Genomic DNA, 72,089 nt, shown 5'->3' on the forward strand with positions numbered 1-72,089 from the left:
CAGATCCTCGGAAGCACATCACCACCTATAAAACGTAGGTGAAAGGAAACGATCTAGATCCGCACGATATTGAATCACTTTTGTTGAAAAAGTTTGGGGAGACCCTCACGAAAGGGACCCTGACATGGTATTCACTTTTACCCGAGCACTCAATAGATTCCTTCGAGATGCTCGCGGATTCTTTTATCAAGGCCCATGATGGGGACATGAAGGTATAGACCCGAAAGGCCGACATATTCAGAATTACGCAAGGAGAGTCCGAATTGCTGCGGGAGATCATGACCAGATTTCAAAAGGAAAGGATGCTACTACCGGTCGTGCCGGACGAATGAGAACCTGAGGCATTTACTAAAGGACCTAATCCGAGGAATTCTAACACTTCCTGGAAGTTGAAAGAAAGTCAGATCGAGTTCTAGGCAACAACATCGGCAGATGTTCACAACTGGTACAAGTCAAATATAAGAATTGAGGATGATTAGCTCAGCTTCCCGACATCAACCAAGGGTCAGGACCGAGATAAGAATAAAGGAAAAGTTGAAGAATGATTTCGACGCAGATAGACGGTCTTCCAAAGGTCAGTTTTTGCCGTACAAAAGGGCCGAAGGACACGACTGTAGAAGAAGACATATTTAAACAATGAAATTACAGAATAAAGGTGAAGGAGTACAAGGATAAGCTAGGGAGATGAATGCAAAGAAGAAGCAAAAGATTTTCAAAAATCAAGCAATGACGAGGTATTTATAAGTATAGGCAACCGTCATCAAAGTTGATCATTATGAACTATCATAATGGAACTGTCACTTCGTGACTGATGCAGCCACAGAAAAGTCCTAAAAGACCTGAAAACCGTAGAACCAATCAAGTTGAGACATGTGCCTTGAGTCTTAAATGGACGTGACATATGTCATATTGGTTCTGAAAAAAGCATTATGATACTCGAGAAACGGCAACAAAGAATTCCCGTAATAAATACTTACCACTTTCCAAATATTCAGTTGAAGAATATTTAGAAAGTGGGGGGACTATCTGTATTTGGTTGGAAAAAGGCATGACACGTGGACTATCATCAAGGTGACAGGGCATGACACGTGGACAATCAATAAAGTGACAAGTGGCATTTCTAATTAGATGAGTTCAAAAATTCAAAAAAGGTACGGGAGAAACAGCCGCGAGATTTCTCTGGGAAAAGAGCCGGCTTTGACAACTGAAAAAGAAGAAGTACGAGCGGAATGCATAAATACCATTAAAGAAGAAAGATGAACTAATCTATTATAAATAAGGAAGGGAAATCGACATTAATCGTAGTTATGGGAAATCATCAGTCATAAATGCTTCCGTTATAATTATATATGATAACGGGTAATCAAGGCAATTAATGCCATTAACAAGCCCAAATTAAGTAAGAAAACCGTTATAATTGTGTACTCCTATATAAGGGCTTAGTCCTCATTTGTAATGGCATCTAATTATTATTGAAATATATGCAATTATTCTTTATTTTATGTTGTAACCACAATTCTAGGAGTGATTATCAATCTACTTCATATTTTCTCTTCCTTGTCAATTATTTCCATTGTTTGTTTTATTCTTCAAATTATTAAAAAAGTGAAGTAAATCTTGGTTATCAGTAACACAATTTCTTCTTGATATTGACTTTGACCGAGAAATCTATTTTTTGGTAAAATAAATTTAGGTGAGACATGTGTCTTGAGCATTAAATGGACATGACATATGTCGCATCGGTTCTGAAAAAAGGTATTATGATACTCGAGAAACGGCGGCAAAGAATTCCTTCCATAAATACTTACCACTTTCCGAATATTCAGTTGAAGAATATTCAGAAAGTGGAGGGACTATCTGTATTGGTGGAAAAAAGGCATAACACATGGACTATCATCAAGGTGATAGGGCATGACACATGGACCATCAATAAAGTGACATGTGACATTTCTAATTAGATGAGTTAAAGAAATCAAAAAAGGCACGGGAGAAACACCCCCGGGATTTCTCTGGGGAAAGAACCAGCTCTGACAACTGGAAACGAAGAAGTAGGAGCGGAATGCATAAAGACTATTAAAGAAGGAAGATGAACGAATCTATTATAAATAAGGAAGGGAAATCGACATTAATCGTGGTTACGGGAAATCATCAGTCATAAATGCTTCTGTTACAATTATATATGGTAACGGGTAATCAAGGCAATTAATGCCATTAACAAGCCCAAATTAAGTAAGGAAATTGTTATAATTATGTACTCCTATATAAGGGCTTAGTCCTCATTTGTAATGGCATTTGATTATTATTGAAATATATGCAATTATTCTTTACTTTATTCATAAGGTTCAAACAACAATTCTGGGAGTGATTATAAATCTACTTCGAATTTTCTTTCCTGTCAATTATTTTCATTGTTTGTTTTATTCTTCAAATTATTGAGAAAGTGAAGTAAATCTTGGTTATCAGTAACCTGATTTCTTCTTGATATTGATTTTGACCGAGAAATCTATTTTTAGAGTTAAAAAAATTTAGGTGAGACACGTGTCTTGAGTATTAAATGAACGTGACGTATGTCGCATCGGTTCTGAAAAAGACATTATGATACTCGAGAAACGGTGGCAAAGAATTCGCGCCATAAATACTTACCACTTTCCGAATATTCAATTGAAGAATATTCAGAAAGTAGGGGGACTATCTTTATTGGTTGAAAAAATGACATGACATGTGAACTATAATCAAGGTGACAAGGTATGACATGTGGACCATCAATAAAGTGACATGTGGCATTTCTAATTAGATGAGTGATAAGTGGGGATTTTGACTACTTATTAGCACCTTTTTGCTTTCGTTTTAGTCCAAAAGCGTTTAATTGTGTTCCCGAAAACTGATGAAATATGCTTAATTGCAGGAATAGTGGAAAATCAGCCCCCAAGATGAAATCCAACTCAAGAAGGAGTGATCTGAACTCAAGGACACAAACAGGCACAGAAGCTCAAAGTGCGGACCGCAGATTTTCATCTACGGCTACGGATTGTGAAGAAACTCCTATCAGAGACAAGTGCAAAGTGCGGTCATGTGCGGCCGCAGAACCTGGGCAAGAGCAAAAGTTCAGAGAACTTGCATCTCAAGTTCAACAGAAGTGCGGACCGCACAATTATTGTGCGGTCGCAGAAGAACAGCTACGCGATTGCAGTCACATTTGTGTGGTCCGCAGAAGAGCAATGTGCGGCCGCACTCAGAAATGCGCGGACCGTAGAAAGAGAGAAGTGCGGCCGCAGGTTTCCATTCCTATCAGGCTGAAGCAAAGTGCAGACTGCACATGGAATTATGTGGCCGCAGAACCTCCGAAAGGGTATTTTTATCCGAAAATTCCAGCACTGTATAAATAGATGAGTTTCACTTTTTTAGGTCAAGTTTTGACATCAGCACATAGACGTTTTCTTTTACTCTTTTTAGTAGTTTTTGCCATTTTGAGCTTTTTGTATATTGATTTCATCATTTTAATTATCAATATGGGTTTAATTATCACTTCTTCTTTTTCTTCCAATTTAAGCATGAGTAGCTAGATTTTCACTAGGGTTGTGACCCAACCCTGATATGTAAACTTAATGGGTGTTTGATTTATTGCTTATTTATGGTTGGGTGTGGATTATCTAGCCTAGTTCTTGATTTTATGTGAAGAATTAATGGTTGTAAATATTATTTCATGCCTATTTGACTTTGTCTCTACTTGAGAAAGATAGACTTAGTCTAGAAAAACTTGGCTAGCAAGAAATTAGGTCAATCGAGAGATTGATAAGCCCAATTAAAGGGTTGAACCTAGAGATAGTAAAATCTGACTTGAGCTTATCATCAACTATTTTGTTCAATACCCATTTGGATTTGAGAAAACCAACTTGGGCAAAATCACTCTCTGACCGAGAGGTATTGAGTGGGTACTTAGGTGTTGATAGGTATAATATACCCCGGCCAATAAAACAAGCTTTAAAGTTTACAACCCATTAGGCGAACACCTAGGTGAAGATCATAGCCCTAGGCCTTTCATAACATTTGAAAAACAACCAAAAATACTTTCCTAGTTTAAATTCTTAGTTTGTAGTCTTCGTTTAGATTAGACCTAAAAATAACCCAAATTTGTGGAAGTGCAATTTGAGATAATTCAAGATCATACACTATAATATATAATCCTAATATATATTCCTAAGAGCCATTCATAGCTCCCTGTGGAAAATTGACCCCGACTCCTTGTTGGGTATTACTATTGCATCGACCGTTTTCATATCCTCAAATAGAGGAGTGAAATTGTACGAGATCAACTTTTGGCGTCGTTGCTGGGGAGCTAAAAGACGGTGTTAGCTATATATTTAGGTGCAATCATGGCAAACAATGAGCTCAGAAACATAGCTGTGGGGGATGTGGAAGTTGATAATGATACAATGGATGAGGTCCCTCTTGAACCTCAAGCCAATAGACGAGGCCGACCGCCTCAAAACAATGTTACCGTTCCACCCCCACCTCCACCACGAGCGACTCCACACCGGGTGTTTCCGAATGAAGGGTATGCGAGTGATATAGTCCCACCCCGTATTAGGGCGGGAAACTTTCAAATAACCAACGTAATGCTCACTTTGCTCGAGCAACGAGGGTTCTTCATCGGTACACCGGGTCAAAATGCATATAAACATTTGAAGGGGTTCATTGTTACGTGTTGGGGAAGCAAACAAACAAATGTCTCCGAGGATGCTTGAGTCTAAGGCTTTTTCCTTTCTCTCTACGGGGGAAAGCTTTAGATTAGTTGGAAGGTTTGCCAAATCATTCCATTCATACTTGGGATGAACTAGCGGAGAAATTTATTTCAAAGTACTTCTCTCCCGGGCACATGGCCATTCTTCGGGATCAAATTCTAGTATTCAAGCAAGAACCTAATGAACCACTACACGAGATATGGGAAAGATATAGGACAATGGTGAAATAGTGCCCCAACAATGATATGACGGAGAACATGATTCAACAAACTTTCTATTGGGGGATCAATACCACCAACCAATGTATAGTGAATCAACTTGCTAGTGGGAACTTCATGACTACGCCTTATGCGGAGGCGTGTGATATTTTGGATGAGACGGTGGATACTTCATCGGCGTGGAAATCTAGAGCCAATGTTCCACAAGGTGATCCAAATATGATTCTTCTTCATAAAGAGTTACATGACCATGGGCAAGCCATAGCCGAGTTGACAACCACCATGAACCAATTGGCAAAGGATAAACTTCAACAAGTGCAAAACCCTAGTCAATTCAATGTTATAGAGGAGTCAATATGATGGTAAACAAGAGAAGAACAAGAAGTCCACAAGTGCAACAAAGAGTGGATAATTTTGTGCAAGAAGATAGTGGATTTGATCAAGGTGATTCTTACAATGATCAAGAAGAAGAGGTCCAATATGTGAACAACATTCAAGGGCAAAGAAACAACTACCAAGTCCCTAGTCAAGAACAATGGAGACCTTCGAATAATCAAGGCAATTGGAATTCTAACAACCAAGGTAATTGGAATAGTGAAAACAATAAAGGTAATTGGAACAACAACAATCAAGGTAATTGGAGTGGAAGCAATAATCAAGGAAATTGGCAAAACAATAATAACCAAGGCGGGTGGAACAACAACCAAGGAAATCGGGGGTCGGGTTTTCAAAGGCCCCCGATGTACCAACAACCGAGAAACCCACCTCCTTATCTTTCTCATGGTCCTAGTTCCTCTAACAATAAAATGGGTCGTATTGAGAACATGTTCAAAATGATGGAAAAGAATGCCGATTCCGATGCCCAACTCTCTTCACACAACACATCAATCTGTAACTTAGAAGTGCAAATGGGTCAAATCTCTCAAGCTTTAAATTCTCATCCTAAGGGGGCACTACCAAGTGATACAGTGATAAACTCGAAGGGTGGTAACACTACGGGGCATGCCATGGCTGTTACTAAAAGAAGTGGAAGAGGTGGGAATACACCTACATCAAGTCAAAGTCAAATTGTGGATGATGAGCAACTGGTAGAAGAAAAGGAGATCCCGAACAATGTTGTGCAAACAAATGATGAAGTGCGGATTGATATTGATGACATGGCTAAAGATACTCAAAAGGATATGAACCCATCTAGGGATCATGTGATTGACATACCGGAAATGGTAGTGCAAAAAGCTAAGGTACCATTACCTAAGCCACCTCCTCCCTATCCTCAAAGGCTTGCCAAGAAAAATGGCAAGAATCAATTCAAGAAGTTCATTGATATGATGAAGACTCTCTCTATACATGTGCCATTAGTTGAGGCCTTTGAGAAAATGCCTGGATATGCAAAGTTTATGAAGGACTTGGTGACAAAGAAGAGATCGATGAATTTTGAAACTATCAAAGTCACTCACCAAGTGAGTTCAATTGTGCATGGCGAGGCCGTATAGTGAAATACAACTCTTTCTAAATAACTTCACTGCCAATGACCATAATTGGCAAGGAGATGGGGATGCAAGAAGAGCAATTAAACAAAAGTCAGTCGGGTTGATTGAGCTTGATGACTTCTCAGCCATGAGAGCAGATATTGCAAAGCTGGCGAATCAGATGAACCGAATGACAACACAACAAAGGTAACATGTATAACAAATGTCTATTTATTGCGAAATATGTGGTGACAGTCATATGAGTGACATGTGCCCCACGAATCCTGAATCCATATACTATGTGGGGCAACAAAACAGAGGCCCTCTGAATCAACATGCACAATATGGGAACACTTACAATCCAAATTGGAGGAATCATCCTAACTTCTCATGGGGCGGAAATAAACAAAATCACAATCAGTATAGGCCTCAAGGTAATTTTAATCAACCTCAGAATCCACCCCAACAAATAGACGAGAGTACGAATGACTTGCTGAAAAAGTTGTTGCTAGACAATCAACAGCTCATGACCGATTTCAGAAATCTTGAGAGGCAAATGGGGCAGTTAGCAGCAAATCAAAATAATAGACCTACAGGTTCTCTTCCCAGTGATACAGAGAAGAACCCTCAAGTTAATGCAGTTACACTTAGAAACGGGAGGGAACTAGAGGAAGTGCCAAAGAAGAGAAAGGAAAAACCTATACCTGAGGGGGAGCTGACACCTAAGGCAATACACGAGTCAAAGGAAAATGATGCAAGTTCAGAGCGAATGGAGGCTACAAGGCCACCACCACCTTTCCCCCAGAGATTGCAGAAAAAGAATGACGATCGCATGTTCAACAAATTTCTCTCTATGTTGAGTCAGGTTCAATTAAATATTCCATTAGTGGATGTACTTCGTGAAATTCCAAAGTATGCTAAGTACATAAAAGATATAGTGGCTCACAAGAGGAAATTGACTGAGTTCGAGACGGTTACACTTACTGAGGAGTGCACATCAAGGGTCCAAAACAAGCTTCCCCAAAAGCTTAAGGATCCTGGCAGCTTTACCATTCCAGTGCGAATCGGTAATATTGATGTGGGTCGTGCTCTTTGTGATTTGGGTGCAAGCATAAATCTGATGCCTTTGTCCTTGTTTAAACAATTGGGTCTAAGAGCTCCGAAACCAACCACGGTGATGTTGCAATTAGCTGATAGGTCCATAGCCTACCCTCGAGGAGTGATTGAAGATGTGCTGCTGCAAATTGGGAAATTTATCTTCCCAGCTGACTTCATTATTCTAGATTTCGAGGCTGATGAACAAGTTCCAATCATATTGGGACGACCTCTCTTGGCTACTGGTGATGCAATAATTAAAGTGAGGGAAGGGAAAATGATTATGAGGGTGGACAACGAGGAAGCAGTCTTCAATGTCTAAAAAGCAATACAACTTCCCCGCCACTATGAGGAGCTCTCTATTATATCTGTTGTGGATGTGGAAGCGCAACTTCTCGACACGAGTGTATATCTAGAGGACTCTCTAGAAAAAGCAATCATGTTGTTTGATAGCTTGATGATATATGATGAGGTTGAAAAAATTATGCATATCCTAGATGCATCATGTGCTTACATGCAAGGAATACACCCGTTTGAGCCCCTGAATAGGCTAAGTGGCCCCCCTCCAAAGCCGTCAATTGAAGAAGCTCCAAAATTGGAGCTTAAACCCCTACCCCCTCACCTTTAATATGCTTATTTGGGTAGTTCTGACACTTTACCTATTATTGTTTCTTCTCACTTATCTAAATTGCAGGAAGAAAAGCATTAAGGGTGCTACGTGAGCACAAGCGAGCAATTGGGTGGACAATGTCTGACATTAAAGGCATTTGTCCAGATTTCTGCATGCACAAAATCCTCACGGAGGACGGACACAAGCCAAGTGTAGAGCATCAACGCCGACTAAATCCAATCATGAAAGAAGTGGTAAGAAAAGAAGTGATTAAGTGGCTTGATGCAGGTATTGTATTTCCAATCTCTGATAGTAAATGGGTAAGCCATGTTCAATGTGTGCCGAAAAAAGGGGGGATGACTGCAGTAGTTAATGAAAATAATGACTTAATTCCTACAAGAACTGTCACTGGATGGAGAATTTGCATAGATTATAGAAAACTGAACAATGCCACCCGGAAAGATCACTTTCCCCTTCCCTTTATTGACCAAATGCTTGATAGGTTAGCTGGCCAGGAATACTACAGTTTCCTGGACGGTTATTCGGGGTATAATCAGATTGCTATAGCCCTAGAGGACCAAGAGAAAACTACATTTACATGTCCTTATGGCACGTATGCGTTCAAGAGAATGCCCTTCGACCTTTGTAATGCACCTGCGACTTTTCAAAGGTGTATGATGGCTATTTTTACTGACATGGTTGAAATATTTGTAGAAGTATTCATGGACGATTTTTCTATGTTTGGATGTTCTTTTGATAATTGCTTGATGAACCTTGATAAAGTGCTTGCTAGGTGTGAAGAGACAAACTTGGTGCTAAACTGGGAAAAGTGCCATTTCATGGTACGTAAAGGTATAGTTTTGGGGCACAAGGTGTCAAAAGATGGTCTACAGGTGGATAAAGCAAAGGTGGAGACGATTGAGAAATTTCCCCAACCGACATCCGTCAAAGGCATTCGCAGTTTCTTGGGTCATGCAGGTTTTTATCGTCGTTTTATTAAAGATTTTTCAAAAATTTCTTCTCCTTTGTGCAGGCTTCTAGAGAAAGATGTCACCTTTAAGTTTGATAATGCATGTCTGAAAGCATCTGAGGAGCTGAAGGGAAGATTGGTGACTGCACCAATTATCATTGGCCCAGATTGGGCACAACCATTTGAGTTGATGTGCGATGTAAGTGACATAGCAATCGGAGCAGTTTTGGGGCAAAGGAGGGATACAATCTTTCACTCCATTTATTATGTGAGCAAAACTATGAATCCAGCTTAGATGAATTATACAGTTACTAAAAAGGAGTTGCTTGCAGTGGTATAGGCGTTTGACAAGTTCAGATCCTATCTAGTGGGAACCAAAGTCATCGTCTACACAGATCATTCAGCTATCAGATACTTGTTTGAAAAGAAAGACGCCAAGCCGAGGCTGATTTGTTGGGTCCTCTTCTTGCAAGAATTTGACTTAGATATCCGAGATCGAAAAGGGACAGAAAATCAAGTGGCTGATCATTTGTCCAGATTAGAAAGTCGGAACCATGTAGCTGAAGGAGGATCAATCAAAGAAACATTTCCTGATGAGCAATTATTAGCAGTCACCTTAGGTGAAGCCCCATGGTATGCAGATTATGTGAAATTTATTACAAGTGGGGTGACACCACTAGAATTGACACCTGACAATAGAAGAAGATTCTTACATGATGTACGGCTCTACATGTGGGATGAGCCATTCTTATATAGGCAGTGCACAGATTAGTTGGTGAAAAGGTGTGTACCTGAGGAAGAGATGAACGCTATACTGCATGACTGCCATGCTTCGCCATATGGAGGTCATCATGGCGGGGATAGAACCGCCCAAAAAGTACTACAATCAGGTTTCTATTGGCCAAAATTGTTTAAGGATGCACATGCCTTTGTTAAAAATTGTGATAGATGCCAAAGAACCGGAACTATCACAAGGAAACACGAGATGCCTTTGCAAAACATTCTGGCAGTAGAACTTTTTGATATTTGGGGGATTGATTTCATGGGACCATTCCCATATTCTAATGGGCACAGGTATATCTTGGTGGCGGTCAACTATGTTTCTAAGTGGGTGGAGGCCATTGCTCTTCCTACTAATGATGCAAAGGTAGTGGTAAGCTTTGTAAAGAAGCACATCTTCACACGTTTTGGGACTCCAAGAGTGTTGATAAGCGACGAGGGAACTCACTTTTGTAACAAATTACTGAACAATATTCTTGCAAAATATGGAGTTAAGCACAAGGTTTCCACTGCCTATCATCCCCAAACGATTGGTCAAGTAGAAGTTTCCAACAGAGAGGTAAAGCAGATTTTGGAAAAAACAGTAAGTGGGAATAGAAAGGACTGGGCCGGGAAGCTAGATGATGCATTATGGGCGTATCGCACTGCATACAAGACCCCCATAGGTACATCTCCGTATAGGTTGGTTTATGGGAAGGCATGCCATTTGCCCATCGATCTTGAACACAAAGCATATTGGGCGATTAAAAAGCAAAATATGGAGATGGACTTGGCCGGTGAGAAGAGATTGCTACAACTCAACGAGCTTGATGAGTTTCGATTGCATGCGTATGAAAATGCCAAATTGTATAAAGAAAAGACCAAAAGGTGGCATGATAAGCACATCCAACATCGTGAGTTTGAGCCAGGTCAAGAAGTTCTCTTGTTGAATTCAAGGCTAAAGCTTTTTCCAGGAAAGCTTAAATCTCGATGGTCGGGTCCATTTGAAGTGGTTAGTGTGAAACCTCATGGTGCGGTAGAATTGCGTGATACAGGTTCCAATGCTACATTCTTGGTAAATGGCCAGATAGTAAAACACTATTGGGGTGGTGACATTGCATGTCACAAGACATCGATGGATTTAGTGGAGGCATGAAGAACGTGTGGCGTCGTGCCGCGACGTTAAATCAGGCGCTTCTTGGGAGGCCACACAAGTTAGTTAGTTCATTGTTTTGTAGGAATTAGATCTTGTATGTATAAAAAAAATAATAAAAAAAAATAAATAAATAAATAAAAAAATAAAAAAATCGACTTTAAGATATGGGAAAGCAGAGGGGATGAGTCGCATCCCCCTCAGCATGAAAACATTGATGGACTAATTGCTCAAGGCAGTGAAGTCTGTCTATCGCGTCCGCATCGCGTCCAACCAATTTTTGGAGAAAGCAGAGGGGATGCGTCGCGTCCAAGCTCACACGCACAGGTAAGTGCTATATTTTAACACATCTTAGGCCAAAAACAAAATCCAAACATAAAATCAAACACGACACCCTAACATAAAAAAAAAACCGTCTCCCTCGTTCTTTCTTTAATCCCAATTGTGACGCATCCAAACGCAACAGGTACGCATCATCTTCTTCGTTCTTTCTTTTTCTTCTCTCCTAATTCTCCTCTCTTCCCTCTCTCAATGGTAGCAACAAGTTAGTTTTTGCCTATTTCAAATATCACACATGTGATTAAGAGAGGGACTAAAAAAGCCTGAGGTTTAGGGCTGTCGTTCTTGTTAGTTGTAATGGTTGCGAGATGATAAACTATAATTCCCTTCAAGTCGCATTACCCAACTGATAGAATGAACTAGGCACAACTGTTGCATATCACATGTTTGATGAATTGACCGTGAGGTAAATTTGGGCGCCGGTGAAGTCTGAGTAACCGAGCAACATTGGTATATGCTTGTGTATAAGTGTGAGGTTGTTTGTGTTGATAGTGTACAACAATGTTTTGATCTTATGATATATTGTCTAAATGAATTGAACATCCGGCACATGCTAGACATCTTGAATTATAAAGTGTTACTCGATTTACATTGTGTGAGCGCTATGCGTAATGATATGTCGTGAGAATAAGTGTGGGGTCGAGTGAGGTGCTATGTGAAATTGAACGTGGTTAGTGAGCGTTACTCGGATAAACCTCAGGTTGGGCATAATGATATCTATATAGCGCAATGCTTATTTGTAAAATTCGAAGAGAGTTACCACATCCCTGCTGAAAGCCATGAGCTGTAGTTTCATGAAGTATTGAATGGCATGACTCTACGAATAATTGAAAGTGCAAGCTGTTGCAACTGCTTTAGAGCTGAACTTCACTATTTTATACGCTAATCGTTGATTTCTTTGCATCGCAGGTACTTAGGTTCGTAAAATGGCAGCAACGAGTAAACCGTCCAAGCAACAAGACAAAGATAATAACAAACAACCGCCCAAAAAGCCTACCGGAAAGGCAGCAGGTGCCCCAAATCCACATAAAAAAAGGAAGCGGACGGAGAAGGAAAAGGAACTGCAGCCTAGGCAGTTAAGTGATGATTTAGAGCAAGAAGAAGAGGAACCATTAGTCAGGAGGAAAATGAAGAAGGGTATTACAAAAACATCATTAAATCCACCAAGCAAAGGGATAAAGATAAGAGAGCTTGTGACATACCAGAGAAAAGCCTCCAAAAAGAGTGATCCGACTGATAAGGGAAAGGAGAAGTTTACTGCAGAATCAAAATTCGAATCCGATTCGGATAATGACCTTCTACATGTCGACATGAGTGATGAAGATGAGGGTGAACCCATAGACCGAGTTGCCTGGGAGAAGAACTTTGTTAATGAGAAGGCATTCTGAGCCTATAATAAGATACTAGGTTCAAAGAAGTACATTCCAGAAAAGCCGATCAACCTCGGAACACTTAAGAAAAAGTACCCAGAGTTTCTGAAATCAATTCGCGAGGTGCAACAATGGGGACCCATCTTGAAGGGTCACGGCAAAGCCAACCTCACTATTGTTAGAGAGCTTTACGCCAATTGGCGTCACGCCAGGGGCAACATTGTGAGAGTAAGAGGGGTAGATATTAATGTGTCAGCTGAAGCTCTGAATAATTTCTTAGGGGTGCCACACACACTAACAGATAGGTTTGACTCCATATGCAAAACACCAGATTATGCACACATTAAGTCTGTCATATGCCCTACCAGGAAGGATGCAGATTGGAAGCATAGGAGTATGGAGTACCATTCTATAGCCAAGGAATTCATGAGTGCGTTAGCACGTGTGGCTCTAAATTTCATATGCAACCGCCTGATGCCATGCCAACACAAAACTGATGTCCCTCGTCACCGCGCACTAGTATTGTATGCTTTATTGGAGGGGATCCCGCTCAACTTAGGAGCCATCATGCATGAGCAAATGCAGCGCACCAGGATGAATTACAAGTGGAGGCTGTTGATTGCAAATACCCTATCGGCTTTCTTGACAGAGATAGGAGTACTATGGGACAAGGAGAATGACGACATTAAGGCTAAAGCTCCAGGACCATACGATGTCACTCATGTTCTAGAGCCGAACAAGGGAAGGTCTTCTAAGCTCACCATTAAACAGTTATTTAAGCAGATGCAGGTAGATATGCAAGAGAACCGGGCTGAGTTGATAGCGACTCGTGTCGAGTTGAGTGCCACCAGGGATGAGTTGAGCCAGACTCATGCAGATCTAAGCCGAGTCCAGACTGAGCAGGCAATGATGATAAGGGAGATATCATTACTTCTCAGAGCTCTGGTTCAACGTGCAGATATAGACATCTCACAGCTGATTGCATCGTCCACTGCCGGACCATCCACTCATGTTCCTCCTATAGTCCCTGAGGCTCCACATACCAGGCCTACTGAGGTCGATGTACCACCTGCTATAGAATCAGCTCCAGTTGGTGATGATAGGACAATGACAGTTCTCCCTATGCGTGAGGATGATGTTGCAAGGCCGGAGGGGGGCTTGATGAATGCCATGGATACAGATGCTCTTCCACAGACTGCGGATGAGCCGTCCACCTTGACTTGAGGGAGTTTCTTCTCACCCTACTTTACCTTCTTTGTGTGTATTGGGGACAACGCACAGTCTAAGTGTGGGGTGGGGATTATTCATATTTTTTTTGTATGGATGAATGTACTAAACGGTTACAATTTGACTGTTGGGGGGGCTATAACATTCATTGGATTAATGGCATGTAATAGCAGTAAATTCATCTATATGGAGTAACTCTCAGTTGATTCTTGAAAGTATTAGTGTAGTATAAAAAATAAAAAATAATTTTTTTTAGAGTAGTAGCCTTGAGTAATTAGTAAAATTTTTGTATAGGTAGTAATAATCCGCTGTGGTTTTTCTTTGTGCATCGGTTCTTTTCCATGGGATGTATTTTGAACCGGGTAGAAAAAAAAAATTTAATTTTTTTTCTTTCTTTCCTTTGAGAATAGATTTGAGTTTAGAAAATAAATAGAGGAAGAAATATGAGATTCATAGGGGTTCTTGACTTGTTTGATAGTAGCATGTTCAGGTTTAGGCATGTGTAGTGCCTTTCCTATGTTTTAAAATTGATCATGAAGCCTTTATAAATTGGATAGCATGTTTTGTGGCACCTATTTCTCGTTTTCTTGACTTGTGTTCACTTTGCGCTTCATGCTCAATATCTCGTGGCTCCGTGAATACTTGCATTGCTTGAGAGTCGGAATGTGATCGTTCTTTGTGAGTCATGTGCCATGTGCGGTGAGGTTTTTGTGTTGTCCATGTATTGTACTTGTGTCTAGAACTTGCCCGATATGTGAGTTGAAGCGAAATTTTAGGTGATGCTCGGTTTGAAAAATGATTTTAGTCTTTCTTTGATCTTTTTGAGCTTATTGCTTATCACAAATAAAATCTATCCCTAGTTAACCCTTTTGAGCCTGTAGACCTGTTATTTGGTACCCACATTACAAGCCTACACCCTTTTTTATTCTTAATTGACATTGTTTTGATCCTTTTACCTCTTAAAGCACTTTAATTATTAGATGAGCGCTAAAAAAAGTAAGAAGGGACTAAGTGTGGGGTGAATTTTGAGTGGAACCAATGAAAGATAGAAGGGTGCACTTATTTTGTAAAATAATACACCACTAGCGGAAATTGAAAAAAAAAAAAGAAGAGAAAAATCTGGAAAAAAAGAAAGAAAGAAAAATATAGATGAATAAATTTTTGTCTTGTTATTGATAGTGGGTATGAATTAAATTAGTGGTTAAAGAAAGAGGAAATATTGTTGGGGGTGATATTATTTGTGAAATTGAAGTGGTGTTGAAGAATTTGCGCTTAAGTTATTTGATGATGTGTTAAAGTGCTTAGGAGGTTGAGTCACTATTCCTAAAATATATCCTACCCTTCCCTTAGCCCACATTACAACCATGAAAAAGTCCTAATTGATTTTAGATCGAGCGAGCTTACATTAGTAGAGATTTACATTAAGGGCAAGCCTATGGTACCAATTGCATGCATGTGACTTCTCTGTGAGAGTGAGCGATTTTCTTTGATATATGTGAGTTATTAAAATATATTTAATCATGAGATTCGAATGTGTGGATTGAACTCGCTCTCTTGTTCTTGTTGTGAGGGCACATGGTTTCACGAGGGATAGGTAACATTATTAGACTTCTCAATGATGTTGGGTGTTCAAGCCATGAGTGCATTGTGACATTGAGTCGATTTTTGAGGTTAGGACTGTTGTGAGCATGTTGTCTTTGTTTGAATATTTTTAAAAGAATGACACAAGTAAAGGTAAGTGCATATGATGCATATTCTAGAGCCTAATTGTGGCAAATGACCATGGTCATAGGTGTGGTGTGCTTTGAATGATAAGATCTTAAGTTTGTTTTGTCTACTATAGTGATGGTTTGTTCGAGGACGAACAAAGGTTTAAGTGTGGGGTAGTGATGTTTGGCATATTTCGATATGTGTTGATGTTACTTTACCCATGTTTTAACCGCTTTTTGATGTTATTTGATCTTTAAAATGCCCAATATGGTTTAATTATTGGTTTTATGACTAATTGAGTTATGTGTGGTGAATGAGGGTGTTTGGAGTGCAAAAATATGAAGAAAAGGTGCTCTAGGTAGAGGAAGAGAGATGCATCCAATCTAGAAAAAAAGATCAGATTTCGCGCACCCTTAGCAGTGAAGTCAGCCCATAGCATCTGCCATAGCATCCGCACCTAGGCAAAGCTGAGATGGAGGAACTAGAGGTGGATGCGTCGCATCCACCCTCGCATGCAAAGCTGAGAAATAGAGGACAAGGTGGATGCGTCGCATCCACCTTAGCATCAATCCCTGAAGCCGATTTGGACTAGAAATAGGAGAGCTTTGGCCCACGACTTTTGTACGCAATATATAAGCCAAAAACGCCTACTTTAGGTTATCTAACATATTGGAGAAGAGGAAAAAGGCACAACAAAGTTCTAAAACCAAAGAATTCGTCTTGAGTTCCTATTCTCTCTTTCTTTTATTGATTCTTATGCACTCTTGTGAATTTTTGATGATTGCCTGAATATGAGTGGCTAAAAACCCTATTGTTCTAGGGTCATGGGTATACATGAATGTTGATGTTTGAAGTTTAATTTGACGAAGTTGATTTTATCATATTGGGTTATTTATTTAATTCTGTTTTTAATTATTTTGCTGAGTAGCTAACAGTAAAATACTATCTACGAATCTAGAGTTGAACTCGAAAGTGGGAACTCTAGATTGCATATAGAATTAAATAGAGCAAGTTCTTAAACCCGGGCATCGGGGAAAGGATTTGAAATTGGGATAGACATATACCTAATTGCCTTGCTCGGTTGCAATACAGGAATTGTAAATGCGTTCTTGTTAAATTTAATTCCATAGATATATAGGTATAAAGTTAGCTTGAATAGGCGAGTAAGGGCTCGACAGATTATTATGAGTAATATCAACCCTGTCAACCAACAATCCAGATAAATCAATTAGTTTATTTAAGCTAAGAATGCAACATGATTGTTAAATAACCCGTGACCCTGGAATATTATCTCCCATTGATTGTTATTTAAAACTATTTAAGTGTTGTGTTGATTTCTGGTATTCCATTACTTGATAGTGTTTAGGTAGTAAATTAGACAATTATCTATTTTATAAGAAATCGCTTGAATCGATAAACTATTTGAGTTTGAATTAGTCAAAAGTTAATCATAAGTCCTCGTGGGAACGATACTCTATTCACTACTCTATTACTTGACGACCACGTATACTTGCGTGAGTGTGTTTGGTCCCAACAACTAGCGAGCCTCAACAACTAGATACAGACAGCCACTGCAAAGCTATCTGACATATGCAGTGATGTTGCAGCACAGTTATCCACTCCGGCACCCCAGATTCCTCCGATAGTGGAGGATACATTGAAGAAGTTCTTGGAGAACCAGACCACCATCATGAACACCTTGGTAGTACATGGAGTAGTGATTGAGAAGCTGGGGAAGCAAGTAAAGAAAATGAAGAAATCCCAGGCGGCCAAGAAATCAGTTAACAGGCTGAGGAGAGAGGTGACCAAGATAGCGGCAGCTGGTAATCTTTCATTGGATATGCTCATGTAGTCAGACCCACCAGCACCAGTAGATCCAGCAGCACCATCAGCTCCAGTGGCACCAGCTGGCTAGTCTGAGGAGCCAGACCTAGCTACCGACACTACTGAGGCAGTGCGCTAGATGTTCACCAACCCAGTTACTCCCAGAGCCGATGATGAGATTCAGTTAGAGGAGACTGAGGGCGGTGACACTGCTATGGACACGGAGATGTCCAATGCCACATAGAGAGTCTTTTTCACTCTTACCCTTCTTTATTCTTGTTTTGATTAAGCATTGGGGACAATGCTTATTTTTATTTTGGGGGGGGGAGGTGGAATTATTTGATTTGCTATTTGGATGACTTTTATACGTTTGGTTTGTAATAACTGACAATATTTTCTTCTTTCTCTTCATTCTGTATATATATATATTCTCGATGTTCTCTCTTGATGTATATATTCTCTCTTTTCCTCTCTCATTATGTATATTCATTAGCTTCTTTATTTTGTTTTCTTATTAGTCTATGTTTAATCTAATAGCTTCTTTTTAATTTTGTAACTTCTTTTTATGTTTTAGTGAACAATAAGCCTTTGGTTTTCTTAATGCCACGGTTCTTTCCAAAGGTCATTTTTGTGTGAACAGGGTGACTCTTACCAACGATAGATGGCATGACAACCTTCTTAAGGGATTGAGTCTGTTTTTGGTGTTTAGGTAAGAATAGTAGTAATAATGAATAAAAAGACCTAATTGAGTCAGGGTCGAAGAGTAAAACATGTTTCACTTGGTACCAACACACTTAACTACGTACTTATGGTTAAAAATAAGTTTTTTAGAAAGATATAGCTCTAGTTAGTGACCTTGTGACTCTTGTGTTGACTTAGGAAATCATTGAGTGGTTTAGTCAAACCATAGTGATTTTCAATCTTGAATACGGTCGTTATGGGCCCTCGACTCTATCCTCTTTAACAATCCCGCTGCGTGAGAGAGAAGATGTTTTTTATTTAAGTCCAAGTACCTGTGCGAATAGTCTAGAACTTTCCCCGAATGTGTCTCTAGGCAAAATTTTAAGTTTTGCTGGGCTTGAGAAGTGATTGTAGGCTCTCCATGACCCGCTTGAAATTTTTCATGGACCACCAATGTTGTTATCCCTAGTCAGCCCATTTGAGCCTAAAACCTTTCTCATTTGATAATCATGTTATAATGTTGTTGTGACCCTCTCTTGGCACCCGAGTTTTTCTTAACACTCTTGTGAAACAATTGGCTAAAAAAATATGTTTAGGGGAGAGACGAGGAGTTTGAAAAAGGTATCAAGGAATAAAAAGAGAAAAGAAATGAAGAAAAGGATAGGCAAGAAAAATAAAGAAAGAACAAAAAGAAAAATGCAAAAAGAAAGTGAATAAGTTGAAGAGTTGAAGGGATTCAAACAAAAGTAATAATGCAAAGCATGGAGAAATCAAAGAAGGAGAAAGTGAATATCATGACCAAGAAAGAGTGATGCTAAGTCTCTCTAATCCCCCTATGGAAAAGAAAAAAAATGCCTCAAAGAGTTGTCAAAGCATGAGCCGATAACAGAAAATGGAGTGCTTAAGGAAAGATACTCGTTCTATCATAGCATATCCAATCGTAGTCCAAAAGCCTTCATTGCATTCTGAAAAAGCCCTACGTGATTTCAAGCCGAGTGAGCATACATTAGTCGTGATTTACATGAGGGGCAAGCCTATGGTACTTAAAGTCGTACTTGTGACATTCTTTTGAGAGAGATGAGCGAACCTTTCACAAATCTTTGAATTGAGTGCTACATTCTTAAGTGAGTTGTGCAAACGGAGAGTAGAGAGGAGGAGTTTGGGATCCACAATGATCTACATGAAAGAGCGAGCTTCCTTGATGAATGAAGTCAACTCTTGATGCTCAAGTGTCATATTAGAACTATTTGTGCTTAAAAGTTCAACCCATTGCCTTGTTAATAATCACAAGTGTTGTGGGTAACTGTTGGTCACAATTAATGTGTGATTGATGCATCTTTGATTAGCACGAATACCTTTTAACTTGTGGAGGTAGGAATTACCTTATTTGCTTGAGGACAAGCAAAAGCTTAAGTTTGGGGGGAGTTGATAAGTGAGGATTTTGACAACTTATTAGCACCTTTTTGCTTTCGTTTTAGTCCAAAAGCGTTTAATTGTGTTTCGAAAACTGATTAAATATGCTTAATTGTAGGAATAGTGTAAAATGAGCTGCCAAGATGAAATCCAACTCAAGAAGGAGTGATCTGAACTCAGGGACACAAACATACACAGAAGCTCAAAGTGCGGACCGTAGATTTTCATCTGCGGCCGCAGATTGTAAAGAAACTCCTATCATAGACAAATGCAAAGTGTGGTCAGCACATGACATGTGCTATCGCGGAACCCGGGCAAGAGCAAAAGTTCATAGAACTTGCATCTCAAGTTCAACAGAAGTGCGGACTGCACAATTATTGTGCGGCAGCAGAAGAACAGCTACGCGACCACAGACATATTTGTGCGGTCCGCAGAAGAGCAATGTGCAGCCGCACTCAGAAATGCGCGGACCACAGAAAGAGAGAAGTGCGGTCGCAGTTCAGAATTATGTGGCCGCAGGTTTCTATTCTTATCAGGCTGAAGCAAAGTGCAGACCGCACATGGAATTGTGCGGCCGCAGAATCTCAGAAAGGGCATTTTTGTCCGAAAATTCCAGCACTTTATAAATAGAAGAGTTTCACTTTTGACATCAGCAGCTACAGTAGACGTTTTCTTTTATTCTTTTTAGTAGTTTTTGCTATTTTGAGCTTTTTGAATATTGATTTCAATATTTTAATTATCAATATGGGTTTAATTATCACTTCTTCTTCTTCTTTTTCTTCCAATTTAAGCATGAGTAGCTAGATTTTCACTAGGGTTGTGACCCGACCCTAGTGTGTAAACTTAATGGGTGTTTGATTTATTATTTGTTTATGGTTGGGTGTTGATTATCTAGCCTAGTTCTTGCTTTTATGTGAAGAGTTAATGGTTGCAAATATTATTTCATGCCTATTTGATTTGGTCTCTGCTTCAGAAAGAGAGACTTAGTCTAGGAAAACTTGGCTAACAAGAAATTGGGTCAATCGAGAGATTGATAAGCCCAATTAAAGGGTTGAACCTAGAGATAGTAAAACCCGACTTGAGCTTATCATCAACTGTTTTGTGCAATACCCATATGGACTTGAGAAACACAACTTGGGCAAAATCACTCTCTGACCGAGAGGTATTTAGTGGGTACTTGGGTGTTGATAGCTATAATACACCCCGACCTATAAAACAATCTTTAAAGTTAACAACCCATTAGGCGAACACCTAGGTGAAGGTCATATCCCTAGGTCTTTCATAATGCCATTAACAAGGCCAAATTAAGAAAGAAAATCGTTATAATTGTGTACTCCTATATAAGGGCTTAGTCCTCATTTGTAATGGCATCTGATTATTATTGAAATATATGCAATTATTCTTTACTTTATTCATAAGGTTCTAACCATAATTCTGGGAGTGATTATCAATCTACTTCGTATTTTCTTTCCTTGTCAATTATTTCCATTGTTTGTTTTATTCTTCAAATTATTGAGAAAGTGAAGTAAATCTTCGTTATCAGTAACTCGATTTCTTCTTGATATTGACATTGACCGAGAAATCTATTTTAAGGTTAAACAAATTGGTTCTGTTACCGGAAATCTGATAATCTGTTCACTTTCTAAACTTCATTCTTAACGACCAACTATGTCAACCGCTAATGAGAACAACCATCTGAATCAATAAGGTGGAACTCCACCATATCAGAGACTCACGGGATCACATCGGCAATCCCGTGAAAGTTCACTTGAAAGGTCTGCTTCGCGCACTGATGGTCAACATGGAGACGACCAAACCATTGAGCAGGATGCTCTGAAGCAATTGATTGCAGAACATGTGAATGATGTACTACAGGCGTTTGTCAGAGGATTACCCAACGCAGCACAAACTCCTCCACTAGTTAATACAACAACTTTGGATAACCCGCGTCCGGGGCTTGATAACTCTGGAAGTGGAGAAATGCCCAATGAATCTCGCGATGGATGGTTTGGTACACCAAATAATTATAGTTTACCAAGTTTAGTACTAACTTTGCAAAAACATCTGAAGGAGAAAAACGAGCGGATAGAACAAATACCTAGCGTACCTCCCGTGATTAAAGGTGTAGATATTAACAAGTATTCACAACACCCTAGAAGCCAAGTGCAGCACCTTTGCCAATTCCCAAAAAGTTTAAAATGTATGATATTCACAAATATGATGGGACGTCTGAGCCCCAGGATTACGTAACCGTGCTCATTTCTAGCGTGAAAGGTAATGATTTAACCAAGCAGGAGATTGAGTCAGTTTTGGTCAAAAGGTTTGGTGAAACTCTCACAAAAGGAGTGAACATGGTATTCTCTCTTACCTGAAAATTCCATTGATTCTTTTGTTGAGCTTGCAGATTCATTTATAAAAGCACATTCGGGGGCTCAAAAAGTTGAAAAAAGGATGGAAGACATCTTCAAAGTTAAACAAGGGAGCACAAAATTACACAGGGAATTCATAGATAGATTCCAACGAGAGATGATGATGCTGCCGCAAGTACCTGATAACTGGGCAGCTATGGTATTCGCAAGCAACTTGAACAAGAAAATTTCAGAAGCCATGAGATGGTTAAAAGAAAGTTTGCGAGAATTTCCTGCAACAATTTGGAACACGAAGCTGCAGATTAAAGAAGATACGGTTGCACAACCAAGGGTTCACGAAAAGCCAGGTTCGAGACGCTTAGAATGAGAGAGAAGGTCTGATAAAAATAGGCATGAGCCTTACATGGGACCCGCAATGTGAGATTATCGATCTAAATAAGAGAATGCATGATTTGATTCAAGATCAAGCCAAAAAGACGCGAGTTCTTCATCCAGGTTCAAAAAGGAGCGGGATGCTCGAAGCAATGATTCTGGTACTCAAGCAAGAATAGGGGATTATAGCTAACAAATGATAAAAATGGTGAAAAATCTCGAAGTCTTATATTTATAGGTTCTTCCCAGACTTCTCCCACCTACGACTCTATATCCGCATCTGCGGGCAAAGCCCCGCTTCTGCAGAAAAATCACTAAAACACTGCCGCCGCTCCTGCAATCAAGTGACCGCATATGCGCTCTTCGCGAGTACGGGAACTACATCGCACCTGCGCCCCTAAACCCGCTTCTACGACCATCGCAGGTGCGGGAATGCCATCGCACCTGCGTCCTTTTCCCAGATCCTCCTTAGCCGCATCTGCGGCTCCTCCTTCACTTCTGCGGGCTCGCACCTGTGGTTCCCACTCCGAAGGTGCAGTTACACCACTAGCAGCAGCTTCAGCTGCAATTTCTCAACTCCCATCAAGCCGTTAACCACCCAAAATCACCACGAGGCCTACAGGACCTCAACCAGTTATACAAACAAGTCCTATAATCCGATACGAACTTAGTCGAACCTTTAAATCTCTCAAAACAACATCAAAACACCAAATTACACCCGTATTCAAGCCTAAAGAACTTCTAAACTTCCGAATTCCACATCAACGCCGAAACCTACCAAACCATGCTCGATTGACCACAAATTTTACACACAAGTCAAAAAAGACACCACAAACCTATTCCAACTTCCAGAAATCCAATATGATCCCGATATCAAAATTTCCATTGCCGTCTAAAATCGCCAAAATTCTAATTTTGCCAATTCAAGCCTAATTCTACTACGGACCTCTAAATCACATTCCAGACACGCTCCTAAGTCCAAAATCACCTAACGGAGCTAACGAAACTATAAAAATTCAAATCCGAGGTCATTTCCCCACAAGTCGACATCCGGTTGACTTTTCCAACTTAAGCTTCCAATTAAGAGACTAAGTGTCTCAATTCACTCCAAAACCACTCCGGACCCGAACCAAACAACCCGGTAAGACATAATACAGCTGCAAAGCATAAAAGAAGTAGAAATGGGGGAAACGAGGCTATAACTCTCGAAACGACCGGCTGGGTCATTACATCCTCCCCCTTTTAAACAAACGTTTGTCCTCGAACGGGTCTAGAAATATACCTAGAGTTTCAAATAGGTGTGGATATCTGCTCCGCATCTCCCGTTTGGTCTCTCAAGTGGCCTCCTCCATAGGTTGACCTCTTCACTACACCTTCACTGAAGCTATATCCTTTGACCTCAACTTCCGAACGTGCCACTCCAAAATGGCCATCGACTCCACATCATAAGTCATATTCACCATCCAACTGAACCGTGCTGAAATCTAAAACATGGGACGGATCACTGATATACTTCTAGAGGATAGAAACATGAAATACTAGATGCACACTCAACAAGCTAGGTGGCAAGGCAAGCTTGTAAGACACCTCCCCGATCCTCTGAAGTACCTCAAAAGGCCCAATGAACTGAGGGCTCAACTTTCCCCTCTTCCCAAACCTCATAACACCATTCATGGGTGATACCTTCAGTAGAACCTTTTCCCCGACCATGAAAGACATATCACGAACCTTCCTGTCAGCATGGCTATTCTGCCTAGACTGCGTCGTGCGAAGCCGCTCCTGAATCAATTTCACCTTGTCTAATGCATCTTGGACCAAGTCTGTACCCAAGAGCCAAGCCTCACCTGACTCAAACCATCCCACCGGAGATCTGCACCGCCTCCCATATAAAGTCTTGTACAGAGCTATCTGAATGCTCGACTGGTAAGTGTTATTATATGCAAACTCCGTGAGCGGCAGAAACTGGTCCCATGAACCCCCAAAATCAATGACACAAGCGCGTAACATGTCCTCCAATATCTAGATAGTGCGCTCGAACTGTCTGTGCGTCTGAGGGTAAAAGGTTGTGCTCAACTTAACTGAGTACCAACTCTCGTTGCACGGCCCTCCAAAACTGTGATGTAAACTGTGTGCCTCTATCTGAAATGATGGAAACTGGGACACCATGAAGGCGAACAATCTCTCGGATGTAAATCTCAGCTAGCTGCTCTGAAGAATAAGTAGTACCACTTGGAATGAAGTGTGCGGACTTGGTCAGCCGATACACAATCACCCAAATAGCATCGAACTTCCTAGAAGTCCGCGGGAGCCTAACTACGAAATCCATAGTGATTCGCTCCCACTTACACTCTGGGATCTCTAACCTCTGAAGTAAGCCACCCGGTCTCGGATGCTCATACTTAACCTGCTGACAGTTGAGACACCGAGCCACAAATCCAACTATATCCTTCTTCATCCTCCTCCACCAATAGTGTTGTCTCAAATCCCGGTACATCTTCGCAACACCCGGATGAATGGAATACCGCGAGTTGTGAGCCTTCTAAAGAATCAACTCCCAAAGCCCATCCACATTGGGCACACATATCCGGCCCTGCATCCTCAACATGCCATCATCACCAATAGTCACATCTCTAGCATCACCTTGCCGAACTCTGTCTTGGAGGACGAGCAGATGAGGGTCATCATACTGACGCTCCCTCATAAGATCATAAAGAGAAGACCTAGAGACTACACAAGCCAATACCCGACTCTGCTCCAAAATATCCAATCTGACAAGTTGGCAAAATAAGTCCTGAACATCCAATGCCAAGGGCCTCTCTCCTACTAGAAGATATGCTAAACTCCCCAAACTCTTCACCCGACGACTCAAGGCATCGGCCACCACATTGGCCTTCCCGAGATGGTACAAAATGGTGATATCATAGTCCTTGAGAAGCTCCAACCACCTCCGTTGACGCAAGTTAAGATCCTTCTTCTTGAACAGATGCTGCAAACTCCGGTGATCGGTGTAGATCTCACAATGAACCTCGTACATATAGTTCCGCCAAATCTTCAAGGCGTGAACAATAGATGCTAACTCAAGATCATGAACAAAATAGTTCTTCTCATGGTTCTTCAACTGGCGCGAAGCATAAGCAATCACTCTACCCTCTTGCATCAGAACACATACAATACCTATCCGCGAGGCATCACAATACACTATGTATGAACCAGAAGCTGATGGCAGAACTATAACTAGGGTCGTGGTCAAAGTAGTCTTGAGCTTTTGAAATCTCTCCCCACACTCATCCGACCACATGAATGGAGCACCCTTTTGGGTCAATTTGGTCAAGGGCGATGCAATAGATGAAAGACCCTCCACAAAATGACGGTAATAGCCCACCAAACCAAGAAAGCTCCTAATCTCCGTGGTTGAGAACGGTCTGGGCCAACTCTGCACTGCTTCTATCTTCTTTGGATCTACCTGAATACCCTCGCTGGTGTCCCAAGAACGCCACTGAACCAAGCCAAAACTCACACTTGGAGAACTTTGCATAAAGCTTCTCCTCCCTCAATCTCTGTAACACAATCTTGAAATGCTGGGCATGCTCCTCCTGGCTACGAGACTACACCAGGACATCATCAATGAATACAATAACGAACGCGTCCAAATAAGGCTGAAACGCAATGTTCATCAAATGCATGAACACTGTTGAGGCATTAGTCAGCCAAAAAGACATCACTAGGAACTCATAATGGACATATCGGGTCCTAAAAGTTGTCTTAAGAATATCCGAATCCCGAATCTTGAGTTGGTGATACCTTGACCTCAAATCAATCTTGAAGAACACCCTCTCCCCCTGAAGATGGTCAAATAGATCATCAATACTTGGCAAAGGATACTTGTTCTTGACTGTGACCTTGTTTAACTACATGTAGTCAATGCACATCCTCATAGAACCATCCTTCTTCTTTATAAATAGAATTGGTGCACCCCAAGGTTACATGCTAGGCCGAATAAACCCCTTAGCCAGGAGTTCCTGAAGTTGTTCCTTCAACTCCGTCGGTGCCATACAATACGGTGGAATAGAAATGGGCTGAGTGCCCGGCACCAAATCAATACCTAAGTCAATATCCCTGTCAGGCGTTATGCCCGACAGGTCTGCAGGAAACACATCTAAAAAATCACGCACCACTAGTATAGAATCAATGGCAGGAGTCTCTGTACTAACATCCCTCACAAAAGCCAAATAGGATAGACAACCCTTCTCAACCATCTGTTGAGCCTTCATGTATAAAATCACTCTATTGGAAACATAGTCTATAGAACTGCTCCACTCAACCCTCGGCAACCCCGACATCGCCAATGTCACAGTCTTAGCGTGACAATATAGAACAACATAACATAGAGATAACCAATACATACCAAATATCACATCAAAATCAACCATACTGAGTAGCAAAAGATTCACTCTAGTCTCCAGACCCCCAATAGTCACCACACATGACTGATATATGCGGTCCACAATAATACTATCACCCATAAGAGGAGATACATGAACAGATAAAACTAAAGACTCACGGGGAATATCCAGAAAATGAGAGAAATATGAGGAAACATATAAATAAGTGAAACCATGGTCAATTAATACAGAGGCATCTCCGTGGAAAACAGTGACAATACCTATAATCATAGCATCTGAAGCAATGGCATCTGCTCTGGCAGGGAGGGCATAGAAACGGGCATAGACACCCCCTAATCTGTCTTCCCCTCTTGGGCGACCCCTAGCTGACTGGGCTCTATCCCGGGCTGGCTGAGCGGGTGGTGGAGGGGCTGGAGCTGATGACATATACTGGCTCCTCTACGGAGTACGACCTCCCACTATATGGGGACACTCTCTCCTAACTATATGGGGACACTCTCTCCTAATGTGACCAAGCTCCCCACACTCATAGAACCTCCCCGGTGCTGGTGTAATGGACTAAAGGGAGCCCAAAGCACCGAGATAACTGGCAGAAGGACTTGGCATAGACAAACCCTGACCCGATGGAGCACGGGATGAACTCTGCGCTGGGAGGGAATCGAGAGATGAACGGCCATGTTGATAACTGTGAGAACCATGGCCAGATGATTCACCACAGTGAACTGGATGAGCCATCTGAGCATGTCTGAAAGCACGGCCTTTACCGTACTGGAATTGGCCCCCAGGAGGAGCACCGCTAAATCCACCTTGTCCATGAGGCATCTTGGCCTCCCTCTCAACCCTCTCCTGTCTGCGAACCATCTCAATATGTCGAGCAATGTAGACAACCTCATCAAAAGTAGCAATAGGCACTCTCTCTCTCTGGTCATAAGTAATAGCACCTAAAAAGTGAGGCCATCTATAAACCTCGTGATCCTCTCCCTGTCTGTGGGAACCAACTAGATAGAATGACGAGCCAACTCCGAGAATCGCATCTCATACTGCGTCACAGACATATCACCCTGACGAAGCTACTCAAACTGTCTGTGCAGCTCCTCTCTGTGGGACTGAGGCACGAACTTCTCCAGAAAGATATCGGAGAACTACTACCAGGTAAGGGGCGCTGCGCCGACTGTCCTACGCCTCTTGTAAGCCTCCCACCAACTAAATGCAGCCCCAGAGAACTGGAAGGTAGTGAACGAAACCCCACTGGTCTCCAGAATACCTGTTGTACGGAGTATACTCTAACACCTATCCAAGTAACCCTGTGCATCCTCTCCATCTGCACCACTAAAAGATGGAGGCTGGAGTCTCCCAAACCTCTCCAATCTACGCTGCTCATCCTCAGGCATAGCAGGAACCACATAGTCCTGAGCAGCTGCAACCGGCTGGGTTGGTGGTGCCCCCGGTGTCTGGAGTCCCTGTACTACCTGCTCAGGTGTGCGGGCAATGAGAGTCTGAGTGCCTCCCCCGTCCTAAGACGTGGCTGCTGCCATAGAAATAGAGACCGCCTGAGCAAGGTCAGTGCACACGGTCAGAATCTGAGGTAAGGCTTCCTAAAGGCCAGGAATCACGATGGGCACAAGTGGTGCCTGAGCTGGTGCATCAACAACTGGAATCTGGTCCTAATCTGGGGCAACTGGTGGATCTACAGGTACTGCCTCAGCTATTGTGCGGGCTGCACCTTTGCCCTTACCGCGGCCTCTCGCGGCCCTGGCTGACGGTACTGGTGGCTGTCAATCCTGCCAAGTAGTACGATTCCTCACCATTTGTGAGAGAATGAAACAACAAATGTTTAGTTACTAGAATCAATATATTTGAACGATAGGAATTCAAGAATGTGGAGTTTCCTAAGGGTTTTGAAGCCTTTCGAAGATAAGTACAGACGTCTCTGTACCAATCCGCAAGACTCTACTAAACCTGCTCATGACTCGTGAGACCTATGTAACCTAGGCTCTGATACCAACTTGTTATGACTCAAATACCTAACCAGTCGTGATGGCGCCTATCGTGAAACTAGGCAAGTCGACATTCTCAATATGGTTTCAATATATAACAGAAGTGAGCTAAGGCAATTAAACTAACTGAAGGTTTACATAATAACGGGGTAAAAACCCAAAACACAAGTGCGGAATGATTGCCCGACATTGTGGTGTCACTAAGTTATGAGCATCTAACAACCAATCTAGAAACAAAGTCTACTATAGTCTGTGCCGAATGCCAATACAAGAGAGAAAAGATAATAAGATAGGAGAAACAAGGACTGCGGATGCCAGTAGCTACCTCTTAAGTCTCTGATAATCAGCTCACGCAGGAACTCAGCGACCGCTAGAATCGTACACACCTAGATCTGCACATGAAGTGCAGGGTGTAGCATGAGTACAACCAACTCAGCAAGTAACGGAATTAAATAAGGAACTGATAAGTAGTGACGAGCTATAAAAAAATACAAATCATTTCAAAAGTTTTCAGTAAAGAGTGAACATGCTTTCAAATCCGGTGGTATAAGTCAAATCAGTTCGAGCTCAAGTAACACAGATATGAATCTTTCAGAAATTTCATAACCACAACAGATGACAACTAAGTGCAACAATAAATAAAAGCAAGTACAGCCTCTCAAGGCAGTAGTAACTCAACTCATCTCAACATCTCATACTCTCGGCTCTCAGCCCTCAATACACACTCTCAATAAGTACCTACGCTCACTGGGGGTGTATAGACTCCGGAGGGGTTCCTTCAGCCTAAGTGCTATATTGTTGCGGCGTGCAACCCGATCCAATATTTTTGGGGCATGTAACCCGATCCAATGTTGTTACGGCGTGCAACCCGATCCAATATTATTGTGACGTGCAAACCGATCCAATATTGTTGTGGCATGCAACCCGAACCAATATTATATATATATATATCCCGAAGTCTTGTTGCGACGTGCAACCCAATCCACATACCTCACAGCTCACAGCTTGACACTTAGGCCCTATCTCAGTCACTAACCTCTCTAGCCCCTCGGGCTCACAGAATATCATAATAATTAGCCCAAACAGATAATACAACAAGTATCAACAAGAAATGAGAGAGAACAGAGATATAACACATAAGTAAGATTGTGACTAAGTACAAGACAACAATTAGCAGTTAATTCAACAAGTATACGACCGCTGTGAGTCCCAACGGTGATATCATATGGCCTAAGCATAGTTTATAACATGAAAGGTAGTCAATTGCTCAAAGACAAGTAAAAACAAGTAATAACAATGGCTATTCGACTTTACAGTCTCACGGGATGGACCAAGTGACAATCCCTCACGGTGCACGGTGCACGCTCACACGCCCGTCACCTAGCATGTGCGTGACCTCCAAATATTCACATCATACCAATTCTTGGGGTTTCATACCCTCAAAACCATATTTAAGACTGTTACTTACCTCAACCACGCAGAAATCCTACTTCGAAATGCCTTTGCCACTCGAATCGGCCTCCAAATGCCCTGAATCTAGCCACAAACAGTACGAGATAATCAATATTGGCTAAAAGGATCAATTCCACAAGAAAATTACTAAAATATAGTCCAAACTCCAAAATCGGCTCAACCCGCCCCCTGGCCCACATCTCAAAACCCGTTGAAAGTCACAAAACCCGAAAGCCCATTCACTCACGAGTCTAATTATACCAAGTTTATCCAAATCTGACCTCAATTGATCCTCAAAACCCCCAAAATTCACTCTCCTATTCCCAAGCCCTAATCTCCCAAATCTCAACTCAAACACTCACCAACTAGGTGTAAACATCAGTGGGGAAACACCATTATTGAAGATAAATAAGCACAAGGAACTTACCTAAGTGATTACTCCGAAATCTCTCTCAAAATCCCCAAAATCTGAGCTAAAGAATGATGAAAATGGTAAAAAATCTCGAAGTCTTCTATTTATAGGTTCTGCCCAGACTTCTCGCACTTGCGGCTCCATTTCCTCATCTGCGGAGCCGCATCTGCGGGCAAAGCCCCTCTTCTGCGGAAAAATAACTAAAACACTGCCTCTGCTCCTACGATCATGTGACCGCATCTGCGCTCTTCCTGGGTGCGGGAACTACACCGTACCTGCGATCCAAACTCGCACCTGTGCCCCTAAATCTGCTTCTACGACCATTGCAGGAGCGGGAATGCCATCGCACCTGCGTACTCTGCCCAGATCCTTCTTAGCCGCATCTACGGTTCCTCCTTCGCTTCTGTGGGCTCGCACCTGCGGTTCCCACTCTGCAGGTATGGTTACACCAGTAGCAGCAACTTCAGCTGCAATTCCTCAACTCTCATCAAGCCGTTAACCACGTGAAATCACCCCGAGGCCTCCGGGACCTCAACCAATTATACCAACAAGTCCTATAACTCGATACGAACTTAGTCGAACCTTCAAATCCCTCAAAACAACATCAAAAAACTAAATTACACCAGGATTCAAGCCTAAATAACTTCTAAACTTCCGAATTCCACGATGTCGCCGAAACCTACCAAACCACATCCGATTGACCTCAAATTTTAGACACAAGTCAAAAATGACACCACGAAGCTATTCCAACTTCTGAAAATCCAATCCGACCCCGATATCAAAATTTCCACTTCCGGCCAAAATTGCCAAAATTTCAACTTTCGCCAATTCAAGCCTAATTCTACTACGGACCTTCAAATTACATTCCGGACGCGCTCCTAAGTCCAAAATCACCTAACAGAGCTAACAGAACCATTAAAATTCAAATCCGACGTCGTTTTCCCATAAGTCGACATTCGGTCAACTTTTCCAACTTAAGCTTCCAATTTAGAGACTAAGCGTCTCAATTCACTCCAAAACCATTCCGGACCCGAACCAACCAACCCGGTAAGATATAATAGAGCTACAAAACACAAAAGAAGCAGAAATGGGGGAAACAGGGCTATAACTCTTGAAACGACCGGCCGGGTCATTACATCACAATTAGAACTTTGTATAGACTCTTCATACTTCTTAGGGCCATCATCATTATGATCAACCTCATTTGATACATCATCTTGTATAATTAGTCGTAATCTAGTTGGTACATGACATTCTCATGTACACCTTCACCTTGTACTGAATTTGGTTGTTGTTCAATTTGGTTTGGAACTGGTTCATTGACCTGTTCTTGAACTGCATTTAGTTCTTGAACTTTAACCGTTGAAGATGATAAATTCCTAGTTAACTTCAAAACATCCAATAAAGGCTCTTCAAATTATGTCGCATGATCTTAATTTCGTGTTGATTCATTAGTTTCCTGAACTTCATCAAGTTCTATTTCTCCACTATAATTTCCTTCTAAAAGAAATTCTCTTTCCAAAAAAGTTGCTCCTCTAGCCACAAACACTTTATGGTCAGAAGGATGATAGAAATAATATCCCATTATTTCTTTGGGATACCCTATGAACCTACACTTATCAGATCTTGAGTCAAGTTTATCAGACTGCAGTCTCTTAACATAAGCTGGAGAACCCCAAACTTTATTATGTTTAAGATTAGGCTTACGTCTTTTCCATATCTCATATGGTGTTGTAGAGACAGACTTAGTTGAAACTTTATTAAGTAAGTATGTTGCTGCTTCCAAAGCATATCCCCACAAATTTATTGGAAAATCAGTAAACCTCATCATAGATCTAACCATATCTAATAAGGTTCGATTCCTTCTTTCTGACACACCATTGTGTTGTGTTCCTGGAGGTGTCCACTGTGAGAAAATTACATTCTCTTGGAGATACCTAGTAAACGCTTCATTAAGATATTTTTCACCTCTATCAGACCTTAGTACTTTAATACTTTTACCAGTCTGTTTCTCAACTTCACTACGGAACCTTTTGAACATTTCAAAAGATACAGATTTATATTTTATAAGATACACAAATCCATATCTTGACATATCATCAGTGAAGGTGACGAAGTAAGAATATCCACCTCTAGCTTGACTTTTCATGGGCCCACAAACATCTGTATGAATTAGTCCCAATAATTCAAAAGCTCTTTCTCCATTTCCAATAAATGGAGATTTGGTCATTTTTTTCTTTCACACAATATTCACAAGTTGGATATGATTCAAAATCATACTTGTCAAGGTATCCTACCTTGTACAACTTGTTAATTATTTTCTCTCCAATATACCCAAGTCTACAATGCCAAAGGTATGTGTGATTCACTTGATCATCTCTTTTTCTCTTAAGAGTAGAAACATGCATAAACAAATTTGCATTCACATTAGGTGAGACATAAATATCATGTTGGAGATAGCCATTTGCATATAAATCATTACCATAATAAATAGAGAAAATACCATTGCTTATGTTAATGCGAAATCCACGCTTGTCCAACATAGAAACTGAATTTATGTTCGAAACAAATTTAGGAACATAATAACAATCATCCGGCATAAATACTTTTCCTGAAGGTATTATTAATGTAACGACCAGAATGGTTGTTTTGAGTATTACATCCCCTTTCCCCCATTTACTGCTCTATTTGTGCCTTATAACTGTATTATGACCTATCAGAATAGTTAGTTTGGGTCCGGAGAGATTTCAGAATGAATTGAGACACTTAATCTCATAATGGAAAACTTAAGTTGCAAAAATTGACCGGATGTTGACCTATGTATAAAAACCCTCATATTTGAATTTTGATATTTCTAGTAGCTCCGTATGGTGAATTTGGACTTAAAAGCATGTCCGGAAAATTATTTGGAGGTCCGTAGTGGAATTAGGCTTGAAATGGCGAAACTCCAGTTTTTGGGAAGTTTGACCGGGGGTTTACTTTTTGATATCGAGGTCAGAATCTAATTCTGGAAATTAGAATAGCTTCGTTATGCCATTTATAACTTGTGTGCAAAATTTGAAGTCATTTTGGATTGATTTGATGTGTTTCGGCACAAGATATAGAATTTGAAAATTCAAAGTTCATAGATTTTGATTTGAGGCGCGATTCATCATTTTGATGTTGTTAGGTGTGATTCGAGGCCTCAAATAGGTCTGTATTATGTTATGGGACTTGTTAGTATGTTCAGACGGGGTCCCGAGGGGCTCGGGCTTGTTTCAGATTGATTTCGGATCATTTTTCTTCATGTTGTTATTGCTAGATGCTGCTAGTTTTGGTGTGAGCGCACCTGCTACTGGTTTATGCAGGTGCAATGGTCGCAGAAGCGGGATGAGAGCTGGATGAGGAGGCCTGCAGGAGCGGAGAAAAGGGCACAGGTGCGGATGCGTAGGTGCGTCGAGTGGAAGCGTATGTGCGAGGGTCTTCACAGATGCGAAGTTTAATACCGCAGGTGCGGGGGTCGCTGGCAAGGCTATTTTTCACAGAAGCAAAGTTTTTCCGCAAAAGCAAAGGTCGTAGATATGACATTTTAACCGCATATGCGAAAGTGCTGGGAAGAATGATAAATACAAGGGTTCGTAATTTTGGCTTCATTTTTACATTTCCAAGCTCGGATGGAGGCGACCGTTGGAGCAATTTTCATCACAAGGATTGGGGTAAGTGTTCTACACTTGGTTTTGATCTTATTCCATGAATCTATCTTCATTTTGGCTATTGGTTGATGAATTTTAAAGAGAAATTGGGGTTTTTTGCCTAAGGTTTCATAATGTGAAATTTTGAGTTTTGAACATCGAATTGGAGTTGGATTTGAGTAAAACTAATATGGTTGAACTCGTAATTGAATGAGGTGTCAGATTTTGTGAGTTTTTTCGGGTTCCAAGGCATGGGCCCCGGTGTGACTTTTGGCCGGTTCTGGGTATTGATTAAGGATTCGATCTTTATCCTTTGGAATTATTTCCTTGGGCTTTATTTGATGTATTTGAGTTGCTTTTGGCTAGTTTTGACCCGTTCAAAGGTCTGTACACGCGACATGGCACTTTCGGAGCATCGCTTGGCTTGCTCGATATGGGAATTGTCTTTTTCGAGGTAAGTAACTCTTCTAAACTTAGTGTTGAGGGTATGAAATGCCGAAATACGTGTTATATGATTGGTATTGGGGTGACGCACATACTAGGTGACGGGAGTGTGGGTGTGCACCATGTGAATTGGGACTCCATTGTTTCCATGGTACTGTATAGTGGTACTATTTTGTTGATATCCGTGTTTTCACCATGTGATAAAGTAATTGAGTTGTCGATCATGCTAGATATCATGTTTAGGCTCTATGACGTTACTATTAGGACCCATAGTGGTCGTTTCTTACTGTCATTTCACTGGTTTCATTGATATTTCGTACTCAGTAATATTCATGCATTCATATGATATCTCAATCTCAGTTGTTATTTATTGATACATCACATCATTGTTTTCGGGCTAGTTTTATGACATTGTGAGCCCGTGAGTGAGACTAGAGAGGTTGATGACTGAGTGAGGACGAGGGCCTGTTTGGGAGGTATTGATACCATAGCACGTGAGTTGTCCATGCAGATTCTGATATGATACTGTAGCACGTGAGTTGTTCGTGCGGATCTTGATATGATACTGTAGTACGTGAGTTGTCCGTGTGGATCTTGATATGATACTATAGCACGTGAGTTGTCTGTGCAACATGTGAGTTGTCCGTGCGGATTGTAGCGCTTGGGCTTTAGGAGCCCCTCCGAAATCTGTACACCCCCAGTGAGCGCAATTGATATTATTGAGGGATAGCTCTTCCCTGGACATGGATCTTGTCGGAAGCATTATATACCTGGAGATGGATGTTCTCAACGGGCTGGATTGGCTCTACTTGGTACTGAGTGACTCATGATCAGTTGATGTGTATATTTCGGGATGGATCTTCCCTGTGCCGGATTGGCCATATACAGTACCGAGTGATTGAGCATGATGAGTGGAATGTGTGAGACAGTGGGATTGAGTACTATTGTAGAGTGAGTACATGAGTTCATCTCTGAGATACATATGATGCTCCAATGTGCCAACAAGATACAGACTCGAAGGCGATACATAAGGAAAAGCGAACTCTGGAAATAACTACTCAACCCACGTAACTAATTAAACAACCGAAAGGATGTTATGAACCTTCCTTAGGAAATGAGAAGCAAAACACGCAATAATAGATATGGTAAACTGTACTCAATAACATACTGTTGCAGCGTGCAACCCGATATACATATGATACCATTGCGGCGTGCAACCCGATCCAACCATGATACCCGTGGCAGCGTGCCACCCGATCCAATTAACATATCTGTGGTGGCGTGCCACCCGATCCAACCATATACCCGTGGTGGCGTGCCACCTGATCCACACATAATAATCTAAAGAAAACACACATCGAGTCGTAACGCTCATACACACGAAATGCCCGAATATCAACCATAAGAACGCCAAGTGCATAATACAAATACCGGGGAGATAGGTAGCGTCACGCGCTACAAAACTCAAGCACGACTAAGGTGCGATATATGACCTGCATCTCGAGAGCCATCCTGCTCACATAATACCACAAACCATACGTGATCTCAATACGAGTGCGAATAATTAAACCACCTCACAACCCACTTGGTATAATATAGATTACACAGAATAGCTGACGACAAAAATAACATCCAAGGCCCGAAGACCCTTCCAAAAACAACGCTATGCTGAGATAAGCACATCCGGCCTGATATAGAGCCTACATTCACATTTAGACCCATCCACGAACCTCAAACCAATTCTGATCATACCATGCTTGGCTAAATAGCCCATCAAAGACCCACAATGACCTATTCATGACATATAAGAACAGCCGTCAAATCCGAAACAAACTTCCACATCCCACAACCAAATTAACTGAGCGCCCTTCAGGCATAAATTCTCACATTAGTGATAGTACCACAATCTCCATACTTGGTTTTAAATCTTTTACCAATCAAGTGACTATATTCCATACTTATACAATCTTCCCGTGGGATACACTCCTATGACCCTCTGCATCGAGTAACAAGTCTGCACATCCATACCACCAGTCACACTAATGTTGTAAAGAAAATCAAGAAGTCGTAAATCAGTACACAAAGCCTCTTACATAGGACATCGATCTCAGGTGACACTAAAGACAATACCAGCTTACTCTAACATCCGAATTCTTCCCTGATCATACGAGCTCGTGACATTCTTTTCAATACCGAACCATAACCTTGATCCTCACCTTCAAATTTCCCATGCCGCTCACTACACCTAACATGCCAATATGTGAGAGTACCAGAATTCCATAATAACCTCTGATCCACTAATAGGATAAACATTTCATCATATAGAAACCTTTTACTTAGCTCATTTCTGAAGAACAAATGCAACACGCAACCTAATTCCCAAACCACAGAAAATACAACCTCATGTCGTAATCTAAACTGCCATAACTCTTCCGGAAATCCCTTTACATAACAAAGCTATACGAATCGAATACCTCCCAAATCAACCAAGTTTTGGTGGCGCTCAAGCCCAAGTGTACAACCACAAACTACATGTATAACTTTACGTTGGAGAAACTGGCCATTGCCATAACCGTGCTGATACAACCATTACCAACCGAGCCGCTTCTTCTACTTTACTCGGGACTTGCCCTAGAAATAATGATAACTCCATTCAAAACATCATGAACCCAAATCCACACTCATCGTGGGTGACCTTATTTCACGAGACCACATTGTCTCCCAAAACCTACGAACCATCTCATACCCTCCTTATGCGCATATTCGCATCTTCAACTGGTACACCCATTCTAAAAATTCTTCCATGAATCCGAAGTTATTTTCTCCCGTTCCTCCGATGTTGAACCACAGACTGTAGACAACATAGAATATTCCAAGTACCCTTTTCCATAATCCGCTGCCAAAACTCGTTACTTAACCATACCACAGACTCGAAATCCTTAGGCACCGCACTTTGAATTTTTGAACCCACTAGAACTATTATTGAGAGTCACCCACTCTGACTTGTTCCTAATTATGATCAAACTCCAAGGCTCTGCTAGCATATGAACACTTTCTCAATGAAGCAACCGGTTGATTTCCTTTCCTTATACATCGCATCCACATGAAGCACAGTCTCTGAGTCTACCCAAGACCTGAACATGAACCGATAAGGCCAAAGATAGCACACATTCCTCAAATCCTTTGATCAAGTTACCATTGATATCTTCTTTCCTTAGTCATAATAATCCATCAATACACCGATAACTAGAAACCGCATAAGTTGACAACTACGCAATCCAATCATAGGCGGTGGGGCTCTCCCACTTAGCTTGAAACTACAATTACATAATCCTGGGACCCGCCAAGGTTCCTCCTTCCCCATTAACATCAGCTAAAAGTCCAACAACACATTCCAAACTCGAAGTCATATTGCATCCAAATAAAATCCATGGTCCTGGTCACTGCCATCACGATTCCGAAGTTGCTCTAAGCTTCCCTCAAGGCGTGTGGCTATCCTACCACGAAACCCATATGCTACTCTGCCACTCTCCCACTTTGTTCAAACTCTCCTCCTTTAAGAAATACTCGACTTCTGTTTTCTTACACTTGGACTTCTAGAGGTTTAACCACCGCAAGACACCTCACACATGTCCTTCCTCATCCTCCGCTGCCCAGTTGTTACCTTAAATAAAAATCCATCTCAGTAACGCCTGAGCTAATAAATTTCCACCAACCCCAAGCCTCCTAGGAGATCATCCTTCTCGAGCCATCAACATTAGAAATACCCTTCGATTTCGAAACCGCTACACTCTGTTATCTGTGACAACCATATCTCAAGCGCCATTTCACAACACCCTGCCCCGAAGGCAATTTGAAGAAGACCATAACACCGACGAGCTTAACATGTTCAACACGGATGACGACACCACATCACAAATGAAAATTCCACCATGCTCGAAAATACACCCAAACCTGAACATTCTCAATCTGATTGACTTTCCTCCGCCGGAAATAAAATATTGAATCTCTGAATCATGCAAAGAGTAAAACCTCTTTTCAAGTTATTCGCTGCCTCGACGCATAGGCAAGTGTCCCACCATTACACAAATACTGTGCGATAGCAACTCACGAATTGTCATAACAATTAATGCCAAATCTTAAAACCATAGGAAATACTGATGCTGAGCTGAAATGACTGGACAACCTTCCGCAAGGCGACGGTAATAGCCTAATCAAACACACAGTCAGAGACATCCTGCACCACCTCCGCAGTACCATGACAATTCCTTGATTCCCAATCTATAACAAGCACTTCAAGTCGCATAAGATTGAATAGGAAAGAACTAAAGATACAAGCCTCAAAAGAATCAATTCGCACGATGAGGAATCAAGAAGGGAAGTGCTCCTAACAGCCTTGTAGCCTCTCAAAGTTAAGTACAGATGTCTCCGTACCGATCCGTAAGACTCTACTAGACTCACTCATGACTCGTGAGACCTAAGTGAACCTAGCTCTCTGATACCATGTTGTCACGACCCAAAATCCATAAAGGTCGTGATGGCGCCGTACACCACTGTCAGGTAAGCCAACAATAATTACTTAATTGGGTTCTCATTTTATTATTTTTGAAATCATATTTTTTCTTCAATTTAAATAGTTAAGAATGAGAATTTACAGAGTAAATAATAATACTTTTAAAAAATTCAATATAGAACAACCCATAATCATCTCAAACACCGATGTCACAATTGCATGAGCATTAACTAGGTATATAAAATAAAATACAGCAGCTTTCCGAAATATAAATTGGATAGGAAAAATGTAAATACTCTGAAGGAGACTCTATTGGCTGCGGGTCGACAAATGGAATGCAGCTCACCTAGGTCCCCACATGTATACATGCCTCTACTCTCACATGGCCTCTAGACATATATGTACCTACACAAATATGTGCAGCAAGTGTAGTATGAGTACGTAAGCAATGTGTACCCAGTAAGTATCTAGCCTAACCCCAGAGAAGTAGTGATGAGGGGTCGACATCGACACTCACTAGTGGTCCAACAACAAAGGTACAGTAAAAAGGTAGCAAATATAAGGCAGAGTAAGTAAGTGAACCTAAATCTACCCGTACAATAACATGAATCTAACTATGTATGAACTATCATCACCTCGTGTGTATGTAGTCCCCGCAACAAGTTGCACACATTAAATACATCACCTAGGGGTAGTTTTCCCCCTCATAGAGTTAGATAGGAGACTTACCTCGCTCTAAAGTTTCATAACCGGCTCCAAAGCCCTCTAACACCTCAAACAAATGTCCGTCGCTCCAAAACTAGTCAATTAAGATGCAACCCAACCAAAATGTACTCTAATACTCATAATTAATCAATTTATAACAATTTCCAACTCCACTCAAAAAATTGATAAAGTAATCCCCGGGCCCACGTGCCTAGATTCCGAAATTTTCGAAGACAAACACTACGCATAGGCACTACGATCTCAAATATATAATTTATTCTCCATTTCATGCCCAAATTCGTGATCAAAATCCAAGAATACTAATTTCTAGGGTTTTCTTCAAAATCTCAAATTTCCACAAATGTTCAACTCTAAATTCTTATATAATCCAAATATTTAACTTGAAATAGGTGGGAATCACTTACCTTGACATAGATGACGAAAATTTCCCTTCCAAGAGCTCCAAAAATCGCCCAACCAAATGAAAAATGGGTGAAATGAACCCAAACCCCATTTTAAAAATATTCTGCCCAGCCCGACCTTCGCACCTGCGGTCAAATAGCCGCTTTTGCGGCTCCGCACCTGCGGAAATTCCATCGCATGTGCAGCTCCAGCACGGCCCAACAGTCCCGCATCTGCACTCCATGTAGCGCATCTGCGCGTCCGCTTCTACGGTCCATGTGCCGCACCTGTACCCATCGCCCGCTCCTGCATTGCCCACTTCGCACCTGCGTCTTCGCAGGTGCGCCCAAATATTCCGCACCTGCAGTTGCTGACCAACCTCCTCTCCTTTGCACCAGCGACTCGTGGCTCACACCTACGGCCTTTTTCACGTAGGTGCGATTGCACCAGGTACCAGCTGCCTCAGCATTTCATCCAAGTCCAAACTCGATTCGTTAACCATTCGAAATCCACCCGAGGCTATCGGGACCTCAACCAAATATACCAACACATCCCACAATACATCACGAACTTAGTCAAGCCTTTAAATCACATCAAACAACGCTAAAAACATGAATCACCCTCCAATTCAAACTTAGTGAACTTTGAAACTTCAACTTCTACAATCGATGCCGAAACCTACCAAATCACGTCCGATTGACCTCAAATTTTGCGCACAAGTCATAATTGACATTATGGTCCTACTGCAATTTCCGGAATCGGAATCCGACCCCGATATCAAAAAGTCCACTTCCGGTCAAACTTCTCAAAAACCTTCAAAGTTCCAACTTTCGCTAAATGACCCCGAAATGAGCTACAGACCTCCAAATCCACATATGGATGCGCTCCCAATACCAGAATCACCATACGGAGATCTTACCAGACTCATAAATCCCAAACGGACATCGATAGCATTGAAATGCACTCCAACCCAAATTTATGAAATCCTTCCAAAATGCCAACTTACACAATAGGCGCCGAAACGTTCCTGGGTCATCCAAAACCCGATATGGACATACGTCCAAGTCCAAAATCATCATACGAACCTGTTAGAATTTTCAAATCCCGATTTCAAGGTCGTTTACTCAAAAATCACCCTTTAGTCAATTCCTCCAACTTAAAGCTTTCGAAATTAGAATTTTCTTTCCAAATAAACTCCGAACTTTCCGAAATTAAATTCCGGCCATGCGTACAAGTCATAATACCTGAAGTGAAGCTACTCAGGATCTCAACCCACTGAATGACGCGCTAGAGCTCAAAACAACCGATCGGATCGTTACACCATGTATGTGATGTTGGAAGTTATGAATTGTTTAAGAATGATGGTGGGATAAATTATTGGTAAATGGTAGTAATTGGATGAACTAATTCTATGGTTAAGAGATGTAGAGATTCATACCTACTAGGTGTTTGATAAAATGCCTAAATGACCTAAAATCTGAAACTTTTACTAATATTGGTCCAATCGAATTTTGTTGATGTAGATCGAAGTTGTAAGAGTAGTTGGAGGTTTTAATATCACTAAAGAGCTGGATGAAGAAAGCTCGATTTGTAGCCATTTTTGCTGAAGGATTTTCAAGGAAATATTCATCTGGATTCGAGCCATTCAGAGTTGGATAATCGTGAAAAAAGGCTTACCAGTGGATTGAGTTGCTTGAGGTAAATATCTTGCCTAACCTTGTGTAGGGGAATTTCCCCTTAGGCATAGATTCTTATGTGGAAATTGTATAACTGAAAACCATGTACGCGAGGTGACGAGTACGTACTTGGTTTATATGATCAAATTATATCGGTTGAAATTCACGGACGCCCTTATGTATTAAATTGGAAAATTGTTGGAACTTAGTTAATCCTTGATTTGTCATGCCTCGTTTCTAGTTTGTCGAGTTTATATTTGATATGATAATTTGGTGTGATTGCCACTTGGATTTTTATGTTAATCCCGTATTTTTGTTGAGTTGATATTTCCTGGAGATAATTTTATTATGGATCATTCATTTACAAATAATTTATTAAATAATATTTAAAGGAGGCATTAATCTATTTGCCAAAATTTGGAGCGTTGTTCCTTGACGAATTACTTTCTAGTTCATGTTGTTGAAATTGGTATTGAGTTACAAAGGTCATAAATCATAGTGAGGTAAGGTACTAAATTGTGAAATATTATTCTGTTGAGTTGTTCACTCCCGGATATTTTTGTTAAGAATTTTGTGCACATTATGGTCGAGCCATGGGCTCCTTTTTGTGAAAAATAATGTATTATTGATTTCTATGGTAAGTTGAAATATTTGAGCACTTGAGGTGCGATTTGCGATATGTTTTGATATTTGAGCACTTGATGTGCAATTTATGATATTTTATAATATTTGAGCACTTGATGTGCAATTTATGAGATGTTGTGATATTGGCACGTGATATTGTTGGAAGGTTTGTTCGGGTGTTTGCACGAGGTTTCTGTTGTGCTATTGTTACTATTAATATATGCACATGCGACGTGATAAGGCGGGCTATATATGTGGGTTTGCCCATGTGGCGAGACAAGGTGAGAATATTATTATGCGCGTGCGGCGAGACAAGGCGGGCATTTACTTTATTATTGCGCACGTGGAGAGACAAGGTGGGCTATATCGGGGATCGATTTATGATGACTTGTGATGGCCTGGGGGTATTGTTGTTGTTGATATTTGTGTTGGGACTACGAGGCGGTACCTCGGGAGTGCCCTTTGTTGAAATTTATTTATGATTTGGGACTACGAGGCGGTACCTCGGGAGTGCCCTTTGTTGATATTTCTCTATGGCTACACTTGCCTTTGGTTAATTTATTTTTCCATAATATGTAAATTCTTGTGTTCTCCGTGATGTATTATATGACTTATTATTAAGTGCTTTGTATTTCTTGTAGTATTGTAATGATTTTGTTTTGTTTTTTTTTTCGTACGAGACTCTGCGGATTTGCATTTCTAGTTTGTACTTATTCTTGATGATTGAATTGTTTTAAATAAAATAAATTACTATTATGTTTTAATTTAATAAGTTGTACATCCAAATCAATAGCTTATCTGATGCTTTATTTAAATTGAAATGTCATCTTCTTCACTCAAACTATTTCTAAAATAAATTTATTTCTTTGTTGAATTCTTACTCGGTTTAAAATTTGTAACCTTACTTTATTAAAAATAAATTGATCGTGCGGATTTTATGTATTGACATATTTGTCATGAGAGTTGTCCGTGTAGTTGTGATATAGATATGGGCACGAGGTACCGTGAGAATATAAAAGTGGGCTGAGACCCATGTTTTATGATTATGAAATGAGGTGTCATAGAGTGATTTTTATTTGAAAGAATTTATATTCGAAAGATATTTATTTGAAAGAAAGATATTTGACAGGTATTTATTCGAAAGAATTATTGTGAAAGATTTATATTTGAAGGACTTGTTTAATTGGTTGTACTTGTTTTTCTTATTCGTCTGAGTAATAATTATGGTGTTCTTGCTGCTTTGTTGTTTACATCACTAGTTGATTATTGTTGCTATCACTGCTATTTATTTTCTATTATTTTGTATGCTCTATTGCACAGGTTATTTGACTAGTGAGTATCTTGACTGTACCTCGTCACTACTCTATCGAGGTTAGTCTTGATACTTACTTGGTACCGACTATGGTGTACTCATACTACACTTCTACACATTTTTTTATGCAGAGCCAGGTATTAGAGATACCGGATCCGGACAGAGGTTAGAGTGTGATCGCAAGGATTCAAGGTAGGACTGTCTGGTCGTCGCAGTCCCTTGGAGTCTTTCCATTATATTGTACTGTCAACTCTTATTCGAAAAGTATTGTATATTCGATCCTTGAGATCATTGGAGGTTGTTATAATCCTTTTCGCTGTAGGTTTCAATTATCTATTTCATCTATAATAAATAAAAATGGCTCGAAATATAATTGTAATCGGCTTACCTACTCTTAGAGATTAAGTGCCATCATAACGCCTGTGGTGGGATTTAGGGTCGTGACAGAATCCAACTGGAGAGTTTTCAATGTCTAACTCTATATCAACCATCTTCTTAAGATATTCAATTATTGCAGTTGGATCCATATTCTGATGTTTCCTCTGGAGTTCAGAACTCATAGAAGCGAGAATGACGTGTTTAATAGCAAGGCATTCTTCCAAGTATTTCTAATAAATCTTGGTGCTTTCAAAATCATTCTCTGGTGGGACTATCTATGCGGTTTCATCGATCACATCAATGAGTTTTTCATGCATGAGAACAATTCTCAAATTTTTATACCAGCCATCAAAGTTTGGTCCTACCAAATTGTTGGTCTCAAGTATTTCACGCAATGATATAACAGACATATTGAGAAATCTAAAATATAAATTAAAAAAAAGGCAATAATATAAGAACATATTTGCATATATCATAAATACATGGACTTTTATCTAAATGATATTTTCACTAATTATTTTAAACTATTTACCCTCATTATAGTTTAAGAAATCTTTATTTCTGTTAGTGGAGTAAAGGAATTCTTCAACAATATGTATGAGCCCCTTGAAAGTCAAGTCGTTTCTCACATATATTTTAAAGGTAGGTACTTTTACCAATTGTATCTGCATACAATTTTCTTAAATAACTCTATGCCAAATAGTCTCGTCGTAGTCAGGTCGATCATATTAGCATAGTTGAGTTCAACCATCATGATAACAAAGATATTATTAAATTTTATACTCTCCGGGTAGTCGAGGCGTCTAGGGTAAAATTGAATATTCTTTCAATCCATGCATCTAATGCAATAAATAATTTTAACATATTCTCAAACTTTAAGTCTTCTGGTAGTTAGGTCGCTCCTTATAAATAAGAAATAAATAAAATTATTTATTTTGATTGATAGCATTACAATAAAATATCTTAAATTTTATTATTTAAGAACTCAAATTTTAGTAGGAGGGAATAGTTATTAAAATAACTTTTAATAACATGATGATCAAATCTTTTATAGTACATGAATTTAGTTCAAGTTGTCTACATGCTTAGTCCTAAATTAATTTACATCACATGTAATAAATAATTCAAAATTATGTAATGAACAAACACATGACATAAAACGAAATTCAATATTCTTCTAACATGTTTATCTTATATATCATATAAAAATAATTCAGGACAGAATAGTATTATTAATTAACATCTCATGAACTAATAACAAATAAAATAACAGTAGAATTCAATAATCGATTATAGATTACAGTCGTATCTAATACAAAATTTCAAATTCAAGTTATAAAGTATCTCAATAGTTTAACTTATATGTATACATATTTTATTCACAATAAAATAATATCAATCCATATGTATTCAAACAATTTGACTATTGCACATGATAAAAGTATTATGGTTTGAACTTTTCAAATATATCTTAAAATATTTCGTAAATAAATTTTAGACACGAGAAACCATACCACTGAAAAATTGCATGCATATAGATGTTCGTAACACGCAGCGGAAGATAATAACAATCCTAGGAAGATCTTTTAGTGTTTAAAATTTATTTACATGTCAAAGATCAGATCTAAGACGTACCTCGTGAAGAAAGTTCGTTTCAAATTTTTTTCAATAGTGCGAAGACTCTATGCATATCCACACCGAGACCGATGATCATTTGAAATTATCCAATGAGTCGGTTCAATGATCATATCTCTATATGCATCATCTATCTATGTGATTTAGTCAATGAGATCAACTAATCTTTATCCAATAAAGACGTTCAAATAAATATTGATCTAACCGGATTACTAATGTCCAAATTAATAATCCTACGATCAAGAACAAATTTAGATTAAATTATAAGAAGTTTTACTCTCATTATCATGATCTCCATTATGATGACAAGTCTCAAAATTTAATCAAGAACCTTATCAAGTTAATTAAGCAATTAATAATAACTATAATAAAAGAATATGAGATTCCATATATTTTTATATCAAATAACTTATTAGAAAAATATGTTTAAATTATCAAATATGAGATTGGATTTAGAGCATATCTAACGCCAGCTTTCTGTACGCCACTTGGCAATGATCGTGAACATAAATATGGGAAAAGACCATAGAAACGTGTCCGCAATACAAGTAAGTCAGAGCCAGGTAGTGCCACTTGGATGCTTACTGGGAGATAAATTTTCTTCTCCCTGTTATAGTAATGCGTAAGGACCTTATCATCACCGTTTCAGCTAGCTTCATACTTCCATATGGTATTTTCACATGGCAAATTCCTGGAATTATTCGCTCTTTAAGCTACATCTGGCATTTGCCACCGGCTCTCCATGTTAAAAGATAGAGATTTGACAGCTTTTTGTGTTTTGCAGTTAATATATCACAAGTCATTATATACTACTACGCAATATATATACACGCATACACACAAATTATACGAATAACAACGATTGTTCTTGTTTGGAGATGGAAGTACGTAGATGAAGAAAAGAGAAAGAAGAAGTAGTTTAGGCGTACTCAGCGTGGCTCCATCCATACAATTGCAAAGATTGACGGTGCCACGCTGCGTGCGACTGAACTATGCCCTCTTTTTATCTTGTGCATGACCTAGTGAAAAATTTCCATCTTTATATCCAAACTTATATGTTTACTTATAATCGATGTGCATACAACGACGCTGTTCTTCTCTTCCTAGCTCCATTTCTATTTATTATTTTTCTTGCATCATGAGGAGTCTTTGAGCATATATATAGACGTTGCTTGTTTTTGCCTTTTCACTTTTTCTCTTCTTCTTCCTTTTTCCCTCAGTCCTCTTCCATGGCATTTGATATTAATTAATGGAGTATTTGTGGAGTCTGAGCCTGTGGTGTTAACGTATATATCGATCCATGCATGCATGCAGTTTCCTAAATGGTACATGTCCACTGCCCACTGAGGATTAGATCATTTTTGATGAAAACTAATTATGCTGCAGCCTGCATGCATGCAGAAATGCAATTATGCAATCTGTTTTCTCCTTGTTTAAAGGGGACGTCGTAGCTTAGGCGAAGAGGAAATTATAGAAAGCCACAACTTGGGACTAGTGTGGTGTTAGAAGCGTGTCACTATCTCATCACACACTTTTTTATTTGCTTAATTATACTTAGCAATACACTGTTGCCGTTTTTATTTGCTTAATTATACTTAATTAGCAATACACCGTTGCGGTAACGTTGATTCTTTTCTTCATGAATATTTCTTTCATAAATATAGGTGATGGAAGAATTGAATCAAATCTCTATTTACTCTGATATCATGAGGATCAATTGTGCATCTCTCCATTTTCTTTCTTTATGTTTTCTTCTTCATATTTGTTTCAGGCGAAGAGGCAAACAAGTGTATGGTCAATATGAGGCTAGTGCAGAAACGTATCTAAATATGTACGTACGTGTTTTGCGCATGGTCATTCCAGGAATGTAAATTGTGTTTTCTAATGTATTTCCTGACAAAATTATATTAGTGCTGAAAATATAATTCTGTTACGTTTATGGCCAGATCGTCCTGTTTGGTTTCAATACGTAGAACTTCTTACAATTTCTCCTCCTTATCATGTCCTTTTCAAAGTCAGTTATCGCAAAAGCTTACCAGTTCAATCTAATTTAACTATACTGGATTGATTGCATAAATTTTTGAAAAATTAGTATAAATGTAGTTTTTAGTTTTCTTAGATCACTCTTTCATTTTAACGGATGGAATATATAGGCAAAAAGTTGTATTGAACATATATAATCTAATTCATTAGTTATACTAACTTTATTACTCAAATAATATGATCGCTCTTAACTCGGATTTATTGCCAATACAATATGGTTTATGAGTTTAGGGTCGAGCTTCACAGAGAATAACGTAATTCAATTTAAATAATTCCTAAGTCCGATCAAGTTAAAAAGGATAAATAATTATAATTGAGTTTTCTAATTATATATTAACTAACTATTTGAATTAAAAACAACTATGAAGCATGCTAAACAAAAACCTGTAAAAGTCTAGAGAATTTGCAGATGATAAAAAGTTTAGGATAACGAATTTTACTATTATCGGAATAGTTTTGAACTAACTCCGAAAATTTTGCTTGATACGATTTTATCAACTTTGGATATAGAATCATTCGCTAGAATTTTTCAACTACTAACGCGTTAATTCTTAAGCTATTTTTCTTAAAATAATTCAAGACACTAAACCCGTTCAATTTTATGTTACAGTCGATTCACGATATCCCAGTAAATTCTAAAGTAAGTTAATTAATTCCTTAAATTAACGCGCAGTATTATTATTCGAATCAATCCTGTAATTCTTTTCAAGAATAAATAAACACTAGGACAAAAATAATTGTGAGCTCAAACAATTGAATTCATTAAAAGTCTTAGTCAAATAAATAGAATGTGTATCAAGAATTCAAAAATTACTCAAACACCTGGTTCATCAAAACTCACGCTAGTTAAAAAATCTAGCTACTCAGATTTATACTAAAAATATAATATCCATAGTCAACAACTTCCATCACAAAAGAGAATAAAACAAGTTAGGAAAAACTCTTCGTTCTTCAATTGGAACGGTTTTGATGCTCTCCCAAGCTTCAAGTTGCTTTAAAACCGGTGTCTCTTCTTTTCCAAGTTGAGATTGGTGCGTTGGGGGGAGAAAAAAGAAGTTTTTATATAGTGTAAAAATTACTTCAAAGACCAAAATATCTCTAAAATTAACGCCCAGAAATTATGACTACACGTTGCACGCTCTGACTTTTGCCTTGTCCATATGAGCGCACGCTGATTGCACATTGCAAGGAAAATACGTTGTTTCTCCATTCTAGCCCTTTCGTCGGTTTGAGCAAATTTTCGTCTCAAAACTTTAAAATTTCTTTGAATCTTCTTTCAACTCCCCTATCAACCAAATCATAAATTAGATATATTTTTTATGAGTTTTAACTTTTAACCACTAAACTACTCAAAGAACAATTAAAAATGGGGTTATAATTAGAGGTGTACATAGACCGGATTGGTTTGGTTTTTATCAAAACCAAACCAAACCAATTATATCGGTTTGGTTTTATCGGATTTTTTGAGTTTTTCGGATTTTTTGTTAAATAAATACTATTTCAATCTTACTTTATTAAATTTTTTATAAGTAAATATATATTTAGTAAAAATTTAAAAAATTAAAAAATATATGATCTATTAAAATATTCTTATGGGAAAATTTTCTTAGTAAAACATGCTAGTACTATCTTTTTAGTCATCAGACAATAATATTTCGTTGATGTACACTTTTAAGATTAATCGAATTTAATAATTAAACATAAAAATCAATATGATACCTAAATAATGATATGTCCTTTCTAATTTTAAATTATCGAAATACCACTTCAAATTCGAAAAAGATATAAGAATTTAATAGACCTTGAAGTATGAATATGGAAGAACGAAGAGATTAACGTATTTCAATAATACTTGATAAGAAAGTGACCATACAACCCATTATTAAAAGTTAATAAAAATGGAGCACTTTATATTTAACTAAATATTACATCTCATAAGAGAATCACAATTATTTCTAGATATGTTTTTAAAGAAAATTTTATAAAAATTCTTAAAAGTATATATAAAAATAATATATTTATATGTCGGTTTGGTTATGATTTTTTTACTCAATACCAAATCAAATCAAACCAAACCTAATCAGATTTTTTTATCGATTTAGTTTGACTTTTTGGTTTGATGTGATTTTTCGTTTCGATTTATACACCCCTGGTTATACTACTATCGAAATACTAGTAAATGAATAATCTGGAAAAGAACTGGTAATTTGGGGCGATGAGAGTATTAACCTCATCTCTGGTCGGTTCAAACCAATTATCATAGCACTATTAATTAATACTCTTTCCATTTCAATTTGCTTGAGTCTTTTCGGAGTATGAGAATCAAATTGATTTATTTTCAGTGTGAATCCGGACATAAATTCTTTAAATTTTTTGAAATATAATTTCGTATTTTAAAAATCACATAAAAGTATTATAAGTTACGATAGTTAACAATTCAAAATATTTTAAAATTATTTGCAAAAAATATAGTCAAAGAAAATCTTATTTGATTCCAAAAGTAGTAAAGGTTCATTTTTTGAAACGGAGGATGTATCATTTTAAAGTTGACAGAAGTATGTTGTTTCGTAATTGAGTGGCTAAAATTCTTAACTTCTTGTTTCGTATATTGATTCAAATGAAAAACTCTGACTTGTATACACATTGTTTAAACTTATTTCAGAGCATAGTGATGATAGTTGACTTGCTATACGATTAAAAGATGCAACTAAAGAGTACTAGTTACGTACGTTATAAGAAATACAATAATGGTTGTCGACTAAATACTTGTATAGGGTAAAATCGGTCAATTAAATACTCGCATAATGGAGCGACACGTGAAACCAGAGATAGACAAAAAGTGAGACACGTGGGAACTGAGATCGGGGGCAGCAACTTCGGTTGGCACATGAGAGCCCCCGAAGGGAATATTGCTAATGAAGGCAAACGAGTATCTGTCACCCGGTAGCATTCAATGAAGAATATTTTGTAATATTAAATACAAAGTCCGTTATAGAGAATTATGGTATTCATAGCCTGCTGTTACACATTCTTTAATGGTCTCCATTATTGTCATTTAAAAAAGGCTTGATCCTAGGACCTTGTTCTCTGGGTGCAACTATAAATAGATTTCAACAGCTATTGTAGGAAGACGAATTTTGGGCTTTTGCCCCCGAACGGTGCCACGCTGCGTGCGACTGAACTATGCCCTCTTTTTATCTTGTGCATGACCTAGTGAAAAATTTCCATCTTTATATCCAAACTTATATGTTTACTTATAATCGATGTGCATACAACGACGCTGTTCTTCTCTTCCTAGCTCCATTTCTATTTATTATTTTTCTTGCATCATGAGGAGTCTTTGAGCATATATATAGACGTTGCTTGTTTTTGCCTTTTCACTTTTTCTCTTCTTCTTCCTTTTTCCCTCAGTCCTCTTCCATGGCATTTGATATTAATTAATGGAGTATTTGTGGAGTCTGAGCCTGTGGTGTTAACGTATATATCGATCCATGCATGCATGCAGTTTCCTAAATGGTACATGTCCACTGCCCACTGAGGATTAGATCATTTTTGATGAAAACTAATTATGCTGCAGCCTGCATGCATGCAGAAATGCAATTATGCAATCTGTTTTCTCCTTGTTTAAAGGGGACGTCGTAGCTTAGGCGAAGAGGAAATTATAGAAAGCCACAACTTGGGACTAGTGTGGTGTTAGAAGCGTGTCACTATCTCATCACACACTTTTTTATTTGCTTAATTATACTTAGCAATACACTGTTGCCGTTTTTATTTGCTTAATTATACTTAATTAGCAATACACCGTTGCGGTAACGTTGATTCTTTTCTTCATGAATATTTCTTTCATAAATATAGGTGATGGAAGAATTGAATCAAATCTCTATTTACTCTGATATCATGAGGATCAATTGTGCATCTCTCCATTTTCTTTCTTTATGTTTTCTTCTTCATATTTGTTTCAGGCGAAGAGGCAAACAAGTGTATGGTCAATATGAGGCTAGTGCAGAAACGTATCTAAATATGTACGTACGTGTTTTGCGCATGGTCATTCCAGGAATGTAAATTGTGTTTTCTAATGTATTTCCTGACAAAATTATATTAGTGCTGAAAATATAATTCTGTTACGTTTATGGCCAGATCGTCCTGTTTGGTTTCAATACGTAGAACTTCTTACAATTTCTCCTCCTTATCATGTCCTTTTCAAAGTCAGTTATCGCAAAAGCTTACCAGTTCAATCTAATTTAACTATACTGGATTGATTGCATAAATTTTTGAAAAATTAGTATAAATGTAGTTTTTAGTTTTCTTAGATCACTCTTTCATTTTAACGGATGGAATATATAGGCAAAAAGTTGTATTGAACATATATAATCTAATTCATTAGTTATACTAACTTTATTACTCAAATAATATGATCGCTCTTAACTCGGATTTATTGCCAATACAATATGGTTTATGAGTTTAGGGTCGAGCTTCACAGAGAATAACGTAATTCAATTTAAATAATTCCTAAGTCCGATCAAGTTAAAAAGGATAAATAATTATAATTGAGTTTTCTAATTATATATTAACTAACTATTTGAATTAAAAACAACTATGAAGCATGCTAAACAAAAACCTGTAAAAGTCTAGAGAATTTGCAGATGATAAAAAGTTTAGGATAACGAATTTTACTATTATCGGAATAGTTTTGAATTAACTCCGAAAATTTTGCTTGATACGATTTTATCAACTTTGGATATAGAATCATTCGCTAGAATTTTTCAACTACTAACGACGTTAATTCTTAAACTATTTTTCTTAAAATAATTCAAGACAGTAAACCCGTTCAATTTTAGGTTACAGTCGATTCACGATATCCCAGTAAATTCTAAAGTAAGTTAATTAATTCCTTAAAATTAACGCGCAGTATTATTATTCGAATCAATCCTGTAATTTTTTTCAAGAATAAATAAGCAGTAGGACAAAAATAATTGTGAGCTCAAACAATTGAATTCATTAAAAGTCTTAGTCAAATAAATAGAATGTGTATCAAGAATTCAAAAATTACTCTAACAACTGGTTCATCAAAACTCACCCTAGTTAAAAAATCTAGCTACTCAGATTTATACTAAAAATATAATATCCATAGTCAACAACTTCCATCACAAAAGAGAATAAAACAAGTTAGGAAAAACTCTTCGTTCTTCAATTGGAACGGTTTTGATGCTCTCCCAAGCTTCAAGTTGCTTTAAAACCGGTGTCTCTTCTTTTCCAAGTTGAGATTGGTGCGTTGGGGGGAGAAAAAAGAAGTTTTTATACAGTGTAAAAATTACTTCAAAGACCAAAATATCTCTAAAATTAACGCCCAGAAATTATGACTACACGTTGCACGCTCTGACTTTTGCCTTGTCCATATGAGCGCACGCTGATTGCACATTGCAAGGAAAATACGTTGTTTCTCCATTTAGCCAAAGGTGGCATGTGGACCGGTCCAGGCCCGGGATCGATCTGGGACCGCGGGCTAAATGGACCAAACAGGCAAAACGGAGCAGGACCGTTTGGTCCGATTTAGTAGGCCTGGACCGGTCTTGTGGGCCGGTCCTATGATTTGGGCCCGCCAGGCCCGGGACCGTTTAGCCTGTCAGGCCCGGGATCGTTTAGCCCACAGGCCCGGGATCGGCCCGGTCCCTTAGCGGGCCAAACGGTCCCAACGGCTATTTTTTTTTAAAAATATAGCCGTTAGGCTGTCAAAAATAGCCGTTGGCTATTTATAAAATAGTCATTTAACCCTCCCCAACTTTGTTTTAATCCCAAACTTTTTTATAATTACACTTTTTTCCTATTTTCAACTATAAATACCTCATCATTCTTTCATTTTTTCTTACAAAATCATCAATCTATCACAATCTCTCTCTAATTTTCTTCTATAATTGCTACTATTGCTTACTTTATTGTTACAATTTGTGAAATAATTATGAAGTTGGTGAATTAAAGTCTTCAACGATAATTAATTTTCAACAAGTTGTTCGTCAATTCGGTAAACTCGTTCCAACTCTTAAGTTTTAATATTATAATTTTGTTTGTTTTAATACTATATATACACATAGTTTATAAGTCATATTCGATAGTATACATCTTGAGATATACTATATATACATCTTACTATATATATATATAACCTTAAGTATATACTATACTATATATTCGATATATTCAATATATATACATATCTTAAGATGTATATATAGTAAATCGAATATAGCTTATATATCTTAAGATGTATATATAGTAAATCGAATTATATTATATATAGAAGCTTATATATATATCGAATATAGCTTATATATCTTAAGCCGTATATATAGTATAGCATATAATATATTATACAATACTATATATATATATATATATATATATATTAAGATGTATATATAGTATATTTTAAGATGTATACTATCGAATATGGCTTATATACTATGTATATATAATATAGTATATATATATATATATATATATTTTTTAAGATGTATATATAGTATATAAATCGAATATAGCTTATATATCTTTATTACCATTTTTTTTCTCTAACTTTTATAAAAAAAAATTAAAAATATAAAGTATATGTTGGGCCCGTTTAGGCCCGCTTAGGCCCAAGACCGACCCACTTAACCCGGGACCGTTAGTTCGTGGTCCCGGTCCCGAGCCGGTTCCAGCAATAAGCCCGTGAAACCCGGGACCGATTAGGACCGGACCGCATAGGACCGGGCCCGCGAAGCCCACTTAGGCCCGGACCCGGCCCACATGCCACCCTTAACTCTAGCCCTTTCGTCGGTTTGAGCAAATTTTCGTCTCAAAACTTTAAAATTTCTTTGAATCTTCTTTCAACTCCCCTATCAACCAAATCATAAATTAGATATATTTTTTATGAGTTTTAACTTTTAACCACTAAACTACTCAAAGAACAATTAAAAATGGGGTTATAATTAGAGGTGTACATAGATCGGATTGATTCGCTTTTTATCAAAACCAAACCAAACCAATTATATCGGTTTGATTTTATCGGATTTTTCGAGTTTTTTGGATTTTTTGTTAAATAAATACTATATCAATCTTACTTTATTAAATTTTTTATAAGTAAATATATATTTAGTAAAATTTAAAAAAATTAAAAAATATATGATCTATTAAAATATTCTCATGGGAGAATTTTCTTAGTAAAATATGATAGTACTATCTTTTTAGTCGTCAGACAATAATATTTCGTTGATGTACACTTTTAAGGTTAATCGAATTTAATAATTAAACATAAAAATCAATATGATACCTAAATAATGATACGTCCTTTCTAATTTTGAATTATCGAAATATCACTTCAAATTCGAGAAAGATATAAGAGTTTAATAGACCTTAGACGTATGAATATGGAAGAACAAAGAGATTAACGCATTTCAGTAACACTTGATAAGAAAGTGATCATACAACCAATTATTTAAAGTTAATAAAAATGGAGCACTTCATATTTAACTAAATATTACATCCCAGAAGAGAATCACAATTATTTCTAGATATTTTTTTTAAAGAAAATTCTATAAAAATTCTTAAAAGTATATATAAAAATAATATATTTATATGTCGGCTTGGTTATGATTTTTTTACTCAATACCAAACTTAATCGAATTTTTTCATCGATTTGGTTTGACTTTTCGGTTTGGTGTGATTTTTCATTTTGATTTATACACCCCTGGTTATACTACTATCGAAATACTAGTAAATGAATAATCTGGAAAAGAACTTGTAATTTGGGGGCGATGAGAGTATTAGCCTCATCTCTGGTCGGTTCAAACAAATTATCATAGCACTATTAATTAATACTCTTTCCATTTCAATTTGCTTGAGTCTTTTCGGAGTATGAGAATCAAATTGATTTATTTTCAGTGTGAATCCGGACATAAATTCTTTAAATTTTTTGAAATATAATTTCGTATTTAAAAATCACATAAAAGTATTATAAGTTACGATAGTTAACAATTCAAAATATTTTAAAATTATTTGCGAAAATATAGTCAAAGAAAATCTTATTTGATTTCAAAAGTAGTAAAGGTTCATTTTTTGAAACGGAGGATGTATCATTTTAAAGTTGACAGAAGTATGTTGTTTCGTAATTGAGTGGCTAAAATTCTTAACTTCTTGTTTCGTATATTGATTCAAATGAAAAACTCTGACTTGTATACACATTGTTTAAACTTATTTCAGAGCATAGTGATGATAGTTGACTTTCTATATGATTCAAAGATGCAACTAAAGAGTACTAGTTACGTACGTTATAAGAAATACAATAATGGTTGTCGACTAAATCCTTGTATAGGGTAAAATCGGTTCACATTAAATACTCACATAATAGAGCGACACGTGAAATCAGAGATAGACAAAAAGTGAGACACGTGAGAACCGAGATCGGGGGCAGTAGCTTCGGTTGGCATAGGAGAGTCCCCGAAGGGAATATTGCTAATGAAGGCAAACGAGTGTCTGTCACCCGGTAGCATTCAATGAAGAATATTTTGCACTATTAAATACAAAGTCCGTTATAGAGAATTATGGTATTCATAGACTGTCGTTACACATTCTTTAATGGCCTCCATTATTGTCATTTAAGAGAGGCTTGATCCTAGGACCTTGTTCTCTGGGTGCAACTATAAATAGATTTCAACATCTATTGTAGGAAGACGAATTTCCTGACAAACTTATGCTATATACTATTCAAAAGCTCAATAATATTTCATTTCTTGCTTATTAATATTGCCATTACTGCCTTCGGAAGCTCCGCTCCCGGAATCAAACTATTCACTTTCTTATCTCGATTTTAAACCTAAGTCTTGAATTTTTATTTAATTTATTTATCATTTTGGGATCAAATCGATTCGCTTGCCTATAAATAACGTACAAATTCAATTATACCATTTTACGAGTAAACAGTTTGGCGCCCACCGTGGGGCTTAGACAGTTGTGTAATTGAGTTGATCCTTACATCTATTACTAATCTATTTAATTCTTTGTTTCTTAGCGAAAAATCATAAAAAATGGCAGATAACGATGTCAACATCGCACACAACATTGAGGCCCAAGAAAATCTGCCTCAACACGAAGACTCGATCAGTGATACCCGCAACGAGGGGGATGAGGCCACGCCAGTCCATGGCAGGCAATATCCACGACATATTCGGGAGGCAGCTCCTGATGATGCTAAAGACGAGCACGTCGCAGAAATAATAAGAATCCCGAGGGAGCAACAAACGGCTATTATGGGCCATCTCTTGCAACAAGATCAGGTCATGACGGAGTTGAGGCAGGCGTTGTCGGGTGCTTCTAACAACGCGAATGGAAGAGGTCCAGTTCCTCCTGGTGCTCTCACAAACCTAACAACATAAAGGGTTGATAAAAACACCCTGAGGGGCGAAGTCGACTTCGACAGGGCCGAGGGAAACGACAGCGGATCCGGTAACAATAATAAGAATGATCCCTTCAAAACAGAACTCATGCGGTTCATAAGGGAAACAAATGCCCGAATGGATCAGATCCCGGGTGCACCGCCAGTGTTGAAAGGACCAGACTCAAAGAAATACACCCAGCCATTCAAACCAAGTGCGGCACCAGAGTTGATCTCGAAGCGGTTCAAGATGCCAGACGTGCCAAAATATGATGGGACTTCAGATCCTTGGAAGTACATCACCACCTATATAACGTAAGTGAAAGGAAACGATCTATCTCGGCACGATATTGAATCACTCTTGTTATAAAAGTTCGGGGAGACCCTCACGAAAGGGACCCTGACATGGTATTCACTTTTACCCGAGTACTCAATAGATTCCTTCAAGATGCTCACGGATTCTTTTATCAAGGCCCATGCCGGGGACATGAAGGTACATGCTCGAAAGGCCGACATATTCAGAATTGCGCAAGGAGAGTCTGAATTGCTGTGGGAGTTCGTGAACAGATTTTAAAAGGAAAGGATGCTACTACCGGTAGTGCCGGATGAATGGGCACCTGAGGCATTTAATAAAGGACTGAATCCGAGGAGTTCTAACACTTCCCGGAAATTGAAAGAAAGTTTGATCGAGTTCCAGGCAACAACATCGGCAGATGTTCACAACTGGTACAAGTCAAAGATAATAATTGAGGATGATTAGCTCAGTTTCCCGGCATCAACCAAGGGCTGGGTCCGAGATAAGAATAAGAAAAAGTTGAAGGATGATTTCGACGCAGATAGACGGTCTTCCAAAGGTCGGTTGTGCCCTACAAAAGGGCCGAAGGACGCGGTTGTAAAAGAAGACATATTTAAACAATGAAATTACAGAATAAAGGTGAAGGAGTACAATGATAAGTTAGGGAGATAAATACAAAGAAGAAGCAAAAGATTTTCAAAAATCAAGCAATGACGAGGGATTTATAAGGATAGGCAACCATCATCAAAGTTGATCATTATGAACTGTCATAATGGAACTGTCACTTCGTGACTGATGCAACCGCATAAAAGACCTGAAAACCACAGAACCAATCAAGGTGAGACATGCGCCTTGAGTATTAAATGGACGTGACATATGTCGCATCGGTTCTGAAAAAAGCATTATGATACTCGAGAAACGGCGGCGAAGAATTCCCGCCATAAATACTTACCACTTTCCAAATATTCAGTTGAAGAATATTCAGAAAGTGGGAGGACTATCTGTATTGGTTGGAAAAAAGACATGACACGTGGACTATCATCAAGGTGACAGGACATGACACGTGGACCATCAATAAAGTGACAGGTGGCATTTCTAATTAGATGAGTTCAAAAAAGGCATAGGAGAAACATCCGCAAGACTTCTATGGGAAAAGAACCGGCTCTGACAACTGAAAAAGAAAAAGTAGGAGCGGAATGCATAAAGACCATTAAAGAAGGAAGATGAACTAATCTATTATAATTAAAGGAAGGGAAATCGACATTAATCATAGTTACGGGAAATCATCAGTCATAAATGCTTCCGTTACAATTATATATGGTAACGGGTAATCAAGGCAATTAATGCCATTAACAAGCCCAAATTAAGTAAGAAAACCGTTATAATTGTGTACTCCTATATAAGGGCTTAGTCCTCATTTGTAATGGCATCTAATTATTATTGAAATATATGTAATTATTCTTTACTTTATTCATAAGGTTGTAACCACAATTCTGGGAGTGATTATCAATCTACTTTATATTTTCTTTCCTTTGTCAATTATTTCCATTGTTTGTTTTATTCTTCAAATTATTGAGAAAGTGAAGTAAATCTTGGTTATTAGTAACACAATTTCTTCTTGATATTGACTTTGACCGTGAAATCTATTTTTGGATTAAATAAATTTAGGTGAGACATGTGTCTTGAGCATTAAATGGACATGACATATGTCGCATCGGTTCTGAAAAAGGTATTATGATACTCGAGAAACGGCGGCAAAGAATTCCTTCCATAAATACTTACCACTTTCCGAATATTCAGTTGAAGAATATTTAGAAAGTGGGGAGACTATCTGTATTGGTGAAAAAAAAGGCATGACACGTGGACTATCATCAAGGTGACAGGGCATGATACATGGACTATCAACAAAGTGACATGTGACATTTCTAATTAGATGAGTTAAAGAATTCAAAAAAGGCACGGGAGAAACACCCCCGAGATTTCTCTGGGAAAAGAACCGGATCTGAAAACTGGAAAAGAAGAAGTAGGAGCGGAATGTATAAAGACCATTAAAGAAGGAAGATGAACAAATCTATTATAAATAAGGAAGGAAAATTGACATTAATCGTAGTTACGGGAAATCATCAGTCATAAATGCTTCTGTTACAATTATATATGGTAACGGGTAATCAAGGCAATTAATGCCATTAACAAGCCCAAATTAAGTAAGAAAATTGTTATAATTGTGTACTCCTATATAAGGGCTTAGTCCTCATTTGTAATGGCAAATATATGCAATTATTCTTTACTTTATTCATAAGGTTCAAACAACAATTCTGGGAGTGATTATAAATCTACTTCGTATTTTCTTTCCTGTCAATTGTTTTCATTGTTTGTTTTATTCTTCAAATTATTGAGTAAGTGAAGTAAATCTTGGTTATCACTAACTTGATTTCTTTTTGACATTGATTTTGGCCGAGAAATCTATTTTAGGGGTTAAAAAAATTTAGGTGAGACACGTGTCTTGAGTATTAAATGGACGTGACGTATGTCGCATCGGTTCTGAAAAAGGCATTATGATACTCGAGAAACAGCGACAAAGAATTCACGCCCTAAATACTTACCACTTTCCGAATATTCAGTTGAAGAATATTCAGAAAGTGGGGGGACTATCTGTATTGGTTGAAAAAAAGGCATGACATGTGAACTATCATCAAGGTGACAGGGCATGACACGTGGACCATCAATAAAGTGACAGATGGCATTTCTAATTAGATGAGTGATAAGTGGGGATTTTGACTACTTATTAGCACCTTTTTGCTTTCGTTTTAGTCCAAAAGCATTTAATTGTATTCTCGAAAACTGATAAAATATGTTTAATTGCAGGAATAGTGGAAAATAAGCCCCCAAGATGAAATTCAACTCAAGAAGGAGTGATCGGAACTCAAGGACACAAACAGGCACAAAAGCTCAAAGTGCGGACCGCAGATTTTCATCTGCGGCTTTAGATTGTGAAAAAACTCCTATCAGAGACAAGTGCAAAGTGCGGTCATGTGCGGCCGCAGAACCTGGGCAAGAGCAAAAGTTCAAAGAACTTGCATCTCAAGGTCAACAGAAGTGCGGACCGCATAATTATTGTGCGGCTGCAGAAGAACAGCTACCCGACTGCAGTTACATTTGTGTGGTCCGCAGAAGTGCAATGTGCGGTCGCACTCAGAAATGCGCGGACCGCAGAAAGAGAGAAGTGCGGACGCAGTTCAGAATTATGCGGCCACGAGTTTCCATTCCTGTTAGGCTGAAGCAAAGTGCGGACTGCACATGAAATTGTGCGGCCGCAGAACCTCCGAAAGGGTATTTTTATCCGAAAATTCCAGCACTATATAAATAGATGAGTTTCACTTTTTTAGGTCAAGTTTTGACATCAGCAGCTACAATAGACATTTTCTTTTACTCTTTTTAGTAGTTTTTGCCATTTTGAGCTTTTTGTATATTAATATCATCATTTAAATTATCAATATGGGTTTAATTATCACTTCTTCTTTTTCTTCCAATTTAAGCATGAGTAGCTAGATTTTCACTAGGGTTGTGACCCAACCCTAGTGTGTAAACTTAATGGGTGTTTGATTTATTGCTTCTTTATGGTTGGGTATTGATTATCTAGCCTAGTTATTGCTTTTATGTGAAGAATTAATGGTTGCAAATATTATTTCATGCCTATTTGACTTGGTCTCTACTTGAGAAAGATAGACTTAGTCCAGAAAAACTTGGCTAGCAAGAAATTGGGTCAATCGAGAGATTGATAAGCCCAATTAAATGGTTGAACCTAGAGATAGTAAAACCCAACTTGAGCTTATCATCAACTATTTTGTTCAATACCCATTTGGACTTGAGAAAGCCAACTTGGGCAAAATCACTCTTTGACCAAGAGGTATTGAGTGGGTACTTAGGTGTTGATATGTATAATAAACCCCGACCAATAAAACAAGCTTTAAAATTTACAACCCATTAGGCGAACACCTAGGTAAAGATCATAGCTCTAGGCCTTTCATAACATTTGAAAAACAACCAAAAACACTTTCCTAGTTTAAATTCTTAGTTTGTAGTCTTCGTTTAGATTAGACCTAGAAATAACCCAAATTTGTGGAAGTGAGATTTGAGATAATTCAAGCTCATACACTATAATATATATTCCTAAGACCCATTCATAGCTCCCTGTGGAAAATTGACCCCGACTCCTTGTTGGGTATTACTATTGCATCGACCGTTTTCATATCCTCAAATAGAGGAGTGAAATTGTACGAGATCAATTTTTGGTGTTGTTGCTGGGGAGCTAAAAGATGGTGTTAGCTATATATTTAGGTGCAATCATGGCAAACAATGAGCTCGGAAACATAGCCATGGGGGATGTGGACTTTGATGATGATGCAATGGATGAGGTCCCTCTTGAACCTCAAGCCAATAGACGAGGCTGACCGCCTCAAGACAATGTTCTCGTTCCAGCCCCACCTCCACCATGAGCGGCTCCACACCAGGTGTTACCGAATGAAGGGTATGCAAGTGCTATAGTCCCACCCCGTATTAGGGCGGGAAACTTTCAAATAACCAACGTAATGCTCACTTTTCTCTAGCAACGAGGGTTCTTCACCGATGCACCGGGTCAAAATGCATATAAACATTTGAAGGGGATCATTGATACGTGTTGGGGAAGCAAACAAACAAATGTCTCTGAGGATGCTTTGAGGCTAAGGCTTTTTCCTTTCTCTCTACGGGGGAAAGCTTTAGATTGGTTGGAAGGTTTGCCAAATCATTCCATTCATACTTGGGATGAACTAGCAGAGAAATTTATTTCAAAGTACTTCTCTCCCGAGCACATGGCCATTCTTCGGGATGAAATTCTAGTATTCAAGCAAGAGCCTAATGAACCACTACACGAGATATGGGAAAGATATAGGACAATGGTAAAAGAGTGCCCCAACAATGATATGACGGAGAACATGATTCAACAAACTTTCTATCGGAGGATCAATACCACCAACCAATGTATAGTGAATCAACTTGCCGGTGGGAACTTCATGACTACGCCTTATGTGGAGGCGTGTGATATTTTGGATAAGATGTCGGATACTTCATCGGCGTGGTAATCTAGAGCCAATGTTCCACAAGGTGATCCAAATATGATTCTTCTTCATAAAGAGTTACATGAACATGGGCAAGCCATAGCCGAGTTGACAACCACCATGAACCAATTGGCAAAGGATCAACTTCAACAACTGCAAAACCCGAGGCAAGTCAATGCTATGGAGGAGTCAATATGATGGTAAACAAGAGAAGAACAAGAAGTCCACAAGTGCAACAAAGAGTGGACAATTTTGTACAAGAAGATAGTGGATTTAATAAAGGTGATTCTTACAATGATCAAGAAGAAGAGGTCCAATATGTGAACAACATTCAAGGGCAAAGAAACAACTACCAAGTCCTTAGTCAACAATAATGGAGACCTTCGAATAATCAAGGCAATTGGAATTCTAACAACCAAGGTAATTGGAATAGTGGAAACAATAAAGGCAATTGGAACAATAATAATCAAGGTAATTGGAGTGGAAGAAATAACCAAGGGAATTGGCAAAACAATAATAACCAAGGCGGGTGGAACAACAACCAAGGAAATCGGGGGTCGGGTTTTCAAAGGCCCCCGATGTACCAACAACCGAGAAACCCACCTCCTTATCTTTCTCATGGTCCTAGTTCCTCCAACAATAAAATAGGTCATATTTAGAACATGTTCAAGCAAATGATGGAGAAGAATGTCGATTCTGATGCCCAACTCTCTTCATACAACATATCAATACGTAACTTAGAAGTGCAAAAGGGTCAAATCTCTCAAGCTTTAAATTCTCGTCCTAAGGGGGAACTACCAAGTGATACGGTGGTGAACTTGAAGTGTAGGAACACTACGGGGCATGCCATGGATGTTACTAAAAGAAGTGGAAGAGGTGGGAATACACCTACCTCAAGTCAAAGGCAAATTGTGGATGATGAGCAACTGGTAGAAGAAGAGGAGATCCCGAACAATGTTGTGCAAGCAAATGATGAAGTGCGGATTGATATTGATGACATGGCGGAAGAGACTCAAAAGGATGTGAACCCGTCTAGGGATCATGTGATTGACATACCGGAAAAGCTAGTGCAAAAAACTAAGGTACCATTGCCTAAGCCACCTCCTCCCTATCCTCAAAGGCTTGCCAAGAAAAATGGCGAGAATCAATTCAAGAAGTTCATTGATATGATGAAGACTCTCTCTATAAATGTGCCATTAGTTGACGCCTTTGAGCAAATTCCTGGAAATGCAAAGTTAATGAAGGACTTGGTGACAAAGAAGAGATCAATGAATTTTGAAACTATCAAAGTCACTCACCAAGTGAGTGAAATTGTACATTCGATGGCTTCTAAGTTGGAAGATTCCGATGCTTTTACAATTCCTTGTACCATTGGAAGTGCCAATTTTCCAAAAGCTCTTTGTGATCTAGCGGCGAGTATCAACTTGATGCCCTATTCAGTTTTCAAGACATTGGGAATTGGGCAACCAAGACACACATCTATGAGATTGAAAATGGCCGATCGTACAATGAAGAGATGGTTGGGGCTGATTGAGGATGTATTGGTTTGAGTTGACAAGTTTCTCCTGGTGGATTATGTTATTCTTTATTTTGAAGTGGGCTTTGAGGTGCCGATTATTTTTGGTAGACCTTTCCTTGCTATGGGGAAGGCTCTTATTGATGTGGAAGCCGGTGAACTCACTTTCTAGGTGGGTGATGAAAAGGTGGTGTTCCACGTGTGCAAATCTATGAGGCAACCAAATAGAAATGAAGTGTGTTCGTTCGTGTACTTGGTGACCGATGTGATTTTTGATGATACAAGTGACACGATTAATGTGGATAACATGTTGGAGGCCGTTTTTCTTAATTTTAATGATGATGAAATGGATGGCTTCATGAAATGTGTTAATTCTTTGCAAGGGATGGGGTCATACAATTATGCACCTCAGAAACTTTTCTTGGATCTTGAGAATAGGAAAACTCCTCCTACAAAGCCTTCAATTGAAGAGCCTCCTATCTTGGAGTTGAAGCCATTACCTCCACATCTCAGGTATGAATTCCTTGACACTTTCTCTACTTTACTGGTTATTCTTTTCTCTTGTTTGACTAACATGCAGGTTTACTCTACATTGGCAGTGCTCCACAAGAGGTAGAAAGCTATTGGGTGGACTTTGGCGGATATTCGGGGAATAAGCCTCGGATTTTGCATGCACAAGATTAATTTGGAGGAAGATGCCAAACCCTCCATTGAACATCAAAGGATACTCAATGAAGCCATGTAAGAGGTGGTCAAAAAGGAGATCATAAAGTGGTTAGATGCCGGGGTTATGTATCCCATTTCTGACAGTTCGTGGACTTCTCCGGTGCAATGTGTTCCGAAGAAGGGGAGCATAACTGCGGTCACCAATGATAAGAACAAGTTGATTCCAACAAGAACGATGACCGGATGGAGAGTGTATATGGACTATCGGAAGCTAAACAAAGTCTCAAGGAAAGACCATTTCCTACTACCCTTTCTTGACCAAATGCTTGATAGGTTGGCCGATCGGACATTCTATTGCTTTCTAGATAGATATTCGGGCTACAATCAAATCCTTATTGCCTCGGAAGATCAGGAGAAAACAACTTTCACTTGTCCCTATGTCATTTTCACTTTCAAGTGGATGCCATTTAGCTTATGCAATGCACCGGCAACTTTTCAACGGTGTATGATGGCGATCTTTACGGATATGGTAGAAGACTACCTTGAAGTCTTCATGGATGGCTTTTCGGTAGTCGGGAATTCTTTTGATGATTTCTTGGCAAATTTAGATAAGGTATTAGCAAGGTGTGAAGAAACGAACTTGGTATTGAAATGGGAGAAATGCCATTTCATGGTCGAGGAGAGTATTGTCCTTGGCCAAAAGATTTCAAAAAAGGGAATAAAGGTCGACAAAGCGAAAAGAGAAGTGATTTCTAAACTTCCACCTCCAGCATCCGTGAAGGGCGTGGGAAGTTTCTTGGGTCAAGCGGGGTTCTAAAGGCATTTCATAAAGGATTTTTCCAAAGTGGTGAACCCCTTGTGCAAGCTTTTGGAGAAAGATGCTAAATTTCACTTCAATGATGAATGCATGAGAGCATTTGAATTGCTCAAGTTCAAGTTGACAACTACTCCCATTATCACCGCTCCTAATTGGAGCATTCCTTTTGAGCTCATATGTGATGCTAGTGATGTAGCGGTTGGAGTAGTTTTGGGGAAACGTATCAATAAGATCTTTCATCTGGTCTACTATACTAGTAAGACCATGAATGATGCCCAAGTCAATTATACTGTAATCGAAAAAGAGCTCATTGCCATTGTGTTTGCTATTGAGAAGTTCCCCCGTACTTGATGGGTGCAAAAGTAATTGTCCACAAGGATCATGCGGCACTTCATTACCTTATGAGCAAGAAAGATTCCAAAGCCTGGTTGATGAGATGGGTGCTTTTATTGCAAGAGTTTGATATAGACATCCAAGACCGAAAAGGAAGTGAAAACCAAGTGGTGGACCACTTGTCTCGTTTGGAGGAGGAGGTGAGGCCGCATGATGGCCTTGAAATCATTGACTCCTTCCCCGATGAGCAACTCTTAGCCATTTCAATGAAAGAGGTTCCATGGTTCACTGATCTAGCAAATTTTCTTGTAAGTGGTATCACCCCGGATGAGTTCTCTTCAAACTAATGGAATAAGATCAAATGGGATTATCAAGATTATTATTAGGATGAACCGTACCTTTTCTGAATTTGTACGGATGGGGTGATTAGAAGATGTGTAATGGATGAGGAACAAGTTGAAATTCTAGGGGCTTGTCATTTTTTGCCGTATGGTGGTCACTATGGTGGAGCAAGAACGACGGCCAAAGTGTTAAGTTGCAGTTTCTATTGGCCCACTCTTTACAAGGATGCAAGTGATCTAGTCAAGCATTGTGATGAATGTCAAAGGGCCGGTGGAATCTCAAAGAAAAATGAAATGCCCATCACCACCATTTTGGAGATTGATATTTTCGATGTGTGAGGTATTGACTTCATGTGACCTTTTGTGAGTTCTTGTGGAAACACCTACATCTTGGTAGTGGTTGATTATGTTTTTAAATGGGTTGAGGCAACTGCACTACCCAACAATGAAGCAAGAAGTTTGTTGGCATTTTTGAAGAAGAACATTTTCACAAGATTTGGTACTTTGCGGGCTATCATAAGCGATGGGGGGTCGCATTTTTGCAACAAAGCTTTTGACACCTTGCTTAGCAAGTATAGTGTCACTCATAAAGTTACGACTCCCTATCACCCTCAAGCTAGAGTCAAGTGGAAGTCTCCAACCTGGAGATAAAGAGTATTTTGTCCAAAACAGTGAATCCTAACCGGACGGATTGGTCAAAGAAGCTTGATGATGCACTATGGGCTTATCAGACTGCTTTCAAAAATCCTTTCAGGATATCTCCATATCGGTTGGTGTTTGGAAAAGCTTATCATCTTCCGGTGGAACTCGAGCATAAGGCCATGTGGGCTTTAAAGAAGTTAAATCTTGATTGGGATGCAACTGCTAACTTGCGGGTTGCACATTTGAATGAATTAGATGAATTCCGGTGACAATGCATATGCAAGTTCGTCCTTGTACAAAGAAAGAATGAAGTACCTTCATGACAAATACATCCAAAATAGGTATTTCAAGGTGGGCGATCTTGTTTTATTGTTCAACTCACGATTGAAGATGTTTCCCGAAAAGCTGAAATCTAAATGGAGTGGTCCCTTTAAAATTGTGTGTGTGACACCTTTTAGTGCATTCGACTTGAAGAACAAAAATGATGAGGTATTCTGAGTCAATGGTCACCGAGTGAAGCATTATATGAGACAAGATGATGATGGCCACGTGGTGGCAGTGATTCATTTAATGTGATGGTAATCTGCGTCGTGTCGTGACGTTAAATCATGCGCTTCTTGGGAGGCAACCCATGCTTCTTTTTCTTTTTCTTTTCTTCTTCTTTAGATAGGTCTTATTTTGTGCTTACTGGATTTGAAATGTGTTGCAGGAAGGTGTGTGCTTTATAGGAACTGTGCTCAGAAAAATTAGCTAAGTATGGAAAAAGTGCGGACTGCACAATTATTGTGCGGACCGCACAATTTTGGATGCTACAACAGATGGCAAATGCGGCCGCACAATTCCTGTGCAGACCGCACAAATTGATATAGAAAAATGCAAACTCTTTGAAGTTTGTTTGTCATAGAAACAGCCAAAGTGCGGCCGCACATTGAATTCTGCGGCCTGCACCAAAATCTACGGCTGCACAGCTAAATCTGCGAACTGCAAATCATCAAAAGGAATTGGAACACTCGTCTCTTGATTCCTTAGCCAGACCCACTGTGTATAAATAGTAACCCTAAGGCAACTGTTGAAACTTTCCATTATCTGAGAAATCAAACTTAAATTTTGCTCACATCTGATTCAAACATCTACCAGTTAATTACGCATTTGTGATCATTCCATTGCACCACTTCATCACTGGTATGTTCAAATTATTTCTAGGATTCTTTAATTTTCTTAGTTTAATGTACAATTTGTTAGTCAGTTTAGACCATTTGTCAATTTCATATCCATGAGGGGGTTAAATTGTGTGGGTTAACTCTTACTTGCTTTTTGTGGAGTGGGTAGTTTAATTATCATGTTTAGTTGCTATCACCATGTCCAATTTGTGCTTAAATCAAAAACCTACAGGACTCTACCCGATTGAATTTTGAAATGTACGGCCGCACAAGGAATTGTGCGGTCTGCAAAAGTATAGATCAGGGCAGTTGGTGAGGCAAGATTGTGCAGACCGCACTTACAATTGTGCAGACCGCAGTAATTTCATCGTGGCAGCAGAAAAGTGTGTGCGGCCGCAGATCAGGCCAATCTATGTCATCAGAGAGTTGGCACTTTTGGAAAGTTTCATGTGCGGCCGCACTTGCAATTTTGTCAATTCTGCGGTCGCACTTAAAATTGTGCGGACCGCAGTTTCATTGATGCGGCTGCACTTGCAATTGTGCGGACCGCACTTTCCCCCCCTGCAACATATTTTGTTCTGTGACTTTCTGTTTATCTGCAATTGAATTGGAACTGACTCCTGCTGCTGTTTGTTACAGAAAATGGTTAGGTCACGAGGTCGTGGTGATACATCAAAGGGGAGGGGTGAACCTTACAGAGGCAAAGGCAAAAATAATTTACCCCTCACCCTCCAAAGAGTAATTTGTAAGAAAGCTACAGCAAGCCGAGGATTACAGCCCGAGCCCTCCGAATCGAGTTCATATGCCCCGTCTAGGGAAGCTTCAGAGGGCGACTCAGTTCAAGAGCAGCATGTTGTGCAATCACATCCACAGGGTAGATACTAACTTAGAGACGAGCCTTCCTTCCCTGAGAGCTCTGACACCTTCGAGGGTTCGTAAGGTGTCAGTCAGGCTTCAGAGCCCTCATCCACACATTCCCCCAACACACCTTCTACTACAGTGGATGTTGATGATATTCTAGATGATGGCTGAGTGGGTGATACCAGAGTTGCCGGCCTTGAGAGGTTGAAGAAGAAAGAGATTTGCGAAGATAGGTTTGTCAGTCTGGCTACTTTCACAAGCTTTCGAGAGTGGTGGCCAATGAGATCGCTCACTCTTGAGCGTCAGTTCATGATAAAAGACCTTGACAAATACAACCCGGAAGTGTTGAGACAGTTCCAGGAGCGGAAGGGGTGGATGTGGTTCACCAAAAGTGTGGTAGATGCCAAGGAATACCTGGTCTGGGAATTTTACGCCAGTATGACGCATATAAAGAAAGGGACCAAGGTAACAAAAGTGAGAAATCTAAAGGTTTGATTCGATTAGAGCACCCTGAACACATATTTAATGTTTGAGGATGTGGAGCTTTTGCAATACCTGGAAATGTTAGCACTGGGAGATGTAGTTCGACCATGGCTAGTTGACATTCTTGCAGCTCCGGGGCCGCCTCCAGCATGGATCATAGCAGGGGTTCCCATTCAGCGGAACACCCTAAATTTTGAGGCAAAGGCATGGAAAACATTCGTGTGTAGTAGGCTAGACCCGTTCCAAAATGAAACAAAACTTCCAATTCAGCGGGCAGTGCTAGTCGCTTCTATCATGGCCGGGTACCCAATGAATATGGGTGTCATGATGTCGGCCAACATGTCTGTGGTCGCCAGGCAAAGTGACACCTCCTACCCGTATCCCAACACTATCACTGTGTACCTTATGGATGCGGGTGTGGAGCCGAGGGATTTTGATACCTAGGTGCAGGCGAAGAAACCCTTCTCATGGTATTATTTGATGGGTGGTGGAAACCCAAAGAAACAGGGTCAACCCTCTACTACTGCAGGCCAGTTTGATGAGCCCGAGGGGGTAGCTGTTGAAAGAGTTGACATGCCATCTACTTCAGCAGAGCCTACTGATGGTGCAACAGCTATACCTCCACCTCCTTCTTCAAGTCCCTCAGCATCAGTGCCTTCCACATCGGCTTTGAAGTCGGTGCCCAAGCCCGCTCATCCACTATCTGCGTTGCGAGTCTCCCAAATACTAGCGAGCCTCAACAACTAGATACAGACAGCCACTGCAAAGCTGTCTGACATATGCAGTGATGTTGCAGCACAGTCATCCACTCCAGCACCCCAGATTCCTCCTATAGTGGAGGATACATTGAAGAAGATCTTGGAGAACCAGACCACCATCATGAACACCTTGGTAGCACATGGAGCAGTGATTGAGGAGCTCGGGAAGCAAGTAAAGAAAATGAAAAAATCCCAAGCAGCCAAGAAATCAGTTAATAGGCTGAGGAGAGAGGTGACCAAGATAGCAGCAGCTGGTGATCTTTCATTTGATATGCTCATGTAGTCAGACCCACCAGCACCAGCAGATCCAGCAGCACCATCAGCTCCAGTGGCACCAGCTGGCTAGTCTGAGGGGCCAGACCTAGCTGTCGACACTGTTGAGGTAGTGCGCTAGATGTTCACCAACCCAGTTACTCCCAGAGCCGATGATGAGATTCAGTTAGAGGAGACTGAGGGCGGTGACGCTGCTATGGACACGGAGATATCCAAGGCCACATAGGGAGTCTTATTCACTCTTACCCTTCTTTATTCTCGTTTTGATTAAGCATTGGGGACAATGCTTATTTTTATTTGGAGGGGGTGGAGTTATTTGATTTGCTATTTGGATGACTTTTAGACATTTGGTTTGTAATAACTGACAATATTTTCTTCTTTCTCTTCATTCTGTATATATATATATTCTCGTTGTTCTCTCTTAATGTATATATTCTCTATTTTCCTCTCTCATTATGTATATTCGTTAGCTTCTTTATTTTGTTTTCTTATTAGTCTATGTTTAATCTAATAACTTCTTTTTAATTTTGTAACTTCCTTTTATGTTTTAGTGAACAATAAGTCTTTGGTTTTCTTAATGCCACGGTTCTTTCCAAAGGTCATTTTTGTGTGAACCGGGTGACTCTTACCAAGGATGGATGGCGTGACAACCTTCTTAAGGGACTGAGTCTGTTTTTGGTGTTTAGGTAAGAATAGTAGTAATAATGAATAAAAAGACCTAATTGAGTCAGGCTCGAAGAGTAAAACATGTTTCACTTGGTACCAACACACTTAACTACGTGCTTATGGTTAAAAACAAGTTTTTTGGAAAGATATAGCTCTAGTTAGTGACCTTGTGACTCTTGTGTTGACTTAGGCAATCATTGAGTGGTTTAGTCAAACCATAGTGATTTTAAATCTTGAATATGGTCGTTATGGGCCCTCGACTCTATCCTCTTTAACAATCATGTTGCGTGAGAGGTGAGATGTTTTTTATTTAAGTCCAAGTACCCATGCGAATGGTCTAGAACTTGCCCCGAATGTGTCTCTAGGCAAAATTTTAAGTTTTGCTGGGCTTGAGAAGTGATTGTAGGCTCTCCTTGACCCGCTTAAAATTTTCCATGGACCACCAATGTTGTTATCCCTAGTCAACCCATTTGAGTCTAAAACCTTGCTCATTTGATAATCATGTTACAATGTTGTTGTGACCCTCTCTTGGCACCCGAGTTTTTCTTAACACTCTTGTGAAACAATTGGCTAAAAAAGTAAGTTTGGGGGAGAGACGAGGAGTTTGAAAAAGGTATCAAGGAACAAAAAGAGAAAAGAAATGAAGAAAAGGAAAGGCAAGAAAAAGAAAGAAAGAACAAAAAGAAAAATGCAAAAAGAAAGTGAATAAGTTGAAGAGTTGAAGGGATTCAAAGAAAAGTAATGATGCAAAGCATAGAGAAATCAAAGAAGGAGAAAGTGAATATCAT

The 72,089-nt window shown here is 39.2% G+C and overlaps 1 protein-coding gene and 2 long non-coding RNA genes across 3 annotated transcripts; 2 read left to right on the plus strand and 1 right to left on the minus strand.

The window, feature by feature from the left end:
* Window positions 1-22,372: 22,372 nt before the first annotated feature.
* On the minus strand, window positions 22,373-27,150 carry LOC138901829 (uncharacterized). Its single transcript, XM_070189625.1, has 2 exons — window positions 26,424-27,150; window positions 22,373-22,479 (listed from the first exon to the last, which is right to left on the minus strand). Exons 1-2 carry the CDS (start codon window positions 27,148-27,150, stop codon window positions 22,373-22,375), a joined length of 834 nt encoding a protein of 277 aa, XP_070045726.1.
* Window positions 27,151-46,627: 19,477 nt separating this feature from the next.
* Window positions 46,628-47,884, plus strand: LOC138900755 (uncharacterized). The gene is made up of 2 exons (XR_011412002.1): window positions 46,628-47,270; window positions 47,717-47,884. It is a non-coding gene; the product is annotated as an uncharacterized lncRNA (long non-coding RNA).
* A 3,252-nt stretch (window positions 47,885-51,136) lies between these two features.
* LOC138900769 (uncharacterized) lies at window positions 51,137-52,124 on the plus strand. The gene is made up of 2 exons (XR_011412038.1): window positions 51,137-51,504; window positions 51,951-52,124. It is a non-coding gene; the product is annotated as an uncharacterized lncRNA (long non-coding RNA).
* Window positions 52,125-72,089: the final 19,965 nt, after the last annotated feature.

Source organism: Nicotiana tomentosiformis, chromosome 11 (assembly GCF_000390325.3).
Source record: "Nicotiana tomentosiformis chromosome 11, ASM39032v3, whole genome shotgun sequence".
In the NCBI taxonomy this organism is placed as follows: Eukaryota; Viridiplantae; Streptophyta; class Magnoliopsida; order Solanales; family Solanaceae; genus Nicotiana; species Nicotiana tomentosiformis.

Excerpts from the sequence above, each read along its gene's own strand:
- LOC138901829 (XM_070189625.1), bottom strand. The coding sequence starts at position 27,150 with ATGTCATCAGCTCCAGCCCCTCCACCACCCGCTCAGCCAGCCCGGGAT. Across the intron at positions 22,480-26,423 it reads TGACAGGGATATTGACTTAG|AATCATTGCTTCGAGCATCC; the intron begins GTATTGATTTGG and ends CTTGAGTACCAG.